The 70,077-nt window shown below is 43.0% G+C and overlaps 6 protein-coding genes across 9 annotated transcripts in view; 1 reads left to right on the top strand and 5 right to left on the bottom strand.

Annotated features, from left to right (window-relative positions):
- The window catches only part of LOC132446873 (zinc finger protein 418-like), a 4,684-nt gene extending 1,770 nt beyond the window's left edge, over nt 1-2,914 (bottom strand). Inside the window, exons 1-7 of the mRNA XM_060037441.1 lie at nt 2,701-2,914; nt 1,965-2,167; nt 1,617-1,718; nt 1,374-1,469; nt 1,044-1,154; nt 685-808; nt 1-507 (exon numbers count right to left, since the gene is read on the bottom strand). The exon at nt 1-507 is cut by the window's left edge and continues 1,770 nt beyond it. Coding sequence (XP_059893424.1) covers nt 1-507; nt 685-808; nt 1,044-1,154; nt 1,374-1,469; nt 1,617-1,718; nt 1,965-2,167; nt 2,701-2,728 — 1,171 coding nt within the window. The 5' untranslated portion in view covers nt 2,729-2,914. The remainder of the gene's footprint in view (nt 508-684; nt 809-1,043; nt 1,155-1,373; nt 1,470-1,616; nt 1,719-1,964; nt 2,168-2,700) is intronic.
- A 6,660-nt stretch (nt 2,915-9,574) lies between these two features.
- Nucleotides 9,575-16,667, bottom strand: LOC132446852 (zinc finger protein 420-like). Of its 3 annotated transcripts, XM_060037394.1 has the most exons (7): nt 16,481-16,666; nt 14,494-15,211; nt 14,034-14,236; nt 13,113-13,226; nt 12,914-13,031; nt 12,481-12,793; nt 9,575-12,444 (listed from the first exon to the last, which is right to left on the bottom strand). In XM_060037394.1, exons 2-7 carry the CDS (start codon nt 14,831-14,833, stop codon nt 9,867-9,869), a joined length of 3,666 nt encoding a protein of 1,221 aa, XP_059893377.1. In that variant the 5' UTR covers nt 14,834-15,211; nt 16,481-16,666; the 3' UTR covers nt 9,575-9,866. The 3 variants fall into 3 exon arrangements, with proteins under 3 accessions (XP_059893377.1, XP_059893376.1, XP_059893378.1); XM_060037393.1 differs by having other exon boundaries at nt 9,575-12,793; nt 16,481-16,667; XM_060037395.1 differs by lacking the exons at nt 14,034-14,236; nt 14,494-15,211; nt 16,481-16,666 and adding an exon at nt 13,659-14,014 and having other exon boundaries at nt 9,575-12,793.
- Nucleotides 16,668-41,518: 24,851 nt separating this feature from the next.
- On the bottom strand, nt 41,519-46,102 carry LOC132446862 (zinc finger protein 420-like). Its single transcript, XM_060037417.1, has 5 exons — nt 45,831-46,102; nt 45,446-45,648; nt 44,926-45,039; nt 44,727-44,844; nt 41,519-44,597 (listed from the first exon to the last, which is right to left on the bottom strand). The coding sequence occupies exons 1-5, from the start codon at nt 45,859-45,861 to the stop codon at nt 41,791-41,793; spliced, it is 3,273 nt and encodes a 1,090-aa protein (XP_059893400.1). The 5' UTR covers nt 45,862-46,102; the 3' UTR covers nt 41,519-41,790.
- A 354-nt stretch (nt 46,103-46,456) lies between these two features.
- kdelr2b (KDEL endoplasmic reticulum protein retention receptor 2b) lies at nt 46,457-53,427 on the bottom strand. Its single transcript, XM_060037570.1, has 5 exons — nt 53,109-53,427; nt 51,376-51,476; nt 49,531-49,689; nt 48,254-48,506; nt 46,457-47,922 (listed from the first exon to the last, which is right to left on the bottom strand). Exons 1-5 carry the CDS (start codon nt 53,197-53,199, stop codon nt 47,888-47,890), a joined length of 639 nt encoding a protein of 212 aa, XP_059893553.1. The 5' UTR covers nt 53,200-53,427; the 3' UTR covers nt 46,457-47,887.
- Nucleotides 53,428-53,609: 182 nt separating this feature from the next.
- On the bottom strand, nt 53,610-56,636 carry mettl9 (methyltransferase 9, His-X-His N1-histidine). Its single transcript, XM_060037544.1, has 5 exons — nt 56,460-56,636; nt 56,132-56,322; nt 55,550-55,759; nt 54,816-55,000; nt 53,610-54,489 (listed from the first exon to the last, which is right to left on the bottom strand). The coding sequence occupies exons 1-5, from the start codon at nt 56,634-56,636 to the stop codon at nt 54,275-54,277; spliced, it is 978 nt and encodes a 325-aa protein (XP_059893527.1). The 3' UTR covers nt 53,610-54,274.
- Nucleotides 56,637-56,997: 361 nt separating this feature from the next.
- Nucleotides 56,998-61,546, top strand: LOC132446891 (uncharacterized). Of its 2 annotated transcripts, none has more exons than XM_060037466.1 (7): nt 56,998-57,118; nt 57,315-57,511; nt 57,624-57,725; nt 57,803-57,901; nt 58,021-58,131; nt 58,570-58,690; nt 59,164-61,546. In XM_060037466.1, exons 1-7 carry the CDS (start codon nt 57,094-57,096, stop codon nt 60,087-60,089), a joined length of 1,581 nt encoding a protein of 526 aa, XP_059893449.1. In that variant the 5' UTR covers nt 56,998-57,093; the 3' UTR covers nt 60,090-61,546. The 2 variants fall into 2 exon arrangements, with proteins under 2 accessions (XP_059893449.1, XP_059893448.1); XM_060037465.1 differs by having other exon boundaries at nt 59,149-61,546.
- Nucleotides 61,547-70,077: the final 8,531 nt, after the last annotated feature.

The following is a 70,077-nucleotide window of genomic DNA, read 5'->3' as shown; positions in this document are numbered from 1 at the left end:
GGTTGCGTCTCACCGGCCGCGTCGGCGAGCCCCCCTCGGCGTTGAGCCTCTGCAGCAGCACGAAGCACTCCAGCGTGGACGATTTGAGACACTCGCCGAGCGGGACGTCGGCGCCGGCCTCAGTTTCCGCTTCCACTTCCTGGCGCTGCCGCCCCTCCTCCGTCTCCGCCTCCATCTCCACCGTGACCTCTGCCGGGACCGCCACCGCCGCGTCGAGGCCAGGCGCCACCTCGTCCGCCGGCCCCGTCGCCGTCTCCTCCGCGCCCAGAGCGAACCACTGCTCTCCCGCCGCCGGCGCCACCTCGCTCCCGCTCTCCCCGATGTAGATGTCCGTCCCCTCCGTCCCCTCCGTCTCCTCCGTCTCCACCACCTCCACCCCCAGGCCGGCGTCCACCGTGTAGACCAGGGCCCCCTCGGCCATCGGCTCCGTCAGCTCAGCGGCGACCACCGGCCGCCCCACGGGGGGGAGGAACAGCGCGGGCAGAATGCACGTGTCGCACGAGGAGTCTGGAATCGCAGTGGGAACATGTTACCGGTTTGTGTGTATACATATACGTCTCTCTCTCACTCTCTCACCCTCTCACCCTCTCACTCTCTCACCCTCTCACCCTCTCACCCTCTCACTCTCTCACTCTCTCACTCTCTCACCCTCTCACCCTCTCACCCTCTCACCCTCTCACTCACCGCCGTCCTCCAGCACATTGACATCTTTTTGGCTTTCCAGCAAGGGTTTGAGCTCCTGCAGATGAAACACAGACTCCATGCTGTCCTGAAGAACCGCTGAGGAATCAGCGAGCAGGGACGCAACCTTAGCAGGGGAAAAAGGTGTAGGCGTTGAAAGGTGTGTAGAACAATCTCCTGAATGGGGTCCAGGGACTATTATGAAGTGCAAACAGCTGTACATTGTGTGTGACAGTGTACAGTGAATTGAATATGAAGCTAATTTCCTAGATCCTTATGTAACTGACTGTTTTGACTCAATTCTAAATGTTTAGCTATCAGTACATGTCGTTGTGCTTGTGTTGACATTGTTGTCAGCCTACCTGTTGTACCGTTTGGACGGGAAGCAGTTCCTCCAGTCTGGAGAGGAACTGCCACATCAGTGTTTGTATCGCTTTGTCATACATCGGGCCAAATTCCTCTGGGAAAACATCCTGAGGAAAAATCCATTAATAAAAATGCGTAGAAATGTCGAGAGATGAGATACCAGTATTGGTTATGTGCCTTCACAGACATACATTTGTGACCAACCAGAGAAATCCCCAAAAGGTTAATGTCATTATTATTAAAAATAACAATATGAATCGCCTTCATTTACAGGTTACTATTTACGATAATACTAATCTGAAATAAACATGCTTGTTAACACTGACCTTGAAAAACCTATCTCGCTCAGCAGGATCTCTGAGGAGACTTTGCACAAGACCCAGGAAATGGGAATCTGATATTTCCACACCGGCATTATGAACCTATGATAACACAGGATTAAGAAGGTGTCACTGAAGTGTAGCCGGGTACTTCTGGTACTTCAGCTCCTCATTACAACAACAACAAAACAAAAAAAGTTATAAAAATGTTCAATTCATGAAGGAACATATACGTCAATAAAGGCTCACCTCTACATCCCACATGGACAGAAGATGCTGCATCCGGTCTAGATGGGGCTGAATGATCTTAGCGTCTGAAGTTTCCTCCGAGCGACAAAGCTCCAGAATCAGCTGCGATAAGAGGAGCAGAATTTACAATCACTCAAACGCCTGCAGATCAGGGTTAGGGTGAGGGTTAGGGGGAGCTGAGCTCCCATAGAGAGAGGTCTGGCCGAAAACTGAGGTGTCTTGCTTCGACCTGAAGGGGCTTATTTCCGACTTACTTTCAACAACTCAGCGCAAGGTTAACTTTAAGAGACCCCCACAGAGATGGAATCATAACTCGAACCCTGCCTGAGACTAAAATATGTTCCTCACCCGTGCTCGTAGGCCGAAGATCAGTTCGGCCCTCTGTCTCGCCTTCAGGAGATGGGGCACCATATCAGTGACCATGTAAACAAACTCCTCCAGCATCCCATAATCCAGCACCGCCTTCTGCTTCACTGTCTGCCAGACGGCCGCCGAGATCAGTCGGATTGGCGGAACCAGCAGACGTAGACAGGAGAGGGAGAGAGGCGCACCTGGAAACACAAGATGGACATGGCACATAGACCAATCGCATACGGTTAACATTTGGGTATGACCATGGTTAACTTGTGAACATGGAGGAACTTTACATGTGAACTTATTTGGACTTTACATGTGAACTTGTTTGGACTTTACATGTGAACCTTATAGGGATTATACATGTGAACATGGATAAACTTTACATGTGAACATGTAGGAAACACGTAACATGTAGGAAATCCTAAACACGTCAGTCTCATGTTTTCATATTGTAATAACCCGCCACAGAGAACACTTCACCTCATAACACGCTGGAGGTATTCAAAGGAACGTGTGTATTCAAACACAAGCGTGTTAAATCCTGCGGAAACTACCCGTTATGAGCTATAAAGACGCATGCATTGCACCTCAAACACCGTCTAGTACATTAAAGTGATTATCAAGTAAGATTCTAGTCAGAGTCCAGTTAATGAAGTTTGTCCGTTGCCCGCAATCGCATTACAACACACTCATCTGTTCAGTTCACGATGTGTATTCCCTTACTCACCATTGACTTCAGAACTATATTCTTCCATTGTATGCGGCCCCAGATATCACATTGCAATAAGCTTATATAATCGTTCAAAGGTAAATAATTCCAGAGAGGTTGTGATAGTTATATTGATGTTGTCACAGGAAGAGCTGTCCCGGGCGGCTGGTCCGTCAGCTATTGTTGACCCGGGAAACAAGGTGACGTTAGATTAGTTCCAACCGTAGAGTTTCGGTATTCTTTGTATTCAATCACGTGACTTTTTCGGGTAGTTTTACTTCCGGTTAATTATTTGGTGGTCTACCAAACCAAAATGGCCGCCGTAGTGCAAGGACCTGCTGTAGATTTAACCGATAACTCCATAAAGGAGTTATGCTTAGGGCCCCAAAATGTGTGTGTGTGTGTGTGTGTGTGTGTGTGTGTGTGTGTGTGTGTGTGTGTGTGTGTGTGTGTGTGTGTGTGTGTGTGTGTGTGTGTGTGTGTGTGTGTGTGTGTGTGTGTGTGTGTGTGTGTGTGTGTGTGTGTGTGTGTGTGTGTGTGTGTGTTTTTTTTTAAGAGAATAGCGAGCCGGTGCATGATTAAAAGTAGCTCAACAGAGTGGGGAAAAACCGCGCAATCTGGCAACACTGCCTGAACATCCTCTGAAACAGCGGTCCCCAACCACCGGGCGGCGGGACATTCCTAACCTGGCCGTAGGCTATGGAAGCATATATGTAGCAAAATTCAAATGGCAATGCAATTTGGAATTACATTATGCATTTGACAATGCATTATGCAATTTTATAATGTAATTTGTAAATACGTTATTCAAAGTGTATTTTAAAATGCAAAGTGACAATGCAATCCTCAATTAAATTTGCAAAAGTTCTAACAATACAAATAGAATAACATTTTGTCAAATTCTTTGAGTTCCTTTATACAAATTGAAAAGCTATAGCGTCCCCGTGATTGCAATCCACTTCGCCACGCTCCGTGTGTTGCGATATTCAAATGACATTTCAATCCGCAAAACGGAATCCAAAGAGGAATCCAAAAAGTCAATATGCAAAGTGGCAAACGTATCAGCCAATCAGCGTCTGGGCGGGAACTACGTCACTTGCTCGTAATTTCCTTGTTCACTTCTAGTTCGTATGTGTCAGGTCCATGGTCACCAATGGAGATTATTGATACGCTCCGAAGTTTGGCCCATGATGTGGAGAACAATCGTGTTGAAGACACAGATGCAGTAGATAGAGTGCGTGTTCTGGGAGATAGGATAGACGACTTATCCTCACGGGTGCGTTTTGACGCCAGTGTGGTAAACACAAAGATTTCCAAAGTGCTACAGGCACTGGGTGCGAAACATAGGGTCGGGAGACCCACCGTCTCCACCCACTCCTCACCTACAAAGCTCTCCAGAACCTAGCCCCCAGTTACCTCTGGGACCTCCTCCAAGAATACACTCCCTCCGGTCAACCTCTGCTGGACAACTATGTATCCCCACATCACGACTCATTACGAATGGGTGCCCGGTCATTCAGCTGTTCTGTATGGCAAGCCGAATTGTCATTTATTAACTAAGTTTGACTATCCGGAAATTACATTGCAGATATCTGCAATTCAGTTTCGCCTAGTCAAAACTAACATTTCGGATATCCGCAACTACATTCCTCCTATCCGCAATTGTCATTTCAGATATCCACAAAGACATTCCTCCTAGGCGAAATTGCGTCATTTTCGCCATTCATGTCTATGGGGTTTCTCATTGCGGATATCTACAATTCAGTTGCGGATATCCACTTTGTGAATTACGGATATCTGCAACTGAATTGTAGATATCTGTAATTCCAGTTTGAGATATCTACAACTTGATTCTGACTAGTCATAATTCCAGTTCAAGATATCTTTAATTCACCTCAATTCAAGATATCTACATGTCCCTTTTCAGATATCTTAAATTAAGTTTTGACTAGGCGAAATGAAGTTGTAGATATCTCTAACTGGAGTTACGACTAGTCAAAATGACGTTGTAGATATCTCTAACTGGAGTTACGACTAGTCAAAATGACGTTGTAGATATCTATTATCAAGTTATAGATATCTTGAAAGGAATTTTGATTAGAGATATCTACAATTGTAGATATCTTTAACTTTCATTCTGCCTAGGCGAAACTGAATTATAGATATCTTGAATTCGAGTTTTGACTAGGCGAAATGACGTTTCAGATATCTGTAATGACGTTTCAGATATCTGTAATGACAAATTATAGGACCGTTTACTTTAAGCGGGAGCGGAGCAGCTCCTTGTTCAATCATCATTCACACAATTCACTGATTACATCGCTCCATATTTTCTCGTGATCTTTTCGATCACAGCCAACGCCATGACTGCTCCTTTCTTATTCCATTCGGAAATGAACCCACTTCTTCTTTGATTATGGCGGCAAGGGGAAATTACGTATTTCTGGATATCTAAAACGTAATGCCCAACACTCAAATGACGTTTGAGATATCTTTAACTTTCATTCTGCCTAGGCGAAACTGAATTACAGATATCTGCAATTGTCATTTAAGATGTGTGACGAGTTGAATGTCGTTTTCCGTGAAGTCATTGCAGATATCTGTAATTCAGTTTCGCCTAGTCAAAACTGAATTACAGATATCTCTAACTATCGTTTCGACTAGTCAAAACTACGTCACAGATATCTCTAACTGTCGTTTCGACTAGTCACAACTACATTACAGATATCTTGAATGAAGTTGTTGATATCTACAATGTAAATTCCGGATAGTCAAACTTAGTTAATAAATGTCAATTCGGCTTGCCATAGTTCTGCACCCAGGCTCTGGAACTCCCTCCCCCCACACATAAAACAGTCTGACACAATAGAAAGTGACGTAGTTCCCGCTGGTGGCTGATACGTTTGCCACTTTGCATATTGACTTTTTGGATTCCTCTTTGGATTTCCTCTTTGGATTCCGTTTTGGATTCCGTTTTGCGGATTGAAATGTCATTTGAATATCGCAACACACGGAGCGTGGCGAAGTGGATTGCAATCACGGGGACGCTATAGCTTTTCAATTTGAATAAAGGAACTCAAAGAATTTGACAAAATGTTATTGTATTTTTATTGTTATAACTTTTGCAAATGTAATTGAGGATTGCATTGTCACTTTGCATATTAAAATACACTTTGAATAACGTATTTACAAATTACATTATGAAATTGCATAATGCATTGTCAATTGCATAACGTAATTACTTATTGAATTGCAAATTGCAAATTGCATTGCCATTTGAATTTTGCTACATATATGCTTCCATAGTAGGCTATGACATGAATAGATTTTATTTATTTTTTTAAACATGCAAAATGCATGCACACTTAATAACTCAATTTACTTCACAATACTGTCACTCTTTTACATGCCATAAGTCTATATGCAGTTGTTAGATTGAATATAACATCTTTGCATTTTTGGCAAGGTCTTAACTTCTGTTCATAGGCATAACTGTGTCTGTCTGTCTGTCTGTCTGTCTGTCTGTCTGTCTGTCTGTCCCGTCCTCAACACGTATTGGCTTCAACGGCTGCGCGCGCAGCCCAGGCTCACTTCACTTGTTCAGTTCAACAGTAGTGTCACACTGAGCTCAGCTCAACCTGACACTCCAGGGGAGAATGACGACTGTCTTTAAACTGGCAGATAAAGTTGCTGCATTTAAAGCCAAGCATGATTTTAGTGGTGGACAGGGTAGTATTCGATATGTTCCAAACATTAGTGGGGATTTTGGGAGAGACTGAGGCAGGGCCCATTCTCTCGCAGCTGGTGCGCGATCACCTTGTTGCGCTTTCAAATTAATTTGAACGTTACTTCCCATCCTCCAAAGATCCACGGCGAACGAATGAGAGGATCCGCAACCCATTTGTCAATGTCCCGAATCACTTAGTGCAGGAGGAAGATCAATTGATCGAAATAGCTAATGATGGTGGTCTTAAAAGTGTGTTTGAGCAAACCTCTCTGGCGGGTTTTTGGATCAAAACCAAAGCGGAGTATCCCGAGATATCCGTAAACGCGCTCAAAACGTTGCTTCCATTTCCCACCACGTACCTATGCGAGGCCGGGTTTTCGGCAATGACTGCCACTAAAACAAAATTGGACAATCGATTGGACATTTCAAACACGCCAAGGGTGTCACTGTCTTCCATCACCCCCAGATGGAACCTTGTTGCAGGGAAACAAGCACAGGGCTCCCACTGATTAAAACGAATTGTAGCCTATTCTGTGGCCTCACAAACGCGTGTTAAGTTCCCTTACTGACATTTTGTGTTGTGCATGTTTACACTTGATAGATATTACTTCAAGTTTAGTTGAATATGTTTATGTTCATAGTTGTTCATTATTCACTTGTGCAAGTTCACGTTCTTTTTTAAGAGTTTGTTACCTTCACTGTTCATAAATAACGAACTAGTTATTTTAAATGAATGCATGAAAATATCAACAAATTGGCAACCTCTGCGCAATATTTTAAAAGTAGAATATCTTAAAAAGTATAAAATAGTTCAATCTGAAAAGAAGCACACGATTCCAAGCTATTCTGAATAGTTAACAATTATCTAGGTCCAAACGTTTGTAGAGGATAAGAAAGAAAGAACAATAGTTGAGCGCTGCATTCAGCACTCACCTATGTAGCCTACAATACATAACGTTAACTCTCTGGCTCATAGCTCAGCGGACTAGAATACCTACCGTTGCCAAGTCTTAGCTACGGTCCGTCCTATTTAAGTGAAAAACTTCATATTTGGATTGTAAAACGCATGAAAATATGAATGATCTTAATTTCTTTTCTTTGGCAATTGACCAAGCGGGATAATGCCCTTCGGGGTGTCAAAAACATGTTTGATCGAACGTAATTAAAGGGGACTACTTTTTGAGGGAGATGAACTCAAACAGAGTATACGTTTAATAAGCATGCAATACGAATAAGAAAAAGCTTAAATATTAAAGTATTTGAATTGTTTTATTATGTTGGCAAGCAAGAAGTAGAATGAGTGGGATAATCAGTCTAATTAAAAGGGTTTTTGCAACCAACCGCACAACAAGACATGATTCGGCTCGTCGCTCTTGTCTCTTTCTGCAAACGACATGCGCGTAGAACGGGGAGTGATGTCGAGTGACGAAGACTGATAATCCCTCTATTGGTCAGTTGAAAAGTATAATAAACAGCTTCTTCTGAAACTGAAAATTTTGTTCATTTACTGAAGCACCTTGGTGAAATAAACTAAGTAACAACAGCTAGCGATTGGTTAGCCTAGCGATTGCTGTACTTGCACTTGGTTCTATGAACATCCTTTCTGTACCGACAGCGATATATTGATGCACTTCTTATGACAAATGTACTCATTGTAAGTCGCTTTGGATAAAAGCGTCTGCTAAATGCCCTAAATGTAAATGTAACAGCTAAGGCAGCAACCTACCTAACTATAGTGAAATAAAACATGGGCTTGTGTGCAGTAGCCTACAGTCACACAGTCTACACACAAAACATTAGTAAAATAAAACTATAACAGTCGGCAGGGGGGAGGGGGGATATCACTATCAAGGAAAAGGGTAATATTACATTTTAGCAACTAAGTGTAGTCTTGTAGTGGACTGTAATTCACCATACTGTGTTATTGACATGTTTTCGTTTTGCGCTGTCTCGACAGCCGCTTTTCCACCGCACATGTAGCTCGACTCGACACGACTCGACACGACTCGACACGGCAGCACGGGTCCTTTTCCACCGCAAATAGTACCTCCTGGACGTGGGCGGGGTCGGCTGCGCGAAAGGGCCGTGACGTATTTTTGTACGCGACGCAAACAACACCTACGCAACCCACACATGGACAGAACCCACATAACAACAATGGAGGACATCGATAACATTACTATTATTAGCTGGCATGTTGAAGAAGTTGAAGAAGTGGAATATGTTGGCTGCGGCGCTGCTATGGCTGTTACCAGCATGGTTGCCATGTCGCTCTCGTGACTTCGTCACACTCTCTGGCCAATCAGTGGCCGGCCGTCTGCCGACGTCACCTTTTAGCATCGGCTCAGCTCGCTTGGAACCTAGAGCGAGGCGGTACTAGAAAAACCAGCCACTTCAGGTACCAGATACCATGTTTTCGCGGTGGAAACGCAAAAAATGCAAGCCGAGTCGAGTCGAGTCGTGTCGAACTGGTACCATGCAGTGGAAAAGCGGCATAAGAGATTGCGCGTCTTTTTTGATTGATATGCCGGTCGGTGCGCGGTTTGAATTTTACGTTTTTTTTATATGATAAAATGAACGACACGCCGTTGCTTGTCGACGTGAGAAATTGTCTCCACTTCTTTTATCGCAATTTCTACAATCCATCGACAAAGTCTTACCAGGGAGAGTGTCGACGGCGGGATTGTTAAAACAGTCGGAACTGGGATATCAATACCGCAAGACATTGCGGGATGCTCAGAGGCGAGTGATATTTAAAAATGAATAGTGTTTGGCAAAAAGTGTAGTCTATAGACATGTCTCAGCTGGGAGTCTGTCGACGGCGGGACTATTATCTCGATCTTGCCGTTGTCTTGCAACGTCTGCGTCCGCACGCATGTTTACGGTGTGTGTGTGTGTGTGAGCGTGTTAATGCGGTGTGTGTGCGGTATGCATGCGTGTGGTGTACGTGTGCGTTTGCGCGTGCTGTGTGTGAGCTGCAGGCTGCTTGGCACATGCGCTTTGACCATCTTTCCGACTTACTTGTGCGACAGGCCTGCTATTACATAGTAGTAAGATAAGATGCGCCTAAATGTTTTTCATTCATCTGTGTTAGCATTCCTGTTTGTACTACTGTAGAGCATCCATATGTAGTACCCTAATGTAAATAACAGTCCAAAACAAATGTCTGCATGAAATATTTATTTCAAATAAAACACTGCCAGATTACCTACAATTTATCTAATTTATATTTTTAAAAGATATAGGCAACAAACTCAATACTGACTTAAAAATAACTTAGGTGAGAAGAGTTTCGCATTTCTATTGAGTCATTTAGAAGATGTTTGCTGAGTGTGTGTGGATGATGGCAGATTTTTAATGCATGCATTCATATCCTGTGTAAACATGGCCGTTGATCATGTTTTGCAAAATAAATGTAATCTCATCTTTAAGTACAAGAAGAACTAGAAGTCCTCGGTTACCTGGGTGAGTGCACTAGCTTTACGTGTCTGGCCATACTGTAGGCCTTCCGAAACGCTTTGCCACAGACTAAACAAACATGGTTCTTCTCTCCTGTGTGGATTTCCATGTGTTGTTTGAGGATCGAGGCCCGTATGAAACCCTTCCCGCAGGTGTTGCACTCAAACGGGCGTTCCGGGGTGTGATGGAGCAGTGAGTGATTCTTCAGCCCGGAGGTCGACCGGAAGCGCTGGTCGCAGCCCGGAATGTGGCACTTCAAAGGCTTCTCCCCCGTGTGGATCATTTGGTGTCCCGCCATCCAGGACTGGGAGAGCATCTTTCCGCAGTAGGTGCAAGGGTGGCGCACCTTCTTGTGATTCTGGTGTTTGCGCTGCTCGTGCTTCTGCAGGGCTCCCTTCTCTTTGAAGGTCTTGCTGCACTGGGTGCATGTAAAGCGCCGGATTTCCCTGGACTCACTGTGCCGGAATTTGACGTGACGACACAGGTTGGAGCTGCTGGAAAAGGTCTTGCCGCAGTCGGTGCACAGGTAAGGCTTCTCGTGCGTGTGTACCCGTAGATGACCCGCCAGGTCTGTGTCCTGTTTGAACTTCATGGCGCAATGCGAGCACTGGAATGGGAGTTGGCCTGTGTGTTTCCACTCGTGTCGAATATAGAAACCCAGCTTGGAAAAAACTTTCGGACAGTGGTGGCATTTGTAGGGTTTGCTCAGCTTGTGAGTGCTCTCATAGTGCCTGGACAACTGCTTAAAATTCCCAAAGTCTTTCTCACAAAGGGTGCACTGAAAAGGCGTGTGAGACACCTTGTGTCGTGCCAGGGTTTCGGCGTCTCGTAAGACTCTCCTGCACACCTCACAGTAGAGCTGGTTGTGAGTGCGCTTGTGCCCGTCTAATGCTAACTTGTACCTGTAAGACTTTTCACATTGATCACACTTAAACAGACCATGGCCAACTCGGTCCTCGCCTGGCTCTATCTGCAGCTGTTCGACGCAAACTCTCTTAAAGTGCATCCTCAAAGAACCCATGCTCTTGAACAATGCGTCACATCGCGGACAGGTTAAGACACCATCAGGGAAATGGGTTTTCATGTGTTCCTTGATATCCAGCTGCACATGTTTCTTGCAGAGGAAACATAGGCTTCTTTGGGTTGAGGAATTGGTCTTATTTGCAGCAGGAATTTTCCCTAGTGGCGCATCCTGCTCTTTCAATGCCACCGAGCCCTCATCGTGATCATAAAGGGCAACAGAGGAACGATCAGTTGAGCTGGACAAAAAGTTTTCTTGGCTGGGAGCTACGTGAGAAGGGGCCTGGAGCAAGCTGACTAATTCGCCGTGATGTTTTTCAATATTTGATCCATCCTTTGCTTCCATTTCATGCGGAAGACTGGACTGATTGTCAGATAGTGACATCTGTGGACAGAGCCTGCTGCTGTGCAACACCGTTCCACAGTACTTGCATGGACCGGGGGTCTGCCTCATCTGGCGTTTCTTCTGATGACGCTTCTGACGTGCACCCTCTTTACTCCTCCGAGAGCCTAAGGACCGCTGCACTTTCGAGGACTCATTGTGAACCATCCTGCTGTGCCGTGTCAGGTTTGAGTTGCAGGCGTAGCGCTTACCGCAGTCCTTGCAAAGGAAGGGTTTCTCGTGCGTGTGCACCCGTAGATGGATAGCAAGCTCTGCATCTTGTTTGAAGGTCATAGAGCACTGGGAACACTGGAAAGGGAGTTGGCCTGTGTGTTGCCACTCGTGTCCAATAAAAATATTGAATTTGGAGAAAACTTTCGGACAGTGGTGGCATTCGTAGGGTTTGCTCAACTGGTGTACGTTCTTGCAGTGACTGGCCAAATGCTTAAAGATACCGAAGTTCTTCTCACAAAGGGTGCATTGAAAAGGCTTGTGAGACACCTTGTGTCGTGCCAAGGTTTCGGCGTCTCGCACGACTCTCTCGCATATCTCACAGTAGAGCTGGCTGTGGACAAGTTTGTGCTTGTTTAACTGTATTCTGTACTTAAAAGATTTTTCACATCCATCGCACTGATAGAGCCGAACGAGGTCGCCCTGGCTCTCTATCTGCAGCTGATCGAAGCAAACCCTTTTAAAATGTAGCTTTAAGGAATGCATGTTTTTGCAAACCATGTCGCATCGTGGACAGGTTAAGACCCCATCAGGAAAATGTGCTGTCATGTGTTCCTTCATGTCCGTCTGCACATGCTTGTTGCAAATTAAACAAAGGCCTTTAGTCGTCGAGGTTGAATTTGGCACAGAAAGACCGATTTTTTCTGTGTCGTGCTTTTTGCGGGTGACTAAAGGTTTCTTGCCTTCCTTGGGGGATGCCAGCTTGACGAAGGAACGGTCTGTGTTTGAACAATCAGACAAAGAATCCTCCCCACTGTCACTTCCAACAGGCACCACGTAGGAGACGTCGGAGGAGACATCGAGGGAGCCCACTGAATCAACGTCCTCATCAGCTACGACTATATAAGTAACAGAAGGGAACGGGTCGATGGAGATCCGTTTACTGGGATCCGGGATTAATCTTTGTGTTCTGGGCAGGACTTGTTCGGACGTCATTTTCCTTCTGTGGTTCTTCCCTTGTAACAAAATCCTTTTCAACCCTCTGTTTGACCTCACAGCTCTGCGTTGCACAGCTGGAACGTCCTCAAGCCTTTTCAACAGTACGAGGCAATCTTTTCCAAAAGCATCCATAAATTCCTGACTGCTCATCCCTTCTACTGCCTCCTTTTCCACGGCCGCCTCCATGTCCTCCGACATTGCAACTGCAGTGCTTGCATGTGGTCCTTCTATCTGTGAACTGCATCTGTGGACATCCGGCAGAGAACGGGCTTGATGCCCCTTCTCTGCTTTGATCTCATCCCCGACACAGAGGTGCAGAGCTGAGGTTTCACGTGCACCATCAAGGGGACAACCTGAAAATAGAGTGAATTACAATGTTGTTACGTGATGAGGGTGAAGTAATGGGAATTGGAAGAAAAGCCTAGTCCAATAAAATAATGAGCTTTCAGATTGCCCTCATAACAATGGGTTACCATTCTTATCCAGAAGTCCTTTCCGACAACCAAGAAGAGTTTGGAGCTCGCCGCGGTGAGAGACTGACTTCAAACACTCTTCGAGAGCAGAGGGAATGTCGGCGAGCATGAGGGCAACCTGGAAGAATTGACACGGTCAATATGAAACCAATAATGATAATCAAGTTCAACTGTCAATCAACATGTTGCATTGGCCGACCTGTTGGATGGTCTGCAGAGGGAAAAGCTTTTCCAGTCTGGACAGAAATTGCCATGTTACGTTGACCAGGGCCTGATCATCATAGCTGCAGCCAAACTCGCCAGGGATACCATTCTGATGGAGAGGAAATGCAAACTTTGTGATCATTTGCGCCATTAGATATTATTAAATTACATATTCTGTGTAGGATAAGATTTTCCTACATTTTCTAAGATTTTTCTGTTTATAGAAATAAGTAACAAAGTTTAATCTACAAATTAACCTCCAAATTTCAAAGGATGTAGTAAAAAGATCGAGATGTTATGTGATTAATGCTTACACAACCTTCACGTTGAGTATTTATTGTTGAATTTGCACAACTTAGTTCAGTAAATGTCCTATAGTAAACGGACCCAGAAACCCAGAGTGGGCATATCTTCTCAGAATCAGAATCTCTTTATTGTTATTGCAGAAAGTGCAACGAAATAGGGGTAGGGGCTCTCAAAATAAGTGCTTTAAAAAATATATATATATTATTATGAGTCTCTCAGGATGCAATGAGCTCACCTGAGGCAGTGTCTATTGTAGACATCCTCAAGCGAGAAAATAGGACATCCAATTACTTTTTTGGCAGTTTTTATGACCCTATGGAGCGCTTTCCTTTCAGCTGTAGTGCAATTGGCAAACCACAGCGCGATGCCGTAGCTTAGGACAGTCTCAATGGTGTAGCGATAAAAAGGTAAACAGCATTTTATTCCTGAAGATTGTTCTTCTTGAGGATCCTTAGGAAATACAGTCTCTGTTGGCTGTTGGGCCTTTTTCAGAAGCGCCTTGGTGTTTATTGTCCAGGTCAGGTCCTGTCCTTGAGGAACCAGACATCATTCCTTTCATCTATGTGTTTATTTCCCCCTCACCCCTACATCCATGTCTTTTATTTCTCACCCGTGCGCGTAGTCCCAGAAGAAGCTGGGTCTTTTGTTCAGTGGAGAGTAGCTCAGGAACAAGGTCTGTAACCATTGAAACAAACTCCTCAAGCATCCCATAATCTGACACAACGTGATGCTGGACTGTGTGCCAGATGGCCCCGGACACCAGCCGGACAGGGGAGAGCAAGAGACGCAGAGAGGCGAAGGGGAGAGGGGGACCTGGAGGTAAAAACAGGAAGCGGAGTTGCAATTAACCAATATGGATAAAATTATCTTATTCTGCCAAGTTCAGGAACCTCTTTGAACATCTTCATTTTAGCATTACAGTACACACATGCCGCTAGAGGAGCTTCGAAAATACAGGAAACAGATTTTGTTTGATTGCTGAATATGTTCATCCATTCTGTTTGTCAACATTGGCTGCACACGCTTACATGAGTTTGAATAGAGAATGTCGGAAGAGACGTTCTTCCTACCTAGTTGTTCGTCCAGGGTTTCCTGCCGCTGCGGTGTCATCGGCCGGGACATGAACTGGTTCAGCCTAGTTTGCCCAATAGCCTGGCCTCTGCCCCTGGAGTCCCCCGAAGTCGTTTGGGGCTGTGATGATCCGGGGTGTGCCTCAGACAGTGCCTCTTCCTCTCTCCTCACCTCGCAAGGCCGGACCCAAGGGTGCCTTGTCCTGAGGTGCCGGTGCAAATTGGCAGTGGACCCTCCTCTAAATGAAATATTTGCCTTACAAATATTACAGCTGCCTATTGGACCTTCAGTTGTTTGACTAAAATGAGTCCACACAGCGCTCTTTTTTCTTCCTGTCATTTTTAGTTGGTTTTGCGCATCGCTATCCGCTATCTTTCCCCGTCTTATTGGAGGCGAAGGTCAAGAATAAGATGAGCGCTGCTCCCACTCGAGAGCAAGTTACAGGTCGGATGCTGTGGGCTCCATTCAGTCCGAGAGGCTCAAACGTCCCTGTGCCAAGGTTCCGGCTGATCGCCAATGTACCCACCCTAACCCTAACCTGTTTACAACCAAAATATTTGTTATAATTTCCTTAGTAGGTACATTTCAATTAGTAAGACGCTCTCTCCATACTATATCTTATAGTATTTAATACGCTGCTGTAACAACGTAGTGCATTGGAGAACACTCAGATCGGCGGAACCAGCAGACGCAGACAGGGGAGGGAGAGAGACGGACCTGGAAACACAAGATGGACACGGCATAGACCAATCAGATCAACATAAGGTTAACATTTGGTGATGAACATGGAGGAACCTTTAACCATGGATGAACTTTACATGTGAACTTGTAGGACCTTTACATGTCAACATGAATGGACTTTACATGTGAACTTTTAGGGACTTTAAATCTGAACATGTAAAAAATGTACTAGGGAAAATGCGGGTACTTTACATGGGTAAATGTAGGAACTTTATGTACGAACTAAACATGTGCACATAGAGGAACTTTACATGTTAACAGAAGCAACTTTACACATTACTCTTGTTTTCAGACTGTAATAACCCGCCACAGATAACTTCACTTCACGTAATAACACACTGGAGGTATGCAATGTTAATGTATAAGAACCATAGATAGTATATAAAATGGATGTAGCATCCGGGCAGATCTCAGTTATTCCAACTGCATCCAATTCTCTTGGCTTATGAGCGTCGCCATCTTGTCATAGTTTGACTCTGCCTCATTTCCTCTAACCAAAACAGGGCATTGATGTGACGTCGGGGGGAGGGAGATACGCCCATCTAAGTGTCGTACACCGAATTAGCTCGTAGCTCATTAGTTTTTAAACGATCGGTTGGTAGTGTTGACCGCAGACTAGAGCAAGGCATCATGGCACCGGAATGAACGCAGTCGAGGTCGAGATGATGGAGATAGCATGCTAATCCTGAAAACTAGCCTCCGAGGCGAGGTGAGGGTCAGCGGCTAGCTGTTACTCAAGAGGCCGCGCCCCTAATTATTCATACATTTAAACCTCCAATAAAATAAAACCTAGCCTGCTAAAAAAAAAAATCACCCCCCTCAGATATGAACTAAACATACAATGTTTTTTTGGACCAGGCTGTAAATAGGTTTAATAAGACTGTGGAAACGGCCTGTTTAACAAGTGAGTCAACGAAGAATTGCTCACTTTTTGTACCACCTCGTAGTGGCCACTCGGTGCTCCTGCAATGTTTGAGTCTTCCGCATTGGATGCTGGTAAAACTCGCTGTGGTTGGGGCTGGATGAGAACGCGTGTATTCAAACACAAACGTGTTAAATCCTGCGGATACTACCCGTTATGAGCTATAAAGACACATGCATTGCACCGTAAACACCGTTAAGAATATTGAAGTGAGAATCAAGTAAGATTAAAGTCAGAGCCCAGTTAATGAAGTTTGTCTGTTGCCCGCAATCGCATTACAACACACTCATCTGTTCAGTTCACATGTGTATTTCCTTACTTACCATTTACTTCAGAACTATATTCTTCCATTATATGTGTCCCCAGATATTACATTGCAATAAGATAATATAATCGTTCAAAGGCAGATAATCCCGGAGAAGTTTTGATGGTTATATCGACGTTATCACAGGAAAAGCTGTCCCAGGCGGCTGGTCCGTCTGCTATTGTGGACCCGGGAAACAAGGTGACGTTAGATTAGTTCCCACCAAGAGTTTCGGTATTGGTGACTAATGTCTATTGAAATGCATTTTCTTTAATAATAAGGTAATCTCAATGTGTAAATACATTTTTTAGAGGTGCATTATAAAAACTAAATTTGCCTTCTAATTTGCACAAGGAAATGTTGAGATTTATGAAGTCTCCTAATTACGCGGAATCAGCAAAATGTTTTTCCTTGATCTGTGTTAGCATTCCTGTTCGTACTACTGTAGAGCATCCATCTGTAGTACCCTAATGTATAAAACAGTCCAAAACAAATGTCTGCATGAAATATTTATTACAAATAAAACATGGCCAGATTACATACAATTTATGACATGTTTAAAATATATAGGCTACATAACTCCACGCTGACTTAAAAATACCTTAGGTGACACTAATTTTTAATTTCTATTGAATAATTTAGAAGGTGCTTGTTGAGTGGGTGTGGATGGTGGCTGGTTTAAGCAGCCTCAGCTGGCCTGAGTCTGACTGATTGGACTCTGGAGCTGGTTGAGGCTGCACGCCTGTTGCACATTGAGTAATCAATGTGCACAATGTCCAACCAGCCATCACCACAACCCCCTCAGGGAGATATTTTGCATGGCAACATGGAGCACCATCATCATTATCTGTAAACTGTAGAATAAACCGGCTTTCAAGTGTACCAATAGTCTGGCTATTACCAGTCCAAGATCAATCGTAGATTGCACGTTGGTCTAGGGAAGCTGCTGTCATTTTCTTCAGCACAAGAGGCGTGATCAACCTCAACGGGCCTAGTTCAAATGACTCTGTATGCGATTGGCTGCCTGCCGTCGCTTCCCTGTCGTCATTGTGTTAAACCAGCCAATAGCGCGCCAAAGGGAAAAGCCAGCTTGGTGATTGGCTCCCGCAAAAACGTATCTGAAGCCGAAAGAAATGTATTGCTCTTCTTCAGACCCTTGTGCAGGGTGAACTCAAATTGCGGCAGAATGGGCGGGGCTTCCCAGTCAACTGTACCACCCTACCCCGCTGTGTTTGGAGGAGCAAGTCACCTAGGGGGAGGGTGGCATTCACCGAGATGGAGTCGAGTATTGAGTGGCGAAGTCACGCCCCTTCCGGTAGGGCTCATGGGACCTATGAGATCGAAAAATATGAATGGGTGTCAATGGAGAGAAAATAATTATTTTCTGGTCCCAGTCTTTATATGCCCTGGATTACACATATGTTGTTTGTGGATTTAAATGATAATTTTTGATGCAAAGAAAACTAAAAATGTTCGTGAAGAAGTTTGATAATTTTAGGTTTTATGTGAGGCCGCTTTGTGAACTACAGCTCTTCGCTGCTCAAGACGCATATGATATACGTCACCACACCCGCCCTTGGAACTCGGCACAGAGATGGCGATCTCTCTGCCCCACTTCACCGCTTTTTCCAAGGGGAGGATAAAAGCATCGAAAGAGGTGAAAACCATTATAAATCGGGGCACGTGCAGAGTTTCAGTTATGCCGATGGGAAGATTGTCGGTCTTCTCCACGCCAGTCGCAGGGAGCGTGACGTCACATACGAGCCGTGTAGTCTTTCTCGTTGTGTTTTCTCTACAGCCTTTATCTGAACAATTGCACAATCAAACGGTCGAACTCTTTGCATGAAAAATTATCCTTTAAATCCACAAACAACATATGTGTAATCCAGGGCATATAAAGACCGGGACCAGAAAATATTTATTTTCTCTCCATTAACACCCATTCATATTTTTCGATCTCAGAGGTCCCATGAGCCCTACCGGAAGGGGCGTGACTTCGCCACTCTATTGTCTTCGTTACAACGCTGATATGCAACTTAATATAAATTAAAGCATCATCAAAAAAAGAGTTATATATTAGCCCCTACGTTTTATTCTATACATTTCGACAGTGTTACCACTTATGGGTTTTTCATGACGACAGATAAAAAATTACAGTTTTTTTCCCATGACGACCAATAAAATACGTCAGTGTTACCCCTTATGTTTTTATTCATGACGACCAATAAAAACAACAGTGTTACCCCTTATGTTTTTATACATGACGACCAATAAAAAAACAACAACAACGATAGTGCCAACCCTCATGTTTCATTTGATAAATATTGACAGCGTTACCCCTTATGTTTTTTTTTCATGACGACCGATAAAAAACAACAGTGTTACCCCTTATGTTTTTTTTTCATGACGACCAAAAAAAATAACAGAGTTAACCCTTATGTTTTTTTTCATGACGACCAATAAAAAACAACAGTGTTACCCTTTATGTTTCATTTGATAAATATTGACAGCGTTACCCCTTATGTTTTTTTTTCATGACGACCGATAAAAAACAACAGTGTTACCCCTTATGTTTTTTTTTCATGACGACCAAAAAAAATAACAGAGTTAACCCTTATGTTTTTTTTCATGACGACCAATAAAAAACAACAGTGTTACCCTTTATGTTTCATTTGAAAAAAACGACCGTGTTACCCCTTATGTTTTTTTTCATGACGACAAATAAAAAACAACAGTGTTACCCCTTATGTTTCATTTGAAAAAAACGACAGTGTTACCCCTTATGTTTTTTTTCATGACGACCAATAAAAAACAACAGTGTTACCCCTTATGTTTTTTTCATGACGACCAATAAAAAACAACAGTGTTACCCCTTATGTTTTATTTGAAAAAAATGACAGTGTTACCCCTTATGTTTTTTTTCATGACGACCAATAAAAAACAACAGTGTTACCCCTTATGTTTTTTTTCATGGCGACCAATAAAAAACGACAATGTTACCCCCTATGTTTTTTTTCATGACGACCAATAAAAAACGACAGTGTTACCCTTTATGTTTTTATTTCATGACGACCAATAAAAAACAACAGTGTTACCCCTAATGTTTTTTTTTATGACGACCAATAAAAAACGACAGTGTTACCCCTTATGTTTTTTTTCATGACGACCAATAAGAAACGACAGTGTTACCCCTTATGTTTTTTTTCATGACGACAAATAAAAAACAACAGTGTTACCCCTTATGTTTTTTTTCATGACGACAAATAAAAAACAACAGTGTTACCCCTTATGTTTCATTTGAAAAAAACGACAGTGTTACCCCTTATGTTTTTTTTCATGACGACCAAAAAAAAACACAGTGTTACCCCTTATGTTTTTTTTCATGACGACCAATAAAAAACGACAGTGTTACCCCTTATGTTTTTTTTCATGACGACCAAAAAAAAACAACAGTGTTACCCTTTATGTTTCATTTGAAAAAAACGACCGTGTTACCCCTTATGTTTTTTTTCATGACGACAAATAAAAAACAACAGTGTTACCCCTTATGTTTCATTTGAAAAAAACGACAGTGTTACCCCTTATGTTTTTTTTCATGACGACCAATAAAAAACAACAGTGTTACCCCTTATGTTTTTTTCATGACGACCAATAAAAAACAAGTGTTACCCCTTATGTTTTATTTGAAAAAAATGACAGTGTTACTCCTTATGTTTTTTTTCATGACGACCAATAAAAAACAACAGTGTTACCCCTTATGTTTTTTTTCATGGCGACCAATAAAAAACGACAATGTTACCCCCTATGTTTTTTTTCATGACGACCAATAAAAAACGACAGTGTTACCCTTTATGTTTTTATTTCATGACGACCAATAAAAAACAACAGTGTTACCCCTAATGTTTTTTTTCATGACGACCAATAAAAAACGACAGTGTTACCCCTTATGTTTTTTTTCATGACGACCAATAAGAAACGACAGTGTTATCCCTTATGTATTTTTTCATTACGACCAATAAAAAACAACAGTGTTACCCCCTATGTTTTTTTTTCATTACGACCAATAAAAAACAACAGTGTTACCCCTTATGTTTTTTTTCATGACGACAAATAAAAAACAACAGTGTTACCCCTTATGTTTCATTTGAAAAAAACGACAGTGTTACCCCTTATGTTTTTTTTCATGACGACCAAAAAAAACCACAGTGTTACCCCTTATGTTTTTTTTCATGACGACCAATAAAAAACGACTGTTACCCCTTATGTTTTTTTTCATGACGACCAAAAAAAACCACAGTGTTACCCCTAATGTTTCTTTTCATGACGACCAATAAAAAACGACAGTGTTACCCCTTATGTTTTTTTTCATGACGACAAATAAAAAACGACAGTGTTGCCCCTTATGTTTTTTTTCATGACGACCAATAAAAAACAACAGTGTTACCCCTTATGTATTTTTTCATTACGACCAATAAAAAACAACAGTGTTACCCCCTATGTTTTTTTTTCATTACGACCAATAAAAAACAACAGTGTTACCCCTTATGTTTTTTTTCATGACGACAAATAAAAAACAACAGTGTTACCCCTTATGTTTCATTTGAAAAAAACGACAGTGTTACCCCTTATGTTTTTTTTCATGACGACCAAAAAAAACCACAGTGTTACCCCTTATGTTTTTTTTCATGACGACCAATAAAAAACGACTGTTACCCCTTATGTTTTTTTTCATGACGACCAAAAAAAACCACAGTGTTACCCCTAATGTTTCTTTTCATGACGACCAATAAAAAACGACAGTGTTGCCCCTTATGTTTTTTTTCATGACGACCAATAAAAAACAACAGTGTTACCCCTTATGTATTTTTTCATTACGACCAATAAAAAACAACAGTGTTACCCCCTATGTTTTTTTTTCATTACGACCAATAAAAAACAACAGTGTTACCCCTTATGTTTTTTTTCATGACGACAAATAAAAAACAACAGTGTTACCCCTTATGTTTCATTTGAAAAAAACGACAGTGTTACCCCTTATGTTTTTTTTCATGACGACCAAAAAAAACCACAGTGTTACCCCTTATGTTTTTTTTCATGACGACCAATAAAAAACGACTGTTACCCCTTATGTTTTTTTTCATGACGACCAAAAAAAACCACAGTGTTACCCCTAATGTTTCTTTTCATGACGACCAATAAAAAACGACAGTGTTACCCCTTATGTTTTTTTTTCATGACGACCAAAAAAAACCACAGTGTTACCCCTTATGTTTTTTTTCATGACGACAAATAAAAAACGACAGTGTTACCCCTTGTTTCATTTGAAAAAAACGACAGTGTTACCCCTTATGTTTTTTTTCATTACGACCCATAAAAAACAACAGTGTTACCACTTATGGGTTTTTCATGACGACAGATAAAAAATTACAGTTTTTTTCCCATGACGACCAATAAAATACGTCAGTGTTACCCCTTATGTTTTTATTCATGACGACCAATAAAAACAACAGTGTTACCCCTTATGTTTTTATACATGACGACCAATAAAAAAACAACAACAACGATAGTGCCAACCCTCATGTTTCATTTGATAAATATTGACAGCGTTACCCCTTATGTTTTTTTTTCATGACGACCGATAAAAAACAACAGTGTTACCCCTTATGTTTTTTTTTCATGACGACCAAAAAAAATAACAGAGTTAACCCTTATGTTTTTTTTCATGACGACCAATAAAAAACAACAGTGTTACCCTTTATGTTTCATTTGAAAAAAACGACCGTGTTACCCCTTATGTTTTTTTTCATGACGACAAATAAAAAACAACAGTGTTACCCCTTATGTTTCATTTGAAAAAAACGACAGTGTTACCCCTTATGTTTTTTTTCATGACGACCAATAAAAAACAACAGTGTTACCCCTTATGTTTTTTTCATGACGACCAATAAAAAACAACAGTGTTACCCCTTATGTTTTATTTGAAAAAAATGACAGTGTTACCCCTTATGTTTTTTTTCATGACGACCAATAAAAAACAACAGTGTTACCCCTTATGTTTTTTTTCATGGCGACCAATAAAAAACGACAATGTTACCCCCTATGTTTTTTTTCATGACGACCAATAAAAAACGACAGTGTTACCCTTTATGTTTTTATTTCATGACGACCAATAAAAAACAACAGTGTTACCCCTAATGTTTTTTTTTATGACGACCAATAAAAAACGACAGTGTTACCCCTTATGTTTTTTTTCATGACGACCAATAAGAAACGACAGTGTTACCCCTTATGTTTTTTTTCATGACGACAAATAAAAAACAACAGTGTTACCCCTTATGTTTTTTTTCATGACGACAAATAAAAAACAACAGTGTTACCCCTTATGTTTCATTTGAAAAAAACGACAGTGTTACCCCTTATGTTTTTTTTCATGACGACCAAAAAAAAACACAGTGTTACCCCTTATGTTTTTTTTCATGACGACCAATAAAAAACGACAGTGTTACCCCTTATGTTTTTTTTCATGACGACCAAAAAAAAACAACAGTGTTACCCTTTATGTTTCATTTGAAAAAAACGACCGTGTTACCCCTTATGTTTTTTTTCATGACGACAAATAAAAAACAACAGTGTTACCCCTTATGTTTCATTTGAAAAAAACGACAGTGTTACCCCTTATGTTTTTTTTCATGACGACAAATAAAAAACAACAGTGTTACCCCTTATGTTTTTTTCATGACGACCAATAAAAAACAAGTGTTACCCCTTATGTTTTATTTGAAAAAAATGACAGTGTTACTCCTTATGTTTTTTTTCATGACGACCAATAAAAAACAACAGTGTTACCCCTTATGTTTTTTTTCATGGCGACCAATAAAAAACGACAATGTTACCCCCTATGTTTTTTTTCATGACGACCAATAAAAAACGACAGTGTTACCCTTTATGTTTTTATTTCATGACGACCAATAAAAAACAACAGTGTTACCCCTAATGTTTTTTTTCATGACGACCAATAAAAAACGACAGTGTTACCCCTTATGTTTTTTTTCATGACGACCAATAAGAAACGACAGTGTTATCCCTTATGTATTTTTTCATTACGACCAATAAAAAACAACAGTGTTACCCCCTATGTTTTTTTTTCATTACGACCAATAAAAAACAACAGTGTTACCCCTTATGTTTTTTTTCATGACGACAAATAAAAAACAACAGTGTTACCCCTTATGTTTCATTTGAAAAAAACGACAGTGTTACCCCTTATGTTTTTTTTCATGACGACCAAAAAAAACCACAGTGTTACCCCTTATGTTTTTTTTCATGACGACCAATAAAAAACGACTGTTACCCCTTATGTTTTTTTTCATGACGACCAAAAAAAACCACAGTGTTACCCCTAATGTTTCTTTTCATGACGACCAATAAAAAACGACAGTGTTACCCCTTATGTTTTTTTTCATGACGACAAATAAAAAACGACAGTGTTGCCCCTTATGTTTTTTTTCATGACGACCAATAAAAAACAACAGTGTTACCCCTTATGTATTTTTTCATTACGACCAATAAAAAACAACAGTGTTACCCCCTATGTTTTTTTTTCATTACGACCAATAAAAAACAACAGTGTTACCCCTTATGTTTTTTTTCATGACGACAAATAAAAAACAACAGTGTTACCCCTTATGTTTCATTTGAAAAAAACGACAGTGTTACCCCTTATGTTTTTTTTCATGACGACCAAAAAAAACCACAGTGTTACCCCTTATGTTTTTTTTCATGACGACCAATAAAAAACGACTGTTACCCCTTATGTTTTTTTTCATGACGACCAAAAAAAACCACAGTGTTACCCCTAATGTTTCTTTTCATGACGACCAATAAAAAACGACAGTGTTACCCCTTATGTTTTTTTTTCATGACGACCAAAAAAAACCACAGTGTTACCCCTTATGTTTTTTTTCATGACGACAAATAAAAAACGACAGTGTTACCCCTTGTTTCATTTGAAAAAAACGACAGTGTTACCCCTTATGTTTTTTTTCATTACGACCCATAAAAAACAACAGTGTTACCCCATATGTTTTTTTTCATGACGACAAATAAAAAACAACAGTGTTACCCCTTATGTTTCATTTGAAAAAAACGACCGTGTTACCCCTTATGTTTTTTTTCATGACGACAAATAAAAAACGACAGTGCTACCCCTTATGTTTTTTTTCATGACAACCAATAAAAAACGACAGTGTTACCCCTTATGGTTTTTTTCATGACGACAAATAAAAAACAACAGTGTTACCCCTTATGTTTTTTTTCATGACGACCAATAAAAAACGACAGTGCTACCCCTTATGTTTTTTTTCATGACAACCAATAAAAAACGACAGTGTTACCCCTTATGTTTTTTTTCATGACGACCAATAAAAAACAACAGTGTTACCCCTTATGTTTCATTTGAAAAAAACGACCGTGTTACCCCTCCGTGTTCGTGTTCTCGGCAGCCAGTCAGTTTCGTTCTCAATGGGTGCTGGTCTCCGCCAGGGCTTCGCCTTGTCACCAATCCTGTTTGTGATATACATGGACAGGATATCGAGGCGTAGTCGTGGTGGGGAGGGGTTGCAGTTCGGTGGTCTGAGGATCTCGTCACTGCTTTTTGCAGATGATGTGGTCATCATTGGATCATCGGCCTGTGACCTTCAGCACTCACTGGATCGGCTGGCGGCCGAGTGTGAAGCGGCTGGGATGAGGATCAGCACCGCAAAATCTGAGGCCATGACTCTTAGCAGGAAACCGGTGGATTGCTTACTCCGGGTAGGAAATGAGTCCGTAGCCCAAGTGAAGGAGTTCAAGTACCTCGGGGTCTTGTTCGCGAGTGAGGGTACTATGGAGCGTGAGATTGGCCGGAGAATCGGAGCAGCGGGGGCGGTATTGCGTTCGCTTTACCGCACCGTTGTAACGAAAAGAGAGCTGAGCCGCAAGGCAAAGCTCTCGATTTACCGGTCGATCTTCGTTCCTATCCTCACCTATGGTCATGAGGGCTGGGTGATGACCGAAAGGACGAGATCGCGGGTACAAGCGGCCGAGATGAGTTTTCTCAGAAGGGTGGCTGGCGTCTCCCTTAGGGATAGGGTGAGAAGCTCAGCCATCCGTGAGGAACTCGGATTTGAGCCGCTGCTCCTTTACTTAGAAAGGAGTCAGCTGAGGTGGTTCGGGCATCTGGTAAGGATGCCCACTGGGCGCCTTCCTTGGGAGGTGTTTCAGGCACGTCCAGTGGGGAGGAGACCTCGGGGAAGACCCAGGACTAGGTGGAGAGATTATATCTCAACACTGGCCTGGGAACGCCTCGGGATCCCCCCGTCAGAGCTGGTCAATGTGGCCCGGGAAAGGGAAGTCTGGGGCCCCCTGCTTGAGCTGCTCCCCCCGCGACCCGACCCCGGATAAACGGATGACGATGAGGATGAGGATGAGGTTATCCCTTATGTTTTTTTTCATGACGACCAATAAAAAACAACAGTGTTACCCTTTATGTTTCATTTGAAAAAAACGACCGTGTTACCCCTTATGTTTTTTATCATGACGACAAATAAAAAACAACAGTGTTACCCCTTATGTTTCATTTGAAAAAAACGACAGTGTTACCCCTTATGTTTTTTTTCATGACGACCAATAAAAAACAACAGTGTTACCCCTTATGTTTTTTTCATGACGACAAATAAAAAACAACAGTGTTACCCCTTATGTTTTTTTTCATGGCGACCAATAAAAAACAACAGTGTTACCCCTTATGTTTCATTTGAAAAAAACGACCGTGTTACCCCTTATGTTTTTTTTCATGACGACAAATAAAAAACGACAGTGTTACCCCTTATGTTTTTTTTCAAGACGACAAATAAAAAACGACAGTGTTACCCCTTATGGTTTTTTTCATGACGACAAATAAAGAACAACAGTGTTACCCCTTATGTTTTTTTTCATGGCGACCAATAAAAAACAACAGTGTTACCCCTTATGTTTCATTTGAAAAAAACGACCGTGTTACCCCTTATGTTTTTTTTCATGACGACAAATAAAAAACAACAGTGTTACCCCTTATGTTTCATTTGAAAAAAACGACAGTGTTACCCCAAATGTTTTTTTTCATGACGACCAATAAAAAACAACAGTGTTACCCCTTATGTTTTTTTCATGACGACAAATAAAAAACAACAGTGTTACCCCTTATGTTTTTTTTCATGGCGACCAATAAAAAACAACAGTGTTACCCCTTATGTTTCATTTGAAAAAAACGACCGTGTTACCCCTTATGTTTTTTTTCATGACGACAAATAAAAAACAACAGTGTTACCCCTTATGTTTTTTTTCAAGACGACAAATAAAAAACGACAGTGTTACCCCTTATGTTTTTTTTCATGACGACAAATAAAAAACAACAGTGTTACCCCTTATGTTTTTTTTCATGGCGACCAATAAAAAACAACAGTGTTACCCCTTATGTTTCATTTGAAAAAAACGACCGTGTTACCCCTTATGTTTTTTTTCATGACGACAAATAAAAAACGACGGTGTTACCCCTTATGTTTTTTTTCATGACGACAAATAAAAAACAACAGTGTTACCCCTTATGTTTCATTTGAAAGAAACGACCGTGTTACCCCTTACGTTTTTTTTCATGACGACAAATAAAAAACGACAGTGTTACCCCTTATGTTTCATTTGAAAAAAACGACCGTGTTACCCCTTTTTTTTTTTTCATGACGACCAATAAAAAACAACAGTGTTACCCCTTATGTTTTTTTCATGACGACAAATAAAAAACAACAGTTTTTTTACCCTTATGTTTCATTTGAAAAAAACGACAGTGTTACCCCTTATGTTTTTTTTCATGACGACCAATAAAAAACAACAGTGTTACCTCTTATGGTTTTTTTCATGACGACCAATAAAAAACGACAGTGTTACCCCTTATGTTTTTTTTTTCATGACGACCAATAAGAAACGACAGTGTTACCCCTTATGTTTTTTTTCATTACGACCAATAAAAAACAACAGTGTTACCCCTTATGGTTTTTTTTCATTACGACCAATAAAAAACAACAGTGTTACCCCTTATGTTTTTTCTCATGACGACCAATAAAAAACAACAGTGTTACCCCTTATGTTTTTTTTCATGGCAACCAATAAAAAACAACAGTGTTACCCTTATGTTTCTTTTCATGACGACCAATAAAAAACAACAGTGTTACCCCTTATGTTTTTTTTCATGACGACAAATAAAAAACAACAGTGTTACCCCTTATGTTTCATTTGAAAAAAACGACAGTGTTACCCCTTATGTTTTTTCTCATGACGACCAATAAAAAACAACAGTGTTACCCCTTATGTTTTTTTTCATGACGACCAATAAAAAACAACAGTGTTACCCCTTATGTTTTTTTTCATTACGACCAATAAAAAACAACAGTGTTACCCCTTATGTTTTTTTTTCATTACGACCAATAAAAAACAACAGTGTTACCCCTTATGTTTTTTTTCATGACGACAAATAAAAAACAACAGTGTTACCCCTTATGTTTCATTTGAAAAAAACGACAGTGTTACCCCTTATGTTTTTTTTCATGACGACCAATAAAAGACAACAGTGTTACCCCTTATGTTTCATTTGAAAAAAACGACAGTGTTACCCCTTATGTTTTTTTTCATGACGACCAATAAAAAACGACAGTGTTACCCCTTATGTTTTTTTTCATGACGACCAATAAGAAACGACAGTGTTATCCCTTATGTTTTTTTTCATTACGACCAATAAAAAACAACAGTGTTACCCCTTATGTTTTTTTTCATGACGACAAATAAAAAACAACAGTGTTACCCCCTATGTTTCATTTGAAAAAAACGACAGTGTTACCCCTTATGTTTTTTCTCATGACGACCAATAAGAAACGACAGTGTTACCCCTTATGTTTTTTTTCATGACGACCAATAAAAAACAACAGTGTTACCCCTTATGTTTTTTTTCATGGCGACCAATAAAAAACAACAGTGAAAAAATGTTTTTTTCATGACGAGCAATAAAAAACAATAGTGGCACCCCCGTCAACGTTTTTGAGGGGATTCGAACCTGAGCTGTTTAGAGTGTTAACCTCGAAACTTAACAATGCACCATCAACACAACTGATAAATTCATCACAAAGGTTATACTTGACTTTGTAATTCGCATGAAATAGAGATAAGAGTCTACCAACAGAGGACATCAACCAGACTTGAACCCCGGTCTCCAGGGGGTTAGCTCACAGCACTCTCCACTTCCCACTGATATTTGTAATTTAATTTTGTCTGAGGTTATATGACAATATATGTTAATATATATGGCATTAGACATGATAGCATTACGTTTAAAATTAAAGATATTGTGTTTTCCACATAAATTGAGCCACTGTCTCCAGTGGGTTAGGCAGAGTGCACTCCACTGCACCACTGAGGCGATGACAAAACACAATCAATCATCAATAAAGAGGATGTACATGACATTAAAATGTATGTGTGTGTTTCTATTATTTCCCTTATGTCTTTCTTCATGACGACCAATAAAAAACGACAGTGTTCCCCCTTATATTTTATATGAAAAGACAACAGTGTTAACCTTTATGTTTTTTTTCACGACGACCAATGAAAAACAACAGTGTTTTTTTTCATGACGACCAATAAAAAACGACAGTGTTACCCCTTATGTTTTTTTTCATGACGACCAATAAAAAACGACAGTGTTACCCCCTATGTTTTTATTTCATGACGACCAATAAAAAACAACAGTGTTACCCCTAATGTTTTTTTTCATGACGACCAATAATAAACGACAGTGTTACCCCTTATGTTTTTTTTCATGACGACCAATAAGAAACGACAGTGTTACCCCTTATGTTTTTTTTCATGACGACCAATATAAAACATCAGTGTTACCCCTTATGTTTTTTTTTCATTACGACCAATAAAAAACAATATTGACACCCCTGTCAACGTTTTTGCGGGGATTCGAACCTGAGCTGTTTAGAGTGTTAACCTCCGAACTTCCGAACTTAACGAGGCACCATCAACACAACTGATAAATTCATCACAAAGGTTATACTTGACTTTATAATTCGCATGAAATAGAGATAAGTGTCTACCAACAGAGGACATCAACCAGACTTGAACCCCGGTCTCCAGGGAGTTAGCTCACAGCACTCTCCACTTCCCACTGATATTTGTAATTTAATTTTGTCTGAGGTTATATGACAATATATGTTAATATATATGGCATTAGACATGATAGCATTACGTTTAAAATTAAAGATATTGTGTTTTCCACATAAATTGAGCCACTGGCTCCAGTGGGTTAGGCAGAGTGCACACCACTGCACCACTGAGGCGATGACAAAACACAATCAATCATCAATAAAGAGGATGTACATGACATTAAAATGTATGTGTGTGTTTCTATTATTTCCCTTATGTCTTTCTTCATGACGACCAATAAAAAACGACAGTGTTCCCCCTTATATTTTATATGAAAAGACAACAGTGTTAACCTTTATGTTTTTTTTCACGACGACCAATGAAAAACAACAGTGTTTTTTTTCATGACGACCAATAAAAAACGACAGCGTTACCCCTTATGTTTTTTTTCATGACGACCAATAAAAAACGACAGTGTTACCCCTTATGTTTTTATTTCATGACGACCAATAAAAAACAACAGTGTTACCCCTAATGTTTTTTTTCATGACGACCAATAATAAACGACAATGTTACCCCTTATGTTTTTTTTCATGACGACCAATAAGAAACGACAGTGTTACCCCTTATGTTTTTTTTCATGACGACCAATAAAAAACATCAGTGTTACCCCTTATGTTTTTTTTTCATTACGACCAATAAAAAACAATATTGACACCCCTGTCAACGTTATTGCGGGGATTCGAACCTGAGCTGTTTAGAGTGTTAACCTCCGAACTTCCGAACTTAACGAGGCACCATCAACACAACTGATAAATTCATCACAAAGGTTATACTTGACTTTATAATTCGCATGAAATAGAGATAAGAGTCTACCAACAGAGGACATCAACCAGACTTGATCCCCGGTCTCCAGGGAGTTAGCTCACAGCACTCTCCACTTCCCACTGATATTTGTAATTTAATTTTGTCTGAGGTTATATATGACAATATATGTTAATATATATGGCATTAGACATGATAGCATTACGTTTAAAATTAAAGATATTGTGTTTTCCACAGAAATTGAGCCACGGTCTCCAGTGGGTTAGGCAGAGTGCACTCCACTGCACCACTGAGGCGATGACAAAACACAATCAATCATCAATAAAGAGGATGTACATGACATTAAAATGTATGTGTGTATTTCCATTATTTCCCTTATGTCTTTCTTCATGACGACCAATAAAAAACGACAGTGTTCCCCCTTATATTTTATATAAAAAGACAACAGTGTTACCCTTTATGTTTTTTTTCACGACGACCAATGAAAAACAACAGTGTTACCCCTTATGTTTTTTTTCATGACGACCAATAAAAAACGACAGTGTTACCCCTTATGTTTTTATTTCATGACGACCAATAAAAAACAACAGTGTTACCCCAAATGTTTTTTTTCATGACGACCAATAAAAAACAACCGTGTTACCCCTTATGTTTTTTTTCATGACGACCAATAAAAAACGACAGTGTTACCCCTTATGTTTTTTTTCATGACGACCTATAAGAAACGACAGTGTTACCCCTTATGTTTTTTTTCATGACGACCAATAAAAAACGACAGTGTTCCACCTTTTTTTTTTTCATGACGACCAATAAGAAACGACACCGTTACCCCTTATGTTTTTTTTCATGACGACCAATAAAAAACGACAGTGTTCCCCCTTTTTTTTTTTCATGACGACCAATAAAAAACGACAGTGTTACCCCTTATGTTTTTTTTCATGACGACCAATAAAAAACGACAGTGTTACCCCTTATGTTTTTTTTCATGACGACCAATAAAAAACGACAGTGTTACCCCTTATGTTTTTTTTCATGACGACCAATAAAAAACAAAAGTGTTACCCCTTATGTTTTTTTTCATTACGACCAATAAAAAACAACAGTGTTTCCCCTTGTGTTTTTTTTTCATTACGACCAATAAAAAACAACAGTGTTACCCCTTTTTTTTTTTTCATGACGACAAAAAAACAACAACAGTGTTACCCCTTATGTTTCATTTGAAAAAAACGACAGTGTTACCCCTTATGTTTTTTTTCATGACGACAAATAAAAAACAACAGTGTTACCCCTTATGTTTCATTTGAAAAAAACGACCGTGGTACCCCTTATGTTTTTTTTCATGACGACCAATAAAAAACGACAATGTTACCCCTTAAGTTTTTTTTCATGACGACCAATAAAAAACAACAGTGTTACCCCTTATGTTTTTTTTCATGACGACCAATAAAAAACGACAGTGTTACCCCTTATGTTTTTTTTCATGACGACCAATAAAAAACGACAGTGTTACCCCTTATGTTTTTTTTCATGACGACCAATAAAAAACAACAGTGTTACCCCTTATGTTTTTTTTCATGACGACCAATAAAAAACAACAGTGTTACCCCTTATGTTTTTTTTTCATTACGACAAATGAAAAACAACCGTGTTACCCCTTATGTTTTTTTTCATGACGACCAATAAAAGACAACAGTGTTACCCCTTATGTTTTTTTCATGACGACAAATGAAAAACAACAGTGTTACCCCTTATGTTTCATTTGAAAAAAACGACAGTGTTACCCCTTATGTTTTTTTTCATGACGACCAATAAAAAACAACAGTGTTACCCCTTATGGTTTTTTTCATGACGACCAATAAAAAACGACAGTGTTACCCCTTATGTTTTTTTTCATGACGACCAATAAGAAACGACAGTGTTACCCCTTATGTTTTTTTTCATTACGACCAATAAAAAACAACAGTGTTACCCCTTATGTTTTTTTTTCATTACGACCAATAAAAAACAACAGTGTTACCCCTTATGTTTTTTTTCATGAAGACAAATAAAAAACAACAGTGTTACCCCTTATGTTTCATTTGAAAAAAACGACAGTGTTACCCCTTATGTTTTTTCTCATGACGACCAATAAAAAACAACAGTGTTACCCTTATGTTTCTTTTCATGACGACCAATAAAAAACAACAGTGTTACCCCTTATGTTTCATTTGAAAAAAACGACAGTGTTACCCCTTATGTTTTTTCTCATGACGACCAATAAAAAACAACAGTGTTACCCCTTATGTTTTTTTTCATGGCAACCAATAAAAAACAACAGTGTTACCCTTATGTTTCTTTTCATGACGACCAATAAAAAACAACAGTGTTACCCCTTATGTTTTATTTGAAAAAAACGACAGTGTTACCCCTTATGTTTTTTTTCATGACGACCAATAAAAAACAACAGTGTTACCCCTAATGTTTTTTTTCATGACGACCAATAAAAAACGACAGTGTTACCCTTTTTGTTTTTATTTCATGACGACCAATAAAAAACAACAGTGTTACCCCTAATGTTTTTTTTATGACGACAAATGAAAAACAACAGTGTTACCCCTTATGTTTCATTTGAAAAAAACGACAGTGTTACCCCTTATGTTTTTTTTCATGACGACCAATAAAAAACAACAGTGTTACCCCTTATGTTTTTTTTCATGACGACCAATAAAAAACGACAGTGTTACCCCTTATGTTTTTTTTCATGACGACCAATAAGAAACGACAGTGTTACCCCTTATGTTTTTTTTCATTACGACCAATAAAAAACAACAGTGTTACCCCCTATGTTTTTTTTTCATTACGACCAATAAAAAACAACAGTGTTACCCCTTATGTTTTTTTTATGACGACAAATGAAAAACAACAGTGTTACCCCTTATGTTTCATTTGAAAAAAACGACAGTGTTACCCCTTATGTTTTTTTTCATGACGACCAATAAAAAACAACAGTGTTACCCCTTATGTTTTTTCTCATGACGACCAATAAAAAACAACAGTGTTACCCCTTATGTTTTTTTTCATGACGACCAATAAAAAACGACAGTGTTACCCCTTATGTTTTTTTTCATGACGACCAATAAGAAACGACAGTGTTACCCCTTATGTTTTTTTTCATTACGACCAATAAAAAACAACAGTGTTACCCCCTATGTTTTTTTTTCATTACGACCAATAAAAAACAACAGTGTTACCCCTTATGTTTTTTTTATGACGACAAATGAAAAACAACAGTGTTACCCCTTATGTTTCATTTGAAAAAAACGACAGTGTTGCCCCTTATGTTTTTTTTCATGACGACCAATAAAAAACAACAGTGTTACCCCTTATGTTTTTTCTCATGACGACCAATAAAAAACAACAGTGTTACCCCTTATGTTTTTTTTCATGGCAACCAATAAAAAACAACAGTGTTACCCTTATGTTTCTTTTCATGACGACCAATAAAAAACAACAGTGTTACCCCTTATGTTTTATTTGAAAAAAACGACAGTGTTACCCCTTATGTTTTATATAAAAAGACAACAGTGTTACCCTTTATGTTTTTTTTCACGACGACCAATGAAAAACAACAGTGTTACCCCTTATGTTTTTTTTCATGACGACCAATAAAAAACGACAGTGTTACCCCTTATGTTTTTTTTCATGACGACCAATAAAAAACGACAGTGTTACCCCTTATGTTTTTTTTCATGACGACCTATAAGAAACGACAGTGTTACCCCTTATGTTTTTTTTCATGACGACCAATAAAAAACAACAGTGTTACCCCTTATGTTTTTATTTCATGACGACCAATAAAAAAAAAACAGTGTTACCCCTAATGTTTTTTTTCATGACGACCAATAAAAAACAACAGTGTTACCCCTTATGTTTTTTTTCATGACGACCAATAAAAAACGACAGGGTTACCCCGTATGTTTTTTTTCATGACGACCTATAAGAATCGACAGTGTTACCCCTTATGTTTATTTCATGACGACCAATAAAAAACAACAGTGTTACCCTTTATGTTTTTTTTCATGACGACAAATAAAAAACAACAGTGTTACCCCTTACGTTTCATTTGAAAAAAACGACAGTGTTACCCCTAATGTTTTTTCTCATGACGACCGATAAAAAACAACAGTGTTACCCCTTATGTTTTTTTTCATGGCAACCAATAAAAAACAACAGTGTTACCCTTATGTTTCTTATCATGTCGACCAATAAAAAACAACAGTGTTACCCCTTATGTTTTTTTTCATGACGACCAATAAAAAACGACAGTGTTCCCCCTTTTTTTTTTTCATGACGACCAATAAGAAACGACACCGTTACCCCTCATGTTTTTTTTCATGACGACCATTAAAAAACGACAGTGTTCCCCCTTTTTTTTTTTCATGACGACCAATAAAAAACAACAGTGTTTCCCCTTATGTTTTTTTTTCATTACGACCAATAAAAAACAACAGTGTTACCCCTTCTGTTTTTTTTCATGACGACAAAAAAACAACAACAGTGTTACCCCTTATGTTTCATTTGAAAAAAACGACAGTGTTACCCCTTATGTTTTTTTTCATGACGACAAATAAAAAACAACAGTGTTACCCCTTATGTTTCATTTGAAAAAAACGACCGTGGTACCCCTTATGTTTTTTTTCATGACGACCAATAAAAAACGACAGTGTTACCCCTTAAGTGTTTTTTCATGACGACCAATAAAAAACAACAGTGTTACCCCTTATGTTTTTTTTCATGACGACCAATAAAAAACAACAGTGTTACCCCTTATGTTTTTTTTCATGACGACCAATAAAAAACGACAGTGTTACCCCTTATGTTTTTTTTCATGACGACCAATAAAAAACGACAGTGTTACCCCTTATGTTTTTTTTCATGACGACCAATAAAAAACAACAGTGTTACCCCTTATGTTTTTTTTCATGACGACAAATAAAAAACAACAGTGTTACCCCTTATGTTTTTTTCATGACGACCAATAAAAAACGACAGTGTTACCCCTTATGTTTTTTTTCATGACGACAAATAAAAAACAACAGTGTTACCCCTTATGTTTTTTTTCATGGCGACCAATAAAAAACAACAGTGTTACCCCTTATGTTTTTTTTCATGACGACCAATTAAAAACGACAGTGTTACCCCTTATGTTTTATTTGAAAAAAACGACAGTGTTACCCCTTATGTTTTTTTTCATGACGACCAATAAAAAACAACAGTGTTTTTTTTATGACGACCAATTATGTTTATGACGACCCTTATGTTTTTTTTCATGACGACCAATAAAAAACAACAGTGTTACCCCTTATGTTTTTTTTCATGACGACCAATAAAAAACGACAGTGTTATGTTTTTTTTTCATGACGACCAATAAAAAACGACAGTGTTACCCCTTATGTTTTTTTTCATGGCAACCAATAAAAAACAACAGTGTTACCCTTATGTTTCTTTTCATGTCGACCAATAAAAAACAACAGTGTTCCCCTTTTTTTTTTTCATGACGACCAATAAAAAACAACAGTGTTACCCCTTATGTTTTTTTTCATGACGACCAATAAAAAACAACAGTGTTACCCCTTATGTTTTTTTTCATGACGACAAATAAAAAACAACAGTGTTATCCCTTATGTTTTTTTCATGACGACCAATAAAAAACGACAGTGTTACCCCTTATGTTTTTTTTCATGACGACAAATAAAAAACAACAGTGTTACCCCTTATGTTTTTTTTCATGGCGACCAATAAAAAACAACAGTGTTACCCTTTATGTTTTTTTTCATGACGACCAATTAAAAATGACAGTGTTACCCCTTATGTTTTATTTGAAGAAAACGACAGTGTTACCCCTTATGTTGTTTTTTTTCATAACGGAAATAGAGGAGATGTGACCCGGCCCGGAGGAAGCCCGGGGCCCCCGTCTGGAGCTAGGCCCAGACGGAGGGCTCGATGGCGAGCGCCTGGTGGCCGGGTTTGCCACGGAGCCCGGTCGGGCAAAGCCCGAACAAACTACGTGGCACCCCCCCTCTCTTCATCTCATGGGCCCACCACCTGTGGGAAGACCCGTTGGGGTCGGGTGCGCAGCCACATGGGTGGCAGCGAAGGTCAGGGGTCTCGACGGACCAGACCCGGGCGGCAGAAGCTGGCTCTGGGGACGTGGAACGTCACCTCGCTGTGGGGAAAGGAACCGGAGCTTGTGAGGGAGGTGGAGCGCTATCAGTTAGATCTGGTGGGGCTTACCTCCACGCACAGTCTCAGCTCTGGTACCGTACTCCTGGATAAGGGTTGGACTCTATTCTTCTCCGGAGTTGCCAAGGGCGTGAGGCGCCGGGCGGGTGTGGGGATACTCATAAATCCCCGGCTGAGCGCCGCGGTGTTGGAGTTTACCCCGGTAGACGAGAGGGTCGCCTCCCTGCGCCTAAGGGTTGTAGGGGGGAATACTCTGACTGTTGTTTGTGCGTATGCACCAAACAGCAGCTCAGAGTACTCGGCCTTCTTGGAGACCCTGAATGGAGTCCTGTATGGGTCTCCAGTAGGGGACTCCGTAGTTCTGCTGGGTGACTTCAACGCCCACGTGGGCAACGATGGAGACACCTGGAGAGGCGTGGTGGGGAGGAACGGCCTCCCTGATCTAAACCCGAGCGGTCGTTTGTTATTGGACTTCTGTGCTAGTCATGGATTATCCATAACAAACACCATGTTCGAACATAAGGGTGCTCATAAGTGTACCTGGTACCAGAGTACCCTAGGCCGAAGATCAATGATCGATTTTGTGATCGTGTCATCTGATCTGAGGCCGCATGTTTTGGACACTCGGGTAAAGAGAGGGGCGGAACTGTCAACCGACCACCATCTGGTTGTGAGTTGGATCAGGGAATGGGGGAAATTTCCGGATAGACCTGGTAAGCCCAAACGCGTAGTGCGGGTGAACTGGGAACGTCTGGAGGAGGCCCCCGTCCTAGGTATCTTCAACTCACACCTCCGGCGGAGTTTTTCTAGCATTCCTGTGGAGGTTGGGGGCATTGAGCCGGAGTGGGCGGTGTTCAAAGCCTCCATTGCTGAAGCTGCGGTGGCTAGCTGTGGCCTCAGGGTCTTAGGCTCCTCAAGGGGCGGTAACCCTCGGACACCGTGGTGGACACCGGTGGTCAGGGAAGCCGTCCGATTGAAGAAGGAGGCCTTCCGGGATATGATATCCTGGAGGACTCCTGACTCGGTTGCAGGGTACCGACAGGCCCGAAGGGCTGCAGCTGCTGCCGTGTCGGAGGCTAAGCAGCGGGTGTGGGAGAAGTTCGGAGAGGCCATGGAGAAGGACTTTCGGGCGGCACCAAAGTGTTTCTGGAAGACTATCCGGCACCTCAGGAGGGGGAAACGGGGAACCGTCCAAGCTGTGTACAGTAAGGATGGGACTCTGTTGACCTCAACTGAGGAGGTCGTCGGACGTTGGAAGGAACACTTTGAGGAACTCCTGAATCCGAATAACACGCCCTCTATGTTGGAGGCAGAGCTCGAGGTTGATGCTGTTTCGTCGTCAATTTCCCTGGTGGAGGTCACTGAGGTAGTCAAACATCTCCGCAGTGGCAAAGCCCCAGGGATTGATGAGATCCAGCCAGAAATGCTAAAGGCTCTGGGTGTTGAGGGGCTGTCATGGTTGACACGCCTATTCAACATCGCGTGGGAGTCGGGTACAGTGCCAAAGGAGTGGCAAACCGGGGTGGTGGTTCCCCTGTTCAAAAAGGGGGACCAGAGAGTGTGTGCCAATTACCGGGGTATCACACTTCTCAGCCTCCCTGGTAAAGTCTACTCCAAGGTGCTGGAAAGGAGGGTTCGGCCGATCGTCGAACCTCAGATTGAAGAGGAACAATGCGGTTTTCGCCCCGGACGTGGAACTACGGACCAGCTCTTCACTCTCGCAAGGATCCTGGAGGGGGCCTGGGAGTATGCCCATCCGGTCTACATGTGTTTTGTGGATCTGGAGAAGGCGTATGACCGGGTCCCCCGGGAGAAACTGTGGGAGGTGCTGCGGGAGTATGGGATAAGGGGGTCTATCCTCAGGGCCATCCAATCCCTGTACTCCCAAAGCGAGAGCTGTGTTCGCGTCCTCGGCAGCCAGTCAGTTTCGTTCTCGGTGGGTGCTGGGCTCCGCCAGGGCTGCGCCTTGTCACCAATCCTGTTTGTGATATACATGGACAGGATATCGAGGCGTAGTCGTGGTGGGGAGGGGTTGCAGTTCGGTGGTCTGAGGATCTCGTCACTGCTTTTTGCAGATGATGTGGTCCTCATGGGATCATCGGCCTGTGACCTTCAGCACTCACTGGATCGGCTGGCGGCCGAGTGTGAAGCGGCTGGGATGAGGATCAGCACCGCTAAATCTGAGGCCATGACTCTTAGCAGGAAACCGATGGATTGCTTACTCCGGGTAGGAAATGAGTCCTTAGCCCAAGTGAAGGAGTTCAAGTACCTCGGGGTCTGTTTCGCGAGTGAGGGTACTATGGAACGTGAGATTGGCCGGAGAATCGGAGCAGCGGGGGCGGTATTGCGTTCGCTTTACCGCACTGTTGTAACGAAAAGAGAGCTGAGCCGCAAGGCAAAGCTCTCGATCTACCGGTCGATCTTCGTTCCTATCCTCACCTATGGTCATGAGGGCTGGGTGATGACCGAAAGGACGAGATCGCGGGTACAAGCGGCCGAGATGAGTTTTCTCAGAAGGGTGGTTGGCGTCTCCCTTAGGTGATAGGGTGAGAAGCTCAGCCATCCGTGAGGAACTCGGATTAGAGCCGCTTCTCCTTTACTTAGAAAGGAGTCAGCTGAGGTGGTTCGGGCATCTGGTAAGGATGCCCACTGGGCGCCTTCCTTGGGAGGTGTTTCAGGCACGTCCAGTGGGGAGGAGACCTCGGGGAAGACCCAGGACTAGGTGGAGAGATTATATCTCAACACTGGCCTGGGAACGCCTCGGGATCCCCCCGTCAGAGTTGGTCAATGTGGCCCGGGAAAGGGAAGTCTGGGGCCCCCTGCTTGAGCTGCTCCCCCCGCGACCCGACCCCGGATAAGCAGAAGAAAATGAGATGAGATGAGATGAGACCAATAAAAAACAACAGTGTTACCCCTTATGTTTTTTTTCATGACGACCAATAAAAAACAACAGTGTTACCCCTTATGTTTTTTTTCATGACGACCAATAAAAAACGACAGTGTTACCCCTTATGTTTTTTTTCATGACGACCAATAAAAAACGACAGTGTTACCCCTTATGTTTTTTTTCATGACGACCTATAAAAAACAACAGTGTTACCCCTTATGATTTTTTTCATGGCGACCAATAAAAACAACAGTTACCCCTTATGTTTTTTTTCATGGTGACCAATAAAAAACGACAGTGTTACCCCTCATGTTTTTTTTCATGACCAATAAAAAACGACAGTGTTACCCCTTATGTTTTTTTTCATGACGACCAATAAAAAAAAAACAGTGTTACCCCTTATGTTTTTATTTCATGACGACCAATAAAAAACAACAGTGTTACCCCTAATGTTTTTTTTCATGATGACCAATAAAAAACTACAGTGTTACCCCTTATGTTTTTATTTCTTGATGACCAATAAAAAAACAGTGTTTTTTTTATGTTTTTCTTATCAACCCCAGCGTGTCCGGTTGCTAAGCGACGTCAACGTCTTTGGCGGACTATGGCCCCGTCCACACGAAGCCGAAACGGGCGAAACCGTTTCGGTTTCGATCTATCCGGTTTCGGAGTATCTCCGTAAAGACGGAGTCAAGCGAAACCGGGTAGATCTGTAGAAACGCTGTAGTACACATGCCAGGCCCATAAGGGGCGCTGCTTCTGCTACAGAAATCCAGAAGAAAATTAAATAAGAAGAAGAGGCAAGCATGCGCATAAAGGCTGCCCCCCGAACCACTAACAACACAAACAAACAGTCAGTCAACAGTCTCAATAAATAATGGCTTAGCAACCCAACAGGGGACATGATCTGCTGCAGAACGATTACAAGCCTGTGGTCCGCCATCATCTTTGTTGTTGTGAGTTCTGTGACTCCGCGGGCTTAACAGTCATTGGCTAGAGGGTCGAGGGGTGGGGCGATGACGTCATGGTTTACGGTTTCAGTCGGTTTCAGGCGTCCACACGAATCCAAAACGAAACCGGGTAGATTTGAAACCACCTCCGAGGGTGGTTTCAGAAGTATGGACGGCTTCGTGGGGACGGAAGGCCGAACCGTACAAGACCTTTGCGGTTTCGCCATGAAATCGGCTCTGTGTGGACGGGGCCTATTTCTCTGCTGATTGCTTATTTTCCCGATAATGACCGGCGTTCTGTACATTATCCCTTACATAACAGCACTCTCTCTCTCCCAACAGTCTTCGCTGCACACTCTCATCATAATACGTATTGTTTGCGGAGGAGGGGGTAGATATAAAGACCGGACAACAAACTGACGTTGCTGTGCTGTCCTTCTTAATTGAAGGAGCAGGCAGAGAAAAGCTCTCTCCTGCTGGACTTTCATTAAAATCAAATACATAAAAATTTCGCAGCCAGTCCAGATGTGTCAGGTGTGCGCGAGACCAAAATGCCATAGATATAATACATTCGGATCGCATGATAGGAATAGAGCTATTCCGATTAGAAATCGGATCAAAAGTGTCCATGTAAACGCGGCTAGTGTGTTGGATTCATGTTAATGTGTATTTAAAGACATTTCAATTTGTGTAAAAAATTGCGGGATTAATATAAAGAAAAAGTCTAATCAACCCAAACTTTCGCGACCCCCCTGCAGTACCTGCGCGGACCCCCTAGGGGTCGCGGACCCCCTGTTGAAGACCTGTTTTAATTGATAAATATCAACAGCGTTACCCCTTGTTTTTTTCATGATGACCGATAAAAAACGAATGTTAACCCTTTTGTTTCATTTGATTAAAACGACAGTGTTACCTCTTGTGATTTTTTTCATGACGACCAAAGAAAAACATCAGCGTTACCCTCTGTTTTATTTGATAAATATCGACAGTATTACCCCTGTTTTTTTTTTGTTTTGTTTTTTCATGACGACCAATAAAAAACAGTGTTATCCCTTATGTTTTTTATTTCATGACGACCAATAAAAAACAACAGTGTTACAGTTTGCCCCTGGGTAGACTGGAGACATCCATATGAGCTTCTAAACAAACAACTTCAAAAATATGTTTTCTGTACTTGTTGGGAAAACACAATATTATGTCACATTTAAGTACAACATAGCTACAATTCTTGGGTTATTTGGGTGTATGCACTAGCTGTATGTGTCTGGCCATACTGTAGGCCTTCTGAAACGCTTTGCCACAGACTAAACAAACATGTTTCTTCTCTCCAGAGTGGATCTTCATGTGTTCGTTGAGGATCGAGACCCGTATGAAACCCTTCCCGCAGGTGTTGCACTCAAACGGGCGATCCGCAGTGTGATGGCGCAGCACGTGATTCTTCACCTCCGAAGGCGACCGGAAGCGTTGGTTGCAGTCCGGAATGTGGCACTTCAAAGGCTTCTCCCCCGTGTGGATCATTTTGTGCCTCGCCATCCCGGACTGGGAGAACATCTTTCCGCAGTAGTTGCACGGGTGGCGCGCATTCTTGTGATTCTGGTGTTTGAGCTGCTCGTGCTTCTGCAGGGATCCCTTCTCTTTGAAGGACTTGCTGCACTGGGTGCACGTAAAGTGCCGCATTTCCCTGGACTCGCTGTGGCGGAATTTGACGTGTCGTCTCAGGTTGGAGTTGCGAGAAAAGGTCTTGCCGCAGTCGGCGCACAGGTAAGGCTTCTCGTTCGTGTGCACCCGTAGATGACCCACCAGGTCTGCGTCCTGTTTGAACTTCATGGCGCACTGGGAGCACTGGAATGGGAGTTGGCCTGTGTGTTTCCACTCGTGTCGAATAAAGAAACGCAGCTTGGAGAAAGCTTTAGGACAATGGTTGCATTTATAGGGTTTGCTCAGCTTGTGGGTGTTCTCGTAGTGCCTGGACAACTGCTTAAAAAACCCAAAGTCTTTCTCACAAAGGGTGCACTGAAAAGGCGTGTGAGAGACCTTGTGTCGTGCCAGGGTTTCGGCGTCTCGTAAGACTCTCCTGCACACCTCACAGTAGAGCTGGTTGTGAGTGCGCTTGTGCCCGTCTAACGACAACTTGTACCTGTAAGACTTTACACATTCATCACACTTAAACAGACCATGGCCAACTCGGTCCTCGCCTGGTTCTATCAGCAGCTGTTCGACGCAAATCCTCTTAAAGTGTATCCTCAAAGAACCCATGCTGTTGAACAATGTGTCACAACGCGGACAGGTTAAGACACCATCAGGGAAATGGGTTTTCATGTGTTCCTTGATATCCAGCTGCACATGTTTCTTGCAAATGAAACATAGGCTTCTTTGGGTTGAGGAATTGGTCTTACTGGTAGCAGGAATTTTCCTCAGTGGCGCATCCTGCTCTTTCAATGCCACCAAACCATCATCGTGATCATTAAGGGCAACAGAGGAACGATCAGTTGAGGAACTGGACAAAAAGTTGTCTTGGCTGGGAGCTACGTGAGAGGGGTCCTGGAGCAAGCTGACTAGATCGCCGTTATGTTTTTCAATATTTGCTCCATCCTTTGCTTCCACTTCATACGGGCGGGGAAGACTGGACTCATTGCCAGATAGCGACATATGATCCTTCAGAAGTGTGCTCTCTTTTCTCCTCCGAGAGGATAAGAAGTGCTGCACTTGCAAGGACTCATCGTGAACCATCCTTCTGTGCCGTATCATGTTTGAGTTGCATGCGAAGTACTTACCGCAGTCCGTGCACAGGAAGGGTTTCTCGTGCGTGTGCACCCGTAGATGGATAGCCAGCTCTGCGTCGTGTTTGAAGTTCATAGAGCACTTGGAACACTGGAAGGGGAGTTGGCCTGTGTGTTGCCACTCGTGTCCAATAAAAATATGGAACTTGGAGAAAACTTTCGGACAGTGTTGGCATTCGTAGGGTTCGCTCAACTCGTGTACGTTCTTGCAGTGACTGGCCAAATGCTTAAAGATACCGAAGTTCTTCTCACAAAGGATGCACTGAAAAGGCGTGTGAGACACCTTGTGTCGTGCCAAGGTTTCGGCATCTCTCACGACTCTCTCGCATATCTCACAGTAGAGTTGGTTATGGACAAGTTTGTGCCTGTTTAACTGTAATTTGTACTTAAAAGATCTTTCACATCCATCGCACTGGTAGAGAGCCAGGGCAACCTTGTCCGGCTCTATCTGCAGCTGATCGAAGCAAACCCTTTTAAAATGTAGCCTTAAGGATTGCATGTTCTTGAAAACAGTGTCACATCGTGGACAGCTTAAGACCCCGTCAGGAAAATGGGCTTTCATGTGTTCCTTCATGTCCGTCTGCACATGCTTGTTGCAAATTAAACAAAGGCCTTTATTCATCGAGGTTGAATTTGCCGAAAGACTGATTTTGAGAGTGTCCTGCTTTTCGCGGGTGATTAAAGATTTCTTGCCTTCCGTGGGGGATGCCAGCTCGACGAAGCAACTGCGTGTGTTCGAACGATCAGACAAAGAATCCTCCGCACTGGAACTTCCAACATTAGTGTCCTCATCAGCCACGACTGTATAAGTTACAGAAGGGAACGGGTCGATGGAGATCTGTGTACTGGGCTCTGGGATCAAAATTTTTGTTCTGGGCAGGACTTTTTTGGACGGCATTTTCCTTCTGTGGTTCTTCTCTTGTAGCAAAATCCTTTTCATTTTCAACCCTCTGTTTGACCTCACAGGTCTGCGTTGCACAGTGGGAACGTCGTCAAGCCTTTTCAACAGGACTAGGCAATCTTTGTCACAAACATCCATTAATTCCTGACTGCTCGTCCCTTCTACTGCCTCCTTCTCCACGGCCATCTCCATGTCCTCCGACATTGCAACTGCAGTGCTTGCATGTGGTCCTTCTATCTGTGAACCGCATCTGTGGACATCAGGCAGAGAATGGGCCTGATGCCCCTTCTCTGCTTTGATCTCATCCCCGACACAGAGGTGCAGAGCTGAGGTTTCACGTGCACCATCAAGGGGACAACCTGAAAATAGAGTGAATTACAATGTTGTAAGTCATGAGAGTGATGAGAGTGAATGTCGTGGGAATTGGAAGAAAAGCCTAGTACAATAAAATAATGATATTTCAGATTGCCCTCATAACAATGGCTTACCATTCTTATCCAGAAGTTCTTTCCGACAACCAAGAAGAGTTTGGAGCTCGCCGCGGTGAGAGACTGACTTCAAACACTCTTCGAGAGCAGAGGGAATGTCGACGAGCATGAGGGCAACCTGGAAGAATTGACACAGTCAATATCAAACCAATAACGATGATCAAGTTCAACCGTCAATCAACATGTTGCATTGGCCGACCTGTTGGATGGTCTGCAGAGGGAAAAGCTTTTCCAGTCTGGTCAGAAAATGCCATGTTACGTTGACCAGGGCCTGATCATCATAGCTGCAGCCAAACTCGCCAGGGATACCATTCTGATGGAGAGGAAATGCAAACTTTGTGATCATTTGCGCCATTAGAGATAGTATTAAATCACAGTCTGTGTAGGATAAGATTTTCCTTCATTTTCTATGATTTTTCAGTTGTTAATAGAAATTCTAAGTAACCCAGTTTAATCTATAAATTAACCCCAAATTCAAAAATAATCTATTGAAAAGCTCAACAGATTTTATTTCATTATCAATTCTTACACATTTATGTTGAGTATATATTTTCTTATTTGCAAAAATTAGTTCAGGGAATGTCCTGCAGTAAAATTACCCAGAAACCCAGAATGGGCATATCTTGTCCTTGATGAACAAGACATCACTCCTTTCAGCTGTGTGTTTATATCCCCCTCACCCCTCAATTTACACTACATCCATGTATTTTATTTCTCACCCGTGCGCGGAGTCCCAGAAGAAGCTGGGTCTTCTGTTCAATGGAGAGTAGCTCAGGGACAATGTCTGTGACCATTGAAACAAACTCCTCAAGCATCCCATAATCCGACACAAGATGATGCTGGACCGTGTGCCATATGGCCCCGGACACCAGCCGGACAGGGGAGAGCAGGAGGCGCAGAGAGGCGAAGGGGAGAGGGGGACCTGGAGGTAAAAAAAACAGGAAGCTGATGCAATTATCAGATGTGGATACAATTATATAATTCGGCCAAGTTGAGGAACCTCTTTGGACGTTTTCACTTTAGCCTTACAGTAAACACATGCCGCTAGAGGAGCTTCGATTAGGACAATACAGGAAACGAATTATGTTTGTACATTGAACTCACCGATATGTTTATCCATTCTGTTTGTCAACATTGGCTGCACGCGCTCACATGAGATCAGAGTGTTTTGTTTTAAACAAGGAAGCAGTGGGCCATTTTCAGTCCGAAACGCTCAAAGCTCCCTGTGCCAAGGTTCCGACTGATCAACAGTGTACCAACCAAACCGCTGGTATATAAATAAAAATAAAATCGTAAAACCTTTAGAATATATTTTATGTTTTTGTCAACCTTTGTTTCGTATTTTGTGATGGAACAAGGACGCAAATAAATTAAATGCCAAACCGGACCATACCGGACCTGCACTTCTCCTTACAAAATAAAATACGGATAAAATAGATGTTTCACCTGTAAATTAAAGTTAAAACAATACAACTAATGGATTGAATATTACAACGAAAATAATGTTATTGGGTTTAATTAGGGATATTTTAATTACTAAGACGCTCTCTCCTACTTAGTTTATCTTATAGTATTTAATACACTGCCGTAACAATGCCATTTCTTACCTCAAATCAAAGTACTTCATCTTCTTTTTAGATATGCTGTACTATCACGTCCTTTGTACATTCTCTGAAAAAAGCTGGAGAATTATGTGCAAGACTCAGAAGGATTAATTTATCACAAAGCACTTGTGTTTACCATAAAACCTTTATTTGTGGTTGCATCTTCATGCAGAACCTCTGCTATGATGACAAAACTAAACGTAAGATGGAATGATCTGGAATGAAAACCGATGGCAGCCCCCTGGATGTTTCCTATGCAACAGTGTTGATAGGATGTTCACCACAAGGCGCTTCTGGGAGACATTTAAGATATTTGTCACCTGGACAATACTTCAGACAGTATATTTTAATTTGAAGAAGGTAGACTTTAGCAGTATTTATGAATACATGTCACTTAATAAGTTACTTGTTTCCAACATCTAAAGGAGTAATGTGAATGTGAGTGGGCCAATGAAATATTACAGGTGAATTATTACAGGTGATTTATGGCACCAGTCTTGGGAGATTTTGTATTCAAATGAAAATTTAAAAATAACTTCATTTACAGCAGTGAACATTTTGGGGCATGTTTTTGATTATTTCATGGACTGAACAGAATGCTTTTATTGTCTTTCCTAAAATCCAACCTGGTGAAATCGCATAGGTATCCAAAACATCAATGGCAAATTTATTGAGAAAATCAATCTTTGGAATTGCAGGCAAAGCCCTTACCACAGTCCATACTGGAATCAACAACAAAGTTTCATTTTCAACCAACGAAATGTGTGTGACGTCACCAGCAACCTAAAGGTGTGACATGCACAAGGGGAACTCTGGAGAAGGCCTCTTAAAGGACACAGGAATGTAGTCGGGGCCGTGAACAATTTAAATTAAAACATATCCTCCATTCAACCATGGGGATGTAACAAAACCCTCTTCCTACCCCAACCGATTCGAAAAAAATAACACATTTATTCAGATTGCTAAACACAGCCGAGTCAATATCATCCCACCACTTGTTCGCTGTTATTACACGGTGCGGAACCAAGGAACATTCACCAAGGAGCCCAACAGAGGATCAGCTCTCCAGTCAATTCCTAAAGATTATTTTTCCAATGTAGAAAACGCTTTTCTTTTTTTCCTCTTTCCTTTTACACAGAGCGGAATAAAAAATAAAATTATTATAATGATAGAAAAAAAAAAAAAAAAAAAGGTAAAGGCAAGATGCATAAAACAGAAACCCAAAGGCCAATGAACGGCCCGATGCAGATCCGAACCCGTTTTCCATGTTTTCCTGTGGACTGTTAGTCGTAACGAGGCGACTCGATTGGCCGACGCTCAGCGGCTCCCTTTCGCTCTCTGTCTCAGGCATCTTACCGGAGGCGGGGGTGGGGGGGATGGGACGATGGGGGGGGGGGGGGGGGGGGGTGCTGGGGGCAGTGGGGAAGGGGGAGTGCGTGTGTGTGGGGGGGCAGGCAAGTGGTGTCCTTTGCCTCCCCCCTCCCCCCTCCTTGTGTTCACCATTGCTTTGAGTCTGCCAAAAACACACACTCTCTCTCGGGTCTCTCCCTTTGGCGCTTACGCAGGCAGACTCAGCTTCTTGCCCTTCAGGACTGTAACAGAGAGAGAGGAGACGACATTAGTCACGACCACGGACCGGGCCCGCACAGCACAGTGGGGTTACACCCCGGGGAGTCAAGTGGGGTGGGGGGGGGGGGATCAGCAGACATCCATCGAATAGATTACCGGTAGGTCAACCCTAGGTCAGCAGATTTGAAGCATGGTTTATCCTGGCTTATCATACAAAGAGTGCACAAAAACCAATCATTGACGACAAACTATACAACCCTTCGAGGAGCCACATCGACTCCGGCTTCGGGTCAAAGGGCGCCGGTGTTGCACAAGCGCCCGAGGTAGCGAACCGCGGCGGCGGCGGCGACTCACCTTTCGTTACATACAGGTAGAAGAAGTCACAGTAGAGGATGGTCTGCACCACGCCCGCCACGATGGCGATCATGTCGAAGAAGCCCTCGAAGTAGAAGCGCCAGATCCAGTTCATGAGGTAGAGGGCGCGGTAGAGGCCGAGGAAGAACAGGTAGTGGGTGGTGATGGTCTCCGCCTCGCCCGTCTTGCTGATCATGAAGAGCTGGGGCAGGATGGCCACCGACTCCAGGTAGATGGAGAACGTCCACAGGATCTGGCCCGAGAGGTGGCGGAGGAGAGGGAGGGCAGATTTGGTGAACTACGGGCGTCTCCACGTAGACCGGGAGCCGTTTTATTACACGGACGTCTCATATTGATGACGGCACCTCGCCTATAAACAGCTGTGGGAAACACTTGTCTCCAAATATTGACGACATAACAATTAAGTGTAAATGAACCCACTGTTTCAGATATAATTAGAACACTAAGAGGTCTTAAAAAAGCTTGTTTTTTTTGGCAGAGAGTTCTAGAAGGATTATGTGTAGAATATTGGTGTATTTTAGTGTCTCTCTTTTGTTCACATTTCTAGTCTAGGAACAGGCCAGGGCCTCTCATACTGATACAAGGTGTTATCTCCAACATTCTGCCATTGTTATGTTTCAACAAGGTTGAACCGACCTGGTCCTCCGGGACATAGCCAGGGCCAGATGCCTTATCAGTGCTGAGAGTGCGTCTGTTCACGTGTTATTCATGTTTCCCCTTTTTGTATAATACTCGCCCCAACCCTTTGGTTCGACGAGAAGAGGGTTCGACAGCCAAGGAACAAGTCATCGACCACCGGGTCCACTATAGATTATTCAACCTAAGTCTGTATCTCGCTGTATTACATCCTGGAATAAACCATCTATTCAACCCTCTGATCCAACCTGTCAAGCTGCTTTGATTTCGACTTCAAGATTTACTACTACGACTGAAAATACACAACGCAGAGTCTGTCCGAACAGTTTAGAAATAAGCTGAAATCTAACACACGCCACAGCTTTGTGACACTCATTTAGTACCGTTGGTGTGTATGAGCAACAAAATAAGCATGTTATATGTGCACCACACACACTGTGGCGCTATACTTTAAGGCTTCGAGAGCCCTCACTCAGACGCAGTAGTACTACAGATGTCCGGGATGCCTAACCCTTATTACAGGTTTGTGAATGGTCAGATCCTCAGCGGTAACTGTTCCTTTAAGAACCGCAGCGGAGACACTAAGTCGACGAGTGTCTCCCGTGCGAACGCGTCCTCACCTCAAGGGGAGAGAAGTCGTGGTTGACGAGGAAGGCCAGACCTCCGATGGGGACCACCAGGAACTCCACCCTGAACGTGTCGTGGTTTCCGTCATATGTGGCCTTGAACTTGGCGTAGATCATGTAGACCGTGGCGTAGGCACATCCAATGTAGATGAACTAGAACGGACGGGGTTGAGATACAATTAACACAGCAATATAGTTTTATGGAGGTTTATATGAGAGATCATCAAAGAAAAGTACAACCCTAACAGTCTATTGCACTATTCCTGTTTTGAGGAGAAAGACTGGGATATTGTGAAGCATTCCCAAGTATATTAATGCATACATTTATAGCAACAACCCCATCTACACTGGTATCACACGGTATCACAAAAAACGGAAACACCAAAGTCATCATGCTAACCCTCTATTTGCATGAATTAATCCCGAATGGGTTCTCCGGATCCTATTGTTTGGTTCTTTGGTTAACAAGGGCGGGATCCTTTGGCCTCGACAGTATTTGAACTACAGTGTTTGTCAAATGCTGTGACACAGGCCATCAAAGGACGGGTGGAGTGTGTAAGGAATCAACAACCAATTGCAAAGTGGCAGTGGAGGGAAAGGGAGGCGAATTTGGATACAGAGGGGCCGGTAAGATTACGATCAGATTATTGTGGGTTTGTCGTTTTCATGTCATTGGTTCTGCCATGTTTCCATGTGAAGTGGACGCAAACAGGTCAGGGTTTGCCTAAATCTACAGTTAAAGACAGGGCTCTTAAAGACATGGTTCTCGACATTGTATGCGTTTGTGTGTGCACTAGGGGTGGGATCCACAGAGAGAGCAACCCCAGATACTATCATGATACGTTGGCCGCGATGACTGACACACACACACACACACACACACACACACACACACACACACACACACACACACACACACACACACACACACACACACACACACACACACACACACACACACACACACACACACACACACACACACACACACACACACACACACACACACACAAAGCAGAACAGTTCTGGAGTTAAAAGATAGGATAAAAAAAAAGAGAATCATTATGCAACACAAGTTGGTAAAAAAAAAAGTTACACAATTCAGTGCTTAACATAACAAACTGGTTTTAGGTTAACCTGGAAACATTAATTGCTTAAAAAGCACAAACATACTTTAAGTTCTATGAAAACATAGATAAATAAATGAAATATTTTCAACTCTGTAGGTCATGTCTTAGTTCCGGTGCTTCAAGCATTTGGTCTAAACCAGTATTTTCGACTACAATGCATTTAGGACTGACAGGAGTCATTGCAACTAAACCCTTCGGTAGACTTGGTAAAACCGGAAGCCCTCTGAGACAGAGAAGGAAGCTTTGCTTTCGTCCTGCCCTCCATGACGAGGTCAGGACGATAACCACCAAGGTGGCCATGCATGTTCCTCGTGTTGTCTGTGTACTTTACTTTGACGAGTTCTTGCAGTCGTCTTTCCTGACTTTGTTTGTCCCATCACTTTTGTAAAAGCCAGACTTCAGACTTGACCTGCAACAGTGCCGCTCCAATTCGCATTCCCTCGCTGTGCTTCTGTTTCTTCTGCATCAACCCCGCAGGTTTACCCTCCTTCGTTTGATTAGCGCCCCCACCAGGAGTCATGAGGTACTGACCCTGGTATGTAAACTTTGGTCTTGGGAATCAGTTTAGAGAGCCTTCATATCTTAATAAAAACATAAATATTCGGCACCATTGTATTGATAACGTATCGCAAGAGGAAGCAATACAGCACACTTTTGTATCGACATTTTGTACCACCCCTAGTGTGCGTAAGGATTTATGTTTGCATACCTTCATGGACGTGTTGTAGAGGGAAATGAAGGAGGTGAGCAGATCCAGGTAACGTGTGGTGAACACCAAGGCAAACAGGATTTGACTCTTCCCCGAAATACCTGTTCAGAGACAGAAGGAAGTGTAACGTTGCAGAGTCAACAAACTACAATTATACACTAGAGCACGACCCAGTTACAATACCGGAAGAGAGCAGGTACTCGAAGTACAACCTCTATTGACTCCGTATATGCAGATGCTTTCCTTATGGTGTTTACTTTGAAGCGGCCTGGAGCAAAGGAATGACACAAACCATAAGGCTTCACTATAGCATCTCTGGCATTAGGAGCAACTTGCACAAAATCACATGGAAAAAGTATAAACATGTTAAACATGAAGGCACATTGTGAAAAAGCAGCAACGGAGTGTGACACTGTAAACATGTTACATTTAAATTTGACAATATTTAGATGAACCAGGTGAAATTGAATGCATTTGAGTAACTTCATTGATATCTTTGTTGTAGACGTGTACTGAAATCCCATTGGCCTTCTGGAGTCTATAGACTTTAGCCTATGAAACACACGGACAGACAGTATACAAGTTATCTAAAGCTCTGCCCTGTTTATCTCTGTTATCACAAGCAGTGTGGTTCGCAACAACTGTGGAAAGGCCGGTGTGCCTTGAGGAAAGTTGAGGTGTGTCATGAAATTCGTTGTCATTAAATAAATATTCCTGGCAGGTTACAGCAACGATATTAGTGAGCCAATGAAAGCGGTGTTGGCAGCATCTACTGCTGTAATTAGTAACTACTAGCGATGACCTCACTATTGATTGAGTCTTCCACGTAATGCTAGTTCTGACTTAATTTCATGTTCTTGACAAGTCATTTATTGGTCTTGGATTCGTACACTTTGTGCATTCTTCCTTATCCATCCCTACAACATTAGGTCTGTTTGTTTGGGCTAAGAAGAACCTGTCAAGCACGATTTCCCTGCAAAAATGTTTTCCTAAAGCAGCCACAGGATATGCTTCCACTCCTGGTCAGAATCAGTCCCTGCTAGTGGGCATGAAGTGCAGGATGCTGCGCTACCCATGACCCCTACACAACAGAAAACGCGACCAACAACTAACCTACATCATATCCTCCAAAAACGGAATGGAATGCACTACTTATGTTGCAATTATCAATCAGTTGTAGCCTAGTAGGTAGTACTTTCATTTGACTGGCCCTCCCTGCCACGTCGGAGCCTGAAGCGAAAGGATGGATCAACCAGGATATAAATGCCATCTCTCAGTGCTCCCCTGGTTCTGGATGTCAGTGCTCCCCATGCACCAATGTACCCTGAGCAGTGTGTGTATGTGTGCGTGTCCAGGTGGAGACCCAGGCCCTCCCTAGCCGAGCTGTCTCCGCCACAGAGACCTCTAAACACACGCCGTCAGACCGCAGCAGTACGGAGGGGTGCAGGGACGGGCTTTGACCGTTTCCTCCGGGCCATGTCATGCAATACGTGTTGCAGCAGACACATTTTCAGCCATCGTTTCAATGACACGTCCTGGCAACGACTGTGTTTACCAGCAGCAGGCTAGACGTGCACAGGCTAACCAGTGCTAGCTGTCGTTAGCCTCTCCGTCAACCCTGCGTTACAACGTGGACTAGGGAGGGCTGATGGTTCATCCACGACCACCACGACGGCCTGTCCTTCACCGACACTACTGTATGTTCTCTGCCTGCAGATGACACGGCTACTCACCAGCACAAGACCTGGTTTTCCATATCTTCAGCAGCAGGATGATGATGGCCGCTAAATGGGAGAGATCCCCGGTTAGCCTGAAGATGTTCATGTTTCTGCAAGACGCACGGTCCTCCGCTTCCTTCTACAGTCGACCCCTTCAAATCTCCCTGAACACTGCAGGTAAGGTGGCCTCTGACGGACACGCTGATGTCCCGTTTGGGTTGATATCTAGAGCGGTAATGGTCTATTCTGGGGAAAGGTTTGGAAAATGGCGTGTGATGCGCGACGTGGCCTGGAGACGTGGCCAACGAGGGAACCAACCAGCGCAGGCCGGTAGCGCATGAGGTCCGCCCATATAGTCATCACAGACCGTCATCACCAAATAGTCTGAGCTCCGTGACTCCTGTTTGGTTCAAGCAGAAGTTTATGATTTGAAATAAAAATGACGCAATTTTTTTTTTTAAAGATTGAATCTCGCTTCACTTTGTGTCTGTGTGAAAGCAATGGAGTGAAACCAGATTCAGTGCAATACAAAGCATGTTTAATGTGGCACATGTTTATTGTACACTTTTGTTATGGCACGTTTTGCACATTGTTGGCTTAGTATTTGCCTAATATTGCTTTTATCGTCACTATCAAGTAAGCAGTTTTTACAGAAAGAAAATGCACCCAACAAATTAAAACCTGTAACATCCAATACACATTCATCCTTTGCATTCTGCACTGGAATGTATTGGTCATATAGCTTACACAATATGTAAACTAAATGATAAACTACTCTCCATTGATAATACAGTATACACATTAAGATATTGTGAACCATACCACAAGCGTACCACAAGACATTTTTACAAAATAACTCCATATCACAATGATATGTCTTAGAACATAGCCATTCTCGGACCATCCAATAACCCTGTACTGTATATTTTGTGGCAAACTGCCATTCAGATATATTATTTTGATTAAAAATGAAGAGGTCTCATCTCTGTGCGGATGGCTTGTAAATGAAGGCGCTACCTGAGCTGTAAACCGGACTCACACTTTTGTTCTAAACTAAAAGCTATTAATACACTGTACACCTATTATTTTTGGCCAAAACACTTAAAATCGGCCCCAACGGAAAACCATCAATAAAACCGCCCCAGTCATCTTGAGCCCGTCGGTAAAGGAGCGGACGTTCATCAGTGCTTCTCCAAGGCCTTGAGGACAAACACAGCGTCGTCCAGCACGTAGTAATCCTTATACATGTCCCCCTCGCAGAGGTATGGCAGCCGAGTGACCGCCTCCACCACCAGCCCCGCCTCCCGGAACACGTCATTGGACATGCTGGTCACTTGCTCCTCCCACGTTTTGCCCTTCACCTGCAGGCGCTCTTTGGGACGTTGCCATTTCCCTCCTATTGTAAAGAGAAAATAAGATATTGCAATTTATTACGGTCAAAATCTTCCTGATTTAGCTCCAGTGACAAAATAGAGTCATGCTGCCTTTACTTAAAGGGGTGATATCATGCCACCAGGTGTGAGTGTTATGTTATATTATTAGCCATTACAAGCCGTTTGAAATAATGTACAGATATGTATCCAGCTGTTCTGTAAAACATTTAATGAAACAAAATATGTATATATCGAAAACTCTTTGTGATCGTTTGACGCTGAAATTGAAATTGCGACCAAAATTAGATTAATTGCCCGGCCCCATTTCATCGATGGGGATTTGCCACACCTATCTCCACGTAGGGCTGGAAGGGGAGCACCAAAGCCAGGATGACCCTCCCAGTGCCGGCCACCAGGGAGCGCTGCATCCCCTTGAGGAGATCCAGAGGAGACTCACAGCGGTCCAGCAGGTTCAGGCAGCTTATCAGGTCGTACTGGAAACCGGTCCGCTCCCACTCCTCCACAGCCAGCACCCTGATAACGACAGGCAGGGAGAGAGAGAGAGAGAGAGAGAGAGAGAGAGAGAGAGAGAGAGAGAGAGACAGACAGAGAGAGAGAGAGAGAGACAGAGACAGAGACAGAGACAGAGAGAGAGAGAGAGAGAGAGACAGAGAGACAGAGACAGAGAGAGAGACAGAGAGAGAGAGAGACAGACAGAGAGACAGAGAGACAGAGAGACAGAGAGAGAGACAGACAGACAGACAGACAGACAGACAGACAGACAGACAGACAGACAGACAGACAGACAGACAGACAGACAGACAGACAGACAGACAGACAGACAGACAGACAGACAGACAGACAGACAGACAGACAGACAGAGAGAGCGAGACAGAGACAGAGACAGAGACAGACAGACAGACAGACAGACAGAGAGCGATAAGCACGAATGCAAAGAGAGCGATAAGCACGAATGCAAAGAGAGCTTAAGGAGTGGCTGGAATGTACAGGGTGGGTGAGGGTGTCTCGCTCAGGGACACCTCGACAACTCAGAAGAGAAAGCCTTCCAGAAGCACGACCTACTTGTAATTCCTCCTCTGGAGGTGCCACTTCATGGGGGGCGACACCTCCGTGGCGTACACCTCTCGGAAGTGCGCCCCCATCACCTCGGTCACGCCGCCGTCGCCGGCGCCCAGGTCCAGCAGCCGGTCGGCCCGCCACTCGGGGGAGATCCGCAGCAGCCGGCGGAGCTGCTCGGGGGAGAACACGAACATGGAGCCCCGGCTCAGCAGCCTGGGGGGGCGGGGAGAAGGGTCAGCCTTGGGGGCCCACAAGGAGGGGCGAGAAGTAGGGGGGTCCCCAGCCGGTGGGTCAGGTCGGACCTCACTCGGGGGTCGGGGGAAAATGCAGTCACGGGGCAAAGGAGGTTGGGACCCACTGGGCTAGACGGATGTATATCAAGCACAATGTGATAACACTAATGTCAATGTAATAATGTATTACATTTACATTTAGGGCATTTCGCAGACGCTTTTTTCCAAAGTGAATCTCAATAATTACATTTGTACATAATTAAATAACTGTACATTTGTCAGAAGACAGAGCAACTATATCGCGCCGTCGGTACAGTGAGGATGTTCATAGAAAGGATTATTATTGGCTGACCCGTTGATGGAGGTGCGAGAGACCACTGGGCTGAGCACGGTGGACATGAACGAGTGGTAGAGCTGGGTGAACAGCCAGCCCGACTTGTCGACGCTGTGCTTGAGGAAGGCCTGGGTGTCAGAGTCCAAGTGGCTCTGGATGAAGAGCGGCCGGACCGCTTCCCCCAGCAGGTCGGTGGAGCACTGGTACCACTGGAGACAGAGCGAGGGAGAGAGGCTGCTCAAAATCAACGTCCTATTTAGAGTTATGGATTGAATTAAGACAACGATTTACAAGTGACATATGGCAGTGCAAAATCATCATTTCCATTTCTGTAACTAGCACATACCTCTTGTGTTTCAAGTCCAGCTTCCTCCATGTCGCTCACCATGTTGGTGAGCATGGACCGGGCCAGGGGGCTCCTCACATACTTCCCCGTCCACATCCTCCGCATGCACAGTAAAAATGCAATGTAGCCAACCACCCAGGCTACAAAAAGTAACGTCCTCAGCTGTAGATGACACATATGGACAACGGTTCAACGGGACGGTAAGCCTGTCCGCCTCAGGATGACAGCAGCGGAGGTCACACGGCCAGATAAGTAAGCGGTTAGACCCGGCCGATCGATATAAAGCCACCCAATTGTAAGCGAACACGTAAATGCATGACCCCGGCGGGATCCGTATGAAACACGAAACGAACCAACCTGAGGGTGCGGTGGGTGTATCAGGGGATCCCTTGTTTATGGATCATTGAGATCTGTAGAGCAAACTGTGTAGTGTGTTTGTAGAAGGCATCAGGGGGGACCCTGCCCATTGAGTCAACTTCTGACTGCAGCGACTGCAGCGCCTGCCGCCTGCTGCTGTGTATTTCCTGTGTCTCCGCTAAATGTGTCCGGCGGATGCTTTGTCCCTTCCTCGGTCGAGAGCTGCGTGGTATTGTCATTTTTCACGGAAAAAGGAACTTGGACTTTGATAAAAGAGATGCCACCGACATCCATAAACCAAGGTAAAGTACATTCTCCTTGAATTATGTGTTTTGACGTTGTTGTTTTTAATATCTGACGTGAGCATCGAGCATGGCGCCAATCCCACCTTTACTCTGTCGAACCTTGTCACGCGCTTTAACATTTCAAAATGTGTTGTATGTTGTGATTGTTTAGGCATTAATACCTGATGTTTCTTGTTGTTCTTTATTTTTTCAGAAACCCCACTCCCCTATCTGCGTGTGCTGGTGCCCCCACTCAGGCTGGTATCAGCAGCCATCTGGCACACTGTGCAGCACAGGATTGTATCGGCCTATGGGCTTCTGGACCATGTTATCACAGAGATCACTGAAATGGTCCCTGGGCTGCTCAATTGCAGACAGAGGTGGTTGCTGTGTTTTAACTTTCAAGCACAGGTGATGAATAAAACTATTCTGGTATTATATTTCTTATGTAGGCCTACAACCTATGTTCCCTGCTTATTTGGTTCAAACTATTTCTTGAAATCCTGGTTTCTTCTGCCTATAGCTGGTACTTGATTTGTGCCGCCCGGGTCAAACCATCGACTTGAACACACTTCAGCCACACTTGGAAAGAATGCAGCAGCTCAGTTCGTTGTTGAGCAAAGAGGTAGGTTTTTGACGCATTGTTCATAAGCACTGGGGTAAATTGGTTGTGTCTGCTATCATACAATTTGTATCTCACAGGTATACAACTCAGCGGAGGGAATCAGTGGACCAAGCATGCTCATTATTCTTATTCAAAGACTGATAACGGACCAAGAAAACAGGCATCACTTTTACCAGGTAAGTGGTGTGTAGCCCAAATCAGCTGACACAATTTTATTACACTTCTCGTACCTTGTTTCTGTTGAAAACGGTTAAACATCGTATTGACACCGACCAACCGAATGCCCCCATTTCAGGATGTTTTCCCCCAGAAATATGGGCCAGAATATTACAAAGCTGTGGAGTTGCTTGTGATGAAATTCCTTGTGGCGCTTGAGAGATTACTAGTGGTGCCAAATCTTCAACAGGTAACGTATAAAACAATCATATCATGTAATCTAAGGTTACAAAGACGCCTCATTTTAAGATCCTACCTATCTGTTAGGAAGCTAAAGAAAATAAATGTTTGTGTTGGACCACATGATAAGGTCTGGGCAATGTCAGTCTACATTGATTAGACTCTGCTATGAAATGGACTGAAACACAATTTGTCTACCCTTGGAAGAGGAAAGCCCACATTGTTATTTATTATTTACATTGCACATTTTGAAGCCGCATTACTTTTCACTGAGGCAATTATTTTTGTTTGGAAAAATGATTTAGCATAAAAAAAACTCATCCATGGTTTGACTGACTTCTGGTTTGGTCTGATTGTACTCTGTGGACACGGCCAGCAATCCAATGTGGTCTCAGTTGTGATTAAATCACCTAATTCATTGAAATGATGGTTTGTTTCCCCTGACCAGGTGGCCAATATGCTTGGCAGTGCTCCATCTGTTCTGGCTGAATGCGTTGCATTTCCACTCCACCAAGAGCTCAAATCCATCTTGGAACACCAAAAGGACTGCAATAATCCCAGAAATATTGGTAATACTACGTCATATTATTACGTATCGTAAATAGTGTGTCATATGGAGCTGATGATGATGAGGATGATGATGGTTGCATTTGGATTGTCTTCCCTCCGATATGCCAAACTTTCCCTCTGCATCCCTAAAGTGGTCAGTTACTTTTGAGTGTGCTACTTGACATAGCCTCGCCAAGATGGCGACGGGGCTCACCCCACGGGACAGTGCCCCCGAGTTCTTTTGCTTTCAGTTATTGGAGCATGGCCAACGTAGCTTTCTCCAAATGGCGGGAGGACTAGATGGAATTGCTTAAAACTGCATCCAACCAGACTTCTGTCAGAGCCATCGGTCACTCATACCGTTAATAGTGTTTTTTCCTCTTTCCAAAATCCTGCAGCAAAACTGCCGCAGTCAACATCTCAACATTTGCCATGTGTTTATATCTTTGCTGGGTCGGTTTCTATTTTGATACTCCAGATGTTCTGCATACAGGAGACGGTGTTTGCACGGTTCCATCTCCCCACTCCCTGGAGATGATCCTCGTGGAGGAGGAGGAGACCCTTTTGAAAGCCAACATGTTGGATGACTACGTGGACCCGCCTGGCAGAGCACAGACCATGGACGTGGCAACTGCGGAAAATGCCAGGATGGGATTTGACACAAAAGACACAATGAGTGTAGAAGACTTTGTCACCATTCGCCCCATTATGGTCAAAGTGTATAGTCTAGAGGATATTGCTTGCCTACAGAAGATGGTGCCTTCACAAAGCCCTCATGTTGTTCTGGATCCCCGCGCTGTGGAGTTACATTTGGGAAGTAATATTAAAGGGCCGGAAGATGAGAAGGTTAAACTCTGTGTGGGAACGAATGGGGATTCCACAAGTGAAGGACAGAGCTCTGCCTTTGTTAAGATGGAACAAGACATTGTAATGATTACCGTAGGAGACACTCCTCCAAATGATCACCTCAAAAACACGTGCATGTCAAATGTGGCACCTGCATCGACAATGGCCAATGCGGTGGCACCAGCTTCGCCAGATCCCTCGAGAAGCCCGGTCAGACCCAACAGAGTTATCGAGTTGTCCGAGTATTTCAGGAGGAGGCGAAGAAACGAGCCCAAAGCCAATAGGACTTGTCCCACCTGCGGCAAAATTCTCAGCCGCTCATCAGATTTGGCCAGACATCAGTTGACGCACACTGGGGAGCGACCGTTCCAGTGCACTCAGTGTCAGAAAGCCTATCAGTTCCACCACGACCTGAAGAAACATATTTTAAGACTTTGTCCCGGCGCTGGACCAGGAATGGCATCACCACAGACACCAGATGACCAAACCGCCAAAAGCCTGAATACGGAGGACGGCTCACGCGAACTACGGAGAACTACGGAGAGCTACCAGGAGGCTCCCCGGCGACGATGAAATGCGCCCTCAAATAAAATGTATTATTATTAACGGAGGAGTATAAACCAGCCTTTATGGCCGAAGTATACTTCTCCGACTCCGTAATCCGGTCAAGTAAGCCTGTCAATTTATATGTTGACTACTAACCATGTAAATAGTGCTGTAAATAAACTTCCATAGCTTTTCAAATCTTATTTGGCGTTTTATTGGTCCTTACAGTTTTTCTCGATTGTATACACACAAAAAATTGAACTATGCACACAATTCTGAAAACTTGAAGCTCATGTATCAACTACAAGACTCCAGACTGCTCAACTCTAAGCACAATTCCACTCTTTTCACACATAGAGAAATTCTACATCACATTTTTGCAACTCTTAAGCACAAATCTCATCATTTAGCACACTTGGTTCACCTGGAAACACTGGCCTTCAAACGCAACAACTAATTACCAATAAGTCTATCACTTCTCAACTGGCAAAACACTTCAATCATGTGTCAGAGCATAAAAGAGGCCTCAGGGGAGCTCTACTGTGTTGTAGATAAGGTCCTCTGGCCTGATCGGGATCAGAGGTTGGATACAGACTGATTTACATGTAGATCTGTTTCACCTCATTTATATTATTTTTATTTTTTGTTGGCCTACGAAAAGCTTTTTATGCAGTCAGTTCAGCTGAACATTTTACTATATTACAGAAATAAATACATATTTTCTTTGCTACCTTTTTGTACTTGTGCAATGATTTCCTCATTACAGCCCACGAAAGACAGTCTAAACATTTTCTTACTGTAGTGTTTTTCATTTTACTTATCAGTGCAATTACTGTACTGTAATTTGCCAAAATAGGTAACATTGGTGTATTGTCAGAACAATGTTGCAGTATCAACTAAAGGGGTACAATATAAGCTGGGATTTTGAGTTTAGCCCATTGGAGCTCATTGGATAGACAAATATGCATTGTAACCTATTCTGATACGATTGTGTCAATGGGTAGATGATAAATGGGGGTGAAACAGTATTTTTTTTTAAAGTTCAAAATTTCTTGAGAATTGTATGAATTTGTAATGTTCAAACACTGTAGTTTTTGAAACTGCTAGAGGTTAGCAGATTTTTTTCACGTTATGTAATTTATTAAGCTTTTCTCACAGCTCCACACAAAATATGCCCTGCGGTGTGACATGACATTACAATAAAATTCAAATATTTAAATATTGTTGATTTCAAATACAAATCAGGTATGTTTTTAGTTTAAGAGGTATTCTTAAGGAATGATCATTACAAATCTGCATATGTATTTTTTCACAGCTGTTTTTGGATTCTATTCCTTACTTGTGCCATCTTTTATCACTCGCTCCCGTGGAAATATTGGGTAAAATGAGAAAAAATATTTGAAAATGTTGATTTTTTTTCCTTTGATATATTATGCAATGTTTTCAAATGGACATTATTATTAAAGTTAACATCGTAAAAGTTATTTAATTGTGTTTGAAGTGATGTCACACCACAGGACGAAATGAGACACTCATTTCGTCACTCATCATATATGGTGAAATTTATTATACTTTTGTAACAACAAGAGAAATTGGACATTCTGGAGGCATCACTTATAGAACAAATGAAACAAACTGTAAATCAGCCAATATTTAAAATAGGAGGTAGGAATTATTTAAAGGGGACATATTATACCACCAGGTTTGACTGTGATTAGCCATTACAAGCCGTTTTAAAAATGTGCAGCTTCTGCCATCACAGGTGGGTGTGTCTACCTTGATGTGTGCTGGATCTATCAGTCTACCAGCCTACCCAGTGGACTGTAGCAAACGTTGCTCATCTATCGTCATACATCTAGGTGGACACACACGGCCACCTGTGATGTCAGAAGCTGCATATTTTCAAAACGGCTTGTAATGACTAATCACACTCACGCCTAGTGGTATAATATGTCCCCTTTTATTGTTATAATGATTTAGGAGAAATGGCAAACTTATGTGTTATACATGAGCCAGTCCAGTTTGGTTAATTTAGCAACTCGATCATAGGGCTCAGGCCCTGAAATTGTACCAATTATGTCACTCCGAGAGTAGTGAATGCTATCCTCTTTGTCAGGCCACCGGAAGGCATTTTTCTTTCCGTGTCGAACCGTACAGTTTACCTGTAGTTCCTCTCCCTGAATATTCAGCACTTGGCCCACATATTGCCTCTCATCATATTTCAGAATGAGGAACTTTCCCACTGCCAACATGTCTTGGTCACTTTCAATGTCTTCATCCAAGAAGGACGGGATAGGGGTCATCTCTTGAGCTGGACTGTCAGCGCCGCGGTCATTGTGACTTTTATGACCTTGAAGCAGCCACACACCTTTGGATAGCTGTAGAAGCAACTTACTTCCCTATGAAACACCTCCCATGGTGTTGTACAGTAAATCTGGTGTGTAGGCTACCTAGTATGCCTTTCACAGCTGGGAGCACAGGAGGGAAGGGTTTGGCAAATTTTTCTATGTCCTTTTTTCTCTGCATTTAATTTGGATTTTCATCTCCTCTTTGCTGGACAAGAAGTCAAAGAGGGCCTCTGCAGTTAGCAGATCAGCTCCCATTTGGACAGCCTCATCTGCCATTCGCTTCACACATGCTCCAACGCCATCAGGATCTCCTTTTCCATGGCCCTGTTCACTGTAAATCCATGTGAGACACTGGAACCCCCAGGTAAAAGGTACAGAACTCATCAGGGAACAATTTGCCTTGTTGAGATACTGTGTCACAGGACCATCACTGATAAGGTGGAGTGACTCAAACGATGTGTTGTGCTGCAAACCGAGGTCTTCAATGACTGGCTGTAGGTGAGCCCATACAGCACGCTCATTGTGCCTCAGCGATTTTGAAACGGTTGCAAAACTCTGAATGGCTGTTTTGGTGTAGGCAACCACAGTGCTCCCGCGCAGTGCTCGCAGATCAAGTGCTCGTCGTCGAAGGCACTGTGACGACACAGGCGGTGTACTTTCAGGGCCGAGTTGGTCCTGCAGCCTTTGCCGCAGTCCCAGCACAGGAACGGAGACTCCTTGGTGTGCGTCCTGTCCTGCAGTTTCAGGGCCGCGGCAAAGCAGAAGGCCTTTGGTCATTTCAAGGGGCGGTCGCTCGGGTGAACTCGTGCCTGATCAGAGCCTTCATGCAGCCCTTGCCGTCTTCATTGATCCTCATGTTAATTCATGTTAGTTGGGTTTTCCCTCTGCTCATTTAAGTTATATCCGCAGTTTCCGCACACATAATAATAAAATAATAATAATACATTTAATTTAGAGGCGCCTTTCAAGACACCCAAGGTCACCAAGCACGTCTTTTCAACGTCCGTGTAAGAATGATGCTGCGACAATGCATGGTGCGCTGATCCTTTAATTACGTTAAGACCCAAAGGTAATGGGGCAGGCGATGGTCCACTTTACTCCCCCCCCCAACTAAACCTGAAAGTGCGGTGGTCTTTTGCGGTCATGACATGCGGTCAAGATTTTATAATTGCTTTTGATTGAAAGGTCTGGGGGTCTTTAAACGGGAAGCAGCATAACCTTCATTAAGGCGAAAATAAAATATTTGACACGGAACATGAATTTAAATGAAAGGATAATTTATGATTTAATTATAGAATATGCTGGACTCATAATTAAAAATGTGCCTGGTGGCTACAGTTTATCTGCCATATTAGGCCTACAAAATCTATAATTAGGCTACCAATTGATTTATGTCACGTTGAAATGTATTTAGTAACAAATAATACATTACTACATTAAACTTTACGGCGCTGCCCTTCTTTTGCTTACATGTAATTTAGAACATAGAGCCTTTATTGGGTCTCTCCACTAGAGGGCACTGCTATCAAACATTTGCTCTTACTCCCTACTGTTTCAGGACATTAAACTGCCAAAATACTTTTTATTAAAACTCACAGTCCAAACGAGGAAAGGCGCCGTTAATAATGTTTAAATGTTTACTATTTGTTGTTGGTATGTGTGTGCCAACTGTTTCGTTATACAGCGGTAACCCCAACAGTCTTTATTGTTGCTCTCCCTCTGTATCAGTTCCCCGATTCTCCCTCCCCATATGTCGCGCGTTCTCATTTTGGATCCAGAGACCCTGAACAGTTTCATTGTGCTCTGCTGAGTGTATGAGGGCCCTGTGTTCCTGTTGCAACAAAAGGCCCTTCACTGGCACAGAGCGCCAGTGCCTCTGCCACCATTCAGCTGTGGAGCTGCAGGCACAGACCCTTGCTGCCCGCACAAAGAGCACCCTGCTGGACGGCAGCAGGAGATAACCGGGGGGTTTTAGGGTAGAGTGAACCGGGCCGTGACATGGCTCCGGAAGGCCCTGGCACACTAACCTGGGCCATGGGTTTCATAGCCAGTTGACCCTTCTGTCTGTCCGTCTGTCCGTCTCTCTCTCTCTCTCTCTCTCTCTCTCTCTCTCTCTCTCTCTCTCTCTCCTCTCTCTCTCTCTCTCTCTCTCTCTCTCTCTCTCTCTCTCTCTCTCTCTCTCTCTCTCTCTCTCTCTCATCATGTCTGTTGATTGGGAGATGGAACCCTGTGTGTGTCACTGTTTGTGTGTGTCTGCATGTCACTGTGTGTGTGTGTGTGTGTGTGTGTGTGTGTGTGTGTGTGTGTGTGTGTGTGTGTGTGTGTGTGTGTGTGTGTGTGTGTGTGTGTGTGTGTGTGTGTGTGTGATTGGTGAGTGTGTGTGTGCGCATGTTTGTGTGTTTAATCATTCATTGTATCAACACATTTTCATACATTTGTTGGTTGGGCGATGGAACCCTGTGTGTGTGTCACTGTTTGTGTGTGTCTGCGTGTCACTGTGTGTGTGTGTCACTGTGTGTGTGTGTGTGTGTGTGTGCGTGTGTGTGTGTGTGTCACTGTGTGTGTGTGTGTGTGTGTGTGTGTGTGTGTGTGTGTGTGTGTGTGTGTGTGTGTGTGTGTGTGTGTGTGTGTGTGTGTGTGTGTGTGTCACTGTGTCTTTGCGTTCAAGGGAGCGACAACCGAAGGAAGCTGAGGACGCCATCAGACCAGCATCCATCTGACCTCGCCTCCATTACTGCTGCCATGGTAGATGAAGAGAAAGAAAGAAAGAAAGAGGGAATAAAGATCAATGTTATGCTTAGAATGTCACAATGGCGGCGCTGCACTTCAGAATGGAGACGAATTATGTGTGAACTCATACCTTCCCAGCCTAACCAGAGTGTGGTTAAAGTCTCCCTCACTGGGACACCACAGACACTGAACAGCGTCAGCGTGGGCGCGCTGTGTCACATTGTTCCAATTGGACTTTCCTTCCAAACAGGACAACTCCCCCCCCTCCCCCCCTCCCCCCCTTCCTCCTCCTCTCCTCACTCCAGTCCCGAGACGTGGCTTGGTTTTGTAAAAACAACAATCCTCTTACCGTCAGGGAACTGACAAACCCGTCTTTGTTCTCATCATCATCATCATCATCATGATGGAGTCACTTTGCCATGTTCCCCGCGTGTTCCCGCCCGAAGGTGACCGGACGGACAGACAGACGGACGACGGACGGACGGACGGTAACTCATCCTGAGCGATGCATGACGTAGGTCCGTCCTCATCAGGGGCCGTCAGAGAAAACATCCCCGTCCGTGTGCCCCTCACGATGCGTCAGGAGGAGGCCTGTTAGTTTGGCTAAAGTGGTGGAGCGCATCATTCACTGCCTTGCTATTAGGCTACCAGGGAGCGGCAGGAATGTGACCCCTGTTCTCATTGGGAATGCCCCTCTAATGGACGGCGGCCAATTGAAAGGAGCCTTTGTCTCTCTCTCTCTCTCTCTCTCTCTCTCTCCTCTCTCTCTCTCTCTCTCTCTTCTCTCTCTCTCTCTCTCTCCCTCTCTCCTCTCTCTCTCTCTCTCTCCCTCTCTCTCTCTCTTCTCTCCCTCTCTCTCTCTCTCTCTCTCTCTCTCTCTCTCTCTCTCTCTCTCTCTCTCTCCCTCTCTCTCTCTCTCTCTCTCTCTCTCTCTCTCTCTCTCTCTCTCTCTCTCTCTCTCTCTTTAAGGCGGCCTGCCGCTGCTCATTTAGATGCGTGTTATGGTCCAGTGTGGACGTGGAAAGGTTGAGGAGCGCTTCGGGACAATGTGACAGAGCTGGGCATGAATCAAAACTGTCATACATGCGTGTGTGTGTGCGTGTGTGCTTGCGTGAGTGTGTGCATGTTTGCATGCGTGTGTGTGCGCATGCATGTGTGGCTGTGTGTGCGTGTGTGTGTGTGCATGTATGTGTGTGTGTGTGTGCATGTATGTGTGTGTGTGTGTGTGTGTGTGTGTGTGTGTGTGTGTGTGTGTGTGTGTGTGTGTGTGTGTGTGCGTGTGTGTGCGTTTCTGCGTTTGCATGAAGTCTAATACAAGATTGACCCAAACACCCTATAACCATTTTCTTTTCTTTTTTACATCAGGCGTGAGTATGTTGCTGTGTATTAATCTTAATTTGCATTGATGAGTATGAGTTCTTATTTAGCTCACGTGCTGTTGATGTGGGGGTCATCATTCATTGTTTATTATATCGACCACAATATTTACTGCTGATTGATTAGAGCTAAACAAGGTTTCAGATTTGTGTGTATGCAGTTCAAACATAATCACATCATTCCTTCCATGAAGCGGAAATTGCAACGGGGTTATTATTGTCTGTGTTCTGATTTTTAAACACTGACTTGACTATTAAGCAGGGCAGCCAGGCCTATACATATTTAATTGTATCTGTCCAATAAACCGTATTTTTCTCTGAAGTTCGACTTCAAAAGAAAACATTTAAACTAAAGGAGAAATAGGGTGTTATGTTATCGCGGCGGAGCGCTTGGGATCACACACCCACACTCCAGTGATCTTGTCTAACGTCTATACGCACATCGGAGCTCGCGCCATCAATATGGGCTTACGCGTCCCCCAGGGCGCTGCTTTGTTCATACGCAGCTCTTCTGTTAAACATCACCTTCCTTTAGAGCGGCGACTCTGAGCTGGTGCACTCCATTCGTGCATCACCCAAGTGGGTGCTACATATTGGTGGTGGTTAGTGAGGTCCCCCCTTCACTTTAGGCGTCTTTGAGTGTTATTAATTATTTTTATTCTTCATGTTTAACCTCTGTTTTCCTTTTATTCCTAGTCTGTTTAACATAGTTTTGAATGATGACTATATGCTCTGTAAGGTGACCTTGGGTGTCTTGAAAGGCGCCTCTAAATTAAATGTATTATTATTATTATTCCGTCTACTCATCATTACAGAAGTGAGCGGTTTCTCCCGGTTGACTCTGCTTCTGTGCTTAGAATGTACACTTGCTTCCAGCAATGATGTATAGGCCTACATTTGTCTGTGTTTGAGAGTGTATTCATCTTAAGCTTCCAACCATGAGTTGAATTTTGATGTGGACAAAATATCCATGACACACAACAAGAGACGGCCCCTGTGTGTGTGTGTGTGTGTGTGTGTGTGTGTGTGTGTGTGTGTGTGTGTGTGTGTGTGTGTGTGTGTGTGTGTGTGTGTGTGTGTGTTTAATCATTAATGTCAATCAATCAATAAGAATGTTCCAATCTTGCTCAAAGAAGTACATGTGGCAATCACATCAATCACTCATGTGTCAATCACATTTAGCACCTACAGCTTAATTACGTTTTTATTTTAATTGTATTAAAAAACACAGCATTTGATCCTATTGTCCCTACTTGTATTTATTCCACCACAATTCGGTAAGAACAGTATTTTCAAATTAAATGGTTGTTTTGAATCCTTTTCTAACATGAAGTGAATGAATCATGTAAATTTAGCATGTGTGTACTAATCATCACAGCCTACACTATTACTGTTAGACTTGAAAAGGTAGGTTGACAGAGGATCCTAAAGAGTAGCGTTGCCCCGGTCTACCGCCACGCTATTCCGGTCTTTTACTTAATGTGATCTGCATACGCCAGTTAGCGGTCCCCGGGGTGAAAAAAAACATCCAAAAATAACAAGCACTACGAATAGGAGAATACATATGGATTTTGCTTTGCGAACATTTGGAAACAGCAATATCCGAAACGTGGAGGAGAACTCCCTCAACCGGAAGTCCCCGGGCTGTCTCGCCGCTAAAGCCATGAAACTGAAAGTCCCGCCCTCTCGCTATCCAATAACGCTCATTTGGAGCATCCCGTTCCAACCTTCCGGGAACAGCTCGCCAGACGAGGGGAAACCCGCGTGGTTGGCTGGCTCTAGGACCATGAGGAGCGCTGTCGGCGAGCACATGCTTGGGTGCGCTCACAAGACAACACTTCTCTCCACAGTAATTGGCCGGGAATTGATGCCATTCTTGTGTTATTAAATCGTTTTGGATCGTTTCCGTCTCTCGGTGTACGCGTATTGCTCGCTTCCCCCCTGAAGTTTAATCACTTTTACGCACGACGGGTGCCCCGAAACACCTCCATGAATGAATGGGGACGGTGCTGCGGGTTGGATACGCGCTCTCCTGGATTAACGGTCTCCTCCTGCGCCTCTTGATCATATTTCAGGAAGTCATCGGGACCGTGCACATCAGCTGTTGAGTCGTGCCTCTGTTATGGTTGTGTTGCAGTGAAACATTTCGTCCAGACCTGTTCACGTTTCGCTCGGAACCATGAACTGGCACGGTCACTGGAGCCTCAAGTTTGCGTTTCTGACAGCGATGCACGCCTTGTTGTCATCGGCGTCCTCGCTGCTGCACGCCTTGGACGATGTGCGCTCGGAACCCTTGCAAGGTAAGAGATAAGATAATTCCTTTTTGTGTCCCCTATAGTCAATCACAGCTTAAAACTACATTTTGACTGACATTGTGAACTCATAACGGAGAGATTGTATGTTCTGACTGAGAGTGTTTCCGACTCCAGCGCAGATTTTAAGCATAATGCAAACGCGTAAACCCGAGCAAGACCACCAATGACCCCCCAGCCTTGACTTCTGTCTCCCAGAAAAAGAGCAGCGTGATAACTTTTGTATTACTATGTGATTCAGCCCAAGGTGGTATACATGTGGGGCTCGCGCGCGCGCGCACACACACACACACACACACACACACACACACACACACACACACACACACACACACACACACACACACACACACACACACACACACACACACACACACACACACACACACACACACACTGCCAGGGTTTACACCACCGAATTTAAAACATGTTGAACTTCGGGGTGGGGGGCGAGAAGAGTTTGCGTTCAGTGGGTGGTGTGCGGTACTTTGATGACCATAGCTCACTTTTCCAGAAGTCGGTTGCACCATATTTTATATTGTTACAATTATTGTCAGTATTTCTTGGAAGATGACGATGATGATGACGATGACGATGATTAGAACTATTATAATGTTTTTTTTCTATTCCATTATACTGCAGTCTTTTTTTCATCAATGTTTTTTCTGGTCTGTGGTTATCAACAGAAGCATACTGACAGCTCTGTTCGTGAATAAATGCTTTCACTTAGCTTCCCCGGCAACTTTATGTTGAGAACATAATAAATCATTACAGTGCCCCCCACACCCCCCCCGCCTCCCCAAACGTGCACCCCCCATCCACTTTCCAAATGACACCAAAGCTGTCTTGATAATACGTGACGCCACTTATTCCCCCAAGAGCGCCTTTAATCATGGTTTAATTGAATCTTTTTTTTTTTAACATCGGTTCTCTCTCAGGAGGTCACACAATAGCATGGCATGAGAGAAACGGATGTATTGCTGTAATGTGGCTGTGGAAAACGTGAACGTCTACAGCGGATAGATAAGTCCACGTGAGGCAGACCTCCAGCAATTATGCTGAACGGTTCCGGTAACAATCTGAAGTACCGCGGCTGCGGAAACGTCAGCACCAGACTGTGTGTGTGTGTGTGTGTGTGTGTGTGTGTGTGTGTGTGTGTGTGTGTGTGTGTGTGTGTGTGTGTGTGTGTGTGTGTGTGTGTGTGTGTGTGTGTGTGTGTGTGTGTGTGTGTGTGTGTGTGTGTGTGTGT

Source organism: Gadus macrocephalus, chromosome 18, assembly GCF_031168955.1.
Source record: "Gadus macrocephalus chromosome 18, ASM3116895v1".
NCBI lineage: Eukaryota > Metazoa > Chordata > Actinopteri > Gadiformes > Gadidae > Gadus > Gadus macrocephalus.
The sequence above is the reverse complement of the archived record's forward strand: the minus strand, read 5'-3'. Positions and strand labels throughout refer to the sequence as shown.

Excerpts from the sequence above, each read along its gene's own strand:
- LOC132446852 (XM_060037393.1), bottom strand. The coding sequence starts at position 14,833 with ATGACAGGAAGAAAAAAGAGCGCTGTGTGGACTCATTTTAGTCAAACA. Across the intron at positions 13,227-14,033 it reads TTCTGGGACTACGCGCACGG|AATGGTATCCCTGGCGAGTT; the intron begins GTGAGAAATAAA and ends CCTCTCCATCAG. Across the intron at positions 13,032-13,112 it reads CTCTGCAGACCATCCAACAG|GTTGCCCTCATGCTCGCCGA; the intron begins GTCGGCCAATGC and ends CAATTCTTCCAG.
- LOC132446862 (XM_060037417.1), bottom strand. The coding sequence starts at position 45,861 with ATGTTGACAAACAGAATGGATAAACATATCG. Across the intron at positions 45,040-45,445 it reads TTCTGGGACTCCGCGCACGG|AATGGTATCCCTGGCGAGTT; the intron begins GTGAGAAATAAA and ends CCTCTCCATCAG. Across the intron at positions 44,598-44,726 it reads AGAACTTCTGGATAAGAATG|GTTGTCCCCTTGATGGTGCA; the intron begins GTAAGCCATTGT and ends CTCTATTTTCAG.
- kdelr2b (XM_060037570.1), bottom strand. The coding sequence starts at position 53,199 with ATGAACATCTTCAGGCTAACCGGGGATCTCTCCCATTTAGCGGCCATC. Across the intron at positions 49,690-51,375 it reads TCTACAACACGTCCATGAAG|TTCATCTACATTGGATGTGC; the intron begins GTATGCAAACAT and ends CGTCCGTTCTAG. Across the intron at positions 47,923-48,253 it reads CTACCTGTATGTAACGAAAG|TCCTGAAGGGCAAGAAGCTG; the intron begins GTGAGTCGCCGC and ends TCTCTGTTACAG.
- mettl9 (XM_060037544.1), bottom strand. The coding sequence starts at position 56,636 with ATGTGTCATCTACAGCTGAGGACGTTACTTTTTGTAGCCTGGGTGGTT. Across the intron at positions 55,760-56,131 it reads TCTCGCACCTCCATCAACGG|GCTGCTGAGCCGGGGCTCCA; the intron begins GTCAGCCAATAA and ends CCGCCCCCCCAG. Across the intron at positions 55,001-55,549 it reads CTCCAGAGGAGGAATTACAA|GGTGCTGGCTGTGGAGGAGT; the intron begins GTAGGTCGTGCT and ends TGTCGTTATCAG.
- LOC132446891 (XM_060037465.1), top strand. The coding sequence starts at position 57,094 with ATGCCACCGACATCCATAAACCAAG. Across the intron at positions 58,132-58,569 it reads TGGTGCCAAATCTTCAACAG|GTGGCCAATATGCTTGGCAG; the intron begins GTAACGTATAAA and ends TCCCCTGACCAG. Across the intron at positions 58,691-59,148 it reads CAATAATCCCAGAAATATTG|ATGTTCTGCATACAGGAGAC; the intron begins GTAATACTACGT and ends TTGATACTCCAG.